Genomic DNA, 58,639 nt, shown 5'->3' with positions numbered 1-58,639 from the left:
ATAGGGTGGTTGAGTACACACACTGCCAACACACATTTCAGTTCAAACAACTTTATAAAAGTGCATGTAGCGCCCGATGATCCCATTAAGATCAGTTAAAGTGAGGATATCCTAACTTTGGGAATGGATAATATTTACAACTTTATTCTTAAATTAGAAAATAAGAAATAATTATTACAATAAGACATTTTTAAGAGTGTTTCATGAATCTGCATATGATCCCTGATAATTAAAGAAGAGGACAATCATGGCATTTGTGTCATTGGAGATGTGTTTGATGATATAATCATTTAATGGCCTTGACTTTCAGAGCTTAAAGGGGTCATATAATTCGATTAAAATTTTTCCTTTCTCTTTGGAGTGTTACAAGCTCTTGGTGCATAAAGAAGATCTGTAAAGTTGCAAAGACTAAAGTCTCAAACCCAAAGAGATATTCTTTATAAAAGTTAAGACTTGTCCACGGCACGCCCTCCTAAAACTGCTTATTCTAACACACCCACATGTCTACGTTCTGATGTGGGAAGATATGCATAACGCCGCCCAAATGTTCACTCAAAGAAAGAAGGCGTAACTTTTATTCTCGCTGTTGCCACAGCTGCCATGTTGTGGAGATACTGTGTATTTCCTTGTGAATATGAAACTACTTTGTTTGGTCTTCTAAAAGAGGACACAACTAGAAATCAGTGGTTAAGTTGTATTAACAACACTATTCCAAAACCAAATATTCAGATGTGTGCAGCACATTTTATGGAGGACTGTTTCCTGATCCTGAGAGAGTAGACTTCAAATGCTGGCTCTTCTGACTCACAGTCTGTAAATAGCCTATGTTTACATATGTAAATAGATTTGCCACTGATGATTCAAATGCGAGTTTTGAACAGTAGCGCTTGCTGTTTGTCGTTTCTCGGATCACAAGTGCAGACATTGTTCTATGTTTATGCGTTACTCGTAAAAAGACTTTTATTTTATTGTCATTAAAATCCGTAATTATGTCCCCACTGGATACAACAAATGCCTTGTATATAATGGGTTTTGATGTTTTTGTCTCGGAACTCCGGGAGACATGACATCACAGTATAGTAAGGGGCATAACATTTCGGTCACATGTTTGAGGTATTCGGCCAATCACAACACAATGGATAGCTGGCCAATCAGCGTACACCTTGCTTAACAGACCGAGGAGCTTTGTAAAAAATCGACATGTTTCAGAAAGGCGAGGCATAGAGCAGAATCAATAATATATATTATATGGAAAATAATGTTTGTTTTTTTTTTGTTTTTTTTTTACATAAACATTTCATTACACCAAATACACCAAATAATGTTATTTTAGAAACATCATATGACCCCCTTAACAGCCTCATTTGCAGATTCCATACAACTGTGTGTTATCGTAAATGAATCCTACCACCTGCAAAAACGTTGTGACATCTTATGTAAAACTTCTTTATTTGATAACAAATCACTCCAAAATAGATGCCATATTGAATATTAGCAGGCTGTCAATTTATGCGACAAGCTGTTTCCACAGTGTCCATGATGAATTTGACATGAACTGCTACCTCAAACACATTGTTTTAACTTTGCAATTTGTCTGTAGCGCAATAAAGCTTTTACCTACGGAACTGTCTGTGGAATGAGCCATGCAATCAATAGGAACACATCACAACACAGTTCATCATCACCCGTCTCTCACTGTGCTTGCACCCGTCGTTCTTCTCAACATTATGAACACTGAACAGCTTCATTCCAGTCTTTACAATTTTCATGTCTTCTCCCAACAGGATAAATGTGTATAATAACACTAGCAAAATGTTTTTTGAACATGCTTATAGCTTTGTTTTTTTACACGTTCATAGAAATAGCCTTACAAGGTAAATGAATATGACAATCTGGTTATAATCACTGTACTGTGGTACATTTTGTGTAAGGAAAACTGCAGATTACATTGATTTACATGTTTATTATTGTTTTTATCCATCAGTGATCACAGCTGACTGAAATCTTATCAAACAGTCATCACTGGCGATAAATAACCATCATTTCATTTTTATTTAGTTTTTCTAAATTAGCATCAAGGATTTGCATGAATGAAACAGAGATTCTGTTCACACCAGAGAGGAAAAGCTGTAGAGGGCCCGGTTTAGGCCACAGTAGCCCGTCCAGCCTGGAGATGGATGGCTGTGTTAGTGGCACTTTGATGAACAGCTCCATCTGGACTTTGGCTGGTGACACACCAGTCTGGAGCTGCTTCAAGGAGACCTCACTTGCCCAGCTGTGCTGAAGCAGGCAAGTCCTCGGCTGATGACTGCAGTGGCAAGAAAGTTTACCTTCCTGTACTGAGCCTCCAGTGTATTTCCCCCTTCCACATACACTGTGTGATTGAGGATTTAGTGCATGTTCTGATGAATACACACACAAGCACACTCATCATTTTCTCTTTCACCTAAATGGCACCTCATCTCAATGTGATGTTATTGGAATCAACGCTGCTGATGTGCAATGCAGAACTTCGCTAATGATCTTCTCTGTGCCGCCATCAACTCATCATTCAGTGCTCCTTTCGATGATTTCACCATTATGAGAGTGATAAAAGAGCCCCGGTGGATTTCAATGCAACGTATTTTGGAGGGGATTCTGCTGATAGATCCCTCCAGGAAGCACCGTGCTAAAATAAACATGCACAAACACATATTTACTGCCAGCTGGCTAAAGTTAAGAGGAGAATTTGAAAAAAGAGAGAAAAAATGAACGCTATTATAGCAGCTTGACAGAGAGGAGAGAATTTCCCGTTCTTTTTTTGGGAGGGGGGGTTTGAGTTGACTCCATGCTGAACTCGATTCATTAATCCTAATTTCACAGTTAGTCAAACAGTTGATTACTGTGAGCGTACATATGTCCTCTGGTGTTCTATATTATCAGGTCTGCATACTAGATAAACTGTGTTTAAGAGGCTGGATGCATCCAAGTTAACCAATAATCCTCTTTCTTCATCCACATTAAAGGTTTTGCATTGGATGTGTTGTTTGTCTTCAGCAGAACTCAGATCAGCAGAATTTGTAGGGGGTCCGTTTTGGGAGTCACTCCTGCTTCAAAGGACTGCTTGCCTTATATATAATATACATATTATATATGACACATATTTTATGTATTTGCCCTTATCAATAGTGGCCAGGAAATTGGCTTTTTATATGAAATACTCCAATCTTTTCATTTATAAACTTTTTTTTTAGGAAGATTTATTGCCCTGGTATATAATGGGAATTACAATCAGTTATGAGTATCCTGACATTTCTGCAGGAAAGGTGTGTGTGAGAGAGGGACCACTTTTTATTTGGGTGGTTCACTTCTGCAATATTTTTGTCATGAATAACATTAGCAATCTGGGACTTGATGTCTCACAAAAAGGTAAATGGTCACTTTCTATCTCCCTTTCTTCAAAACCAGTATGTTGAATGAGTGTTTAGATCCCAGATGTGCAATGAGGTCACAGTCAGATGGCAAAGAGCCAAGCCTTAACCAATAGGCATGGATGACTAATGTGTAAGCGAGGTTGGGATTCATTCATTCATCTCATTTCCCCTCCCTCCCTCCCTGTAGACTGACTCAGGTATTCCAAATATCCAAGACTGCAAGTCATATAATCCTTTAGCTTAGCTTGCAGGAACCACTGTTCGGTGTCACATGGTGAGGAGACAGATCTGTTTCAATACTTTATACAATGCAAGCCCAAATTGTATAAAGTATAAATTCCAAACTCATCTCATTATTTTGATTGGTTTAAGAATTGCCTGTGACACAAATCTGAATGTCAACCTCAAGAAGTTTTGATTCACATTTAAAGTTCGTGATCATCTGTAAATCAGCGTGACCTTTAAGAGGGAGCCTTCACTGCTTTGTTTTAGCGAAATATATATTGATGTTTCTGTCTATTTCCAAGTTGAAAAAAACAACAACAATCAGACAGCTTCAGATAGTCTATGTTATTTTGTATTCATCTGTCTGTCTGGTAATATATTGCACACTAATGGTATTTGGTCTAGTGACTGTTTTAGGCTTGTAAATCACCCAAGACGTTTAAAAAAAAAAAAAAAAAATCCTATTTAAGCTATGTTTCAGTATGTTAATATTTTGCATACTTTTGGCCCTATGCATTTTGAGGTGATATTAATCCAATTTTTAATTTATGGTCTTATCTGTATAAAATTTACTAATACTATTTTGGGTCATCACTTGATGTTAACTGATCACGAAGCAAAACCAACTGAAAACCTCTGCCCTAGAAACAAATATGTGACATGACATTCAGCCAAGTATGGTGACCCATACTCAAAATTCATGCTCTGCATTTAACCCATCCAAAGTGCACACACAGACCGTGAACACACACACAAGCACACACTGTGAACACACACCCAGAGCAGTGGGCAGCCATTTATGCTGCGGCGCCTGGGGAGCAGTTGGGGGTTCAGTGCCTTGCTCAAGGGCACCTCAGTCGTGGTATTGCCTGCCCGAGATTCGAACCCACAACCCTAGGGTTAGGAGTCAAACTCTAACCACTAGGCCACAACTTCCCCATAAACATGAAACTTTATCATCCTCACTTTGTAATTCTGCACAATTCCGTTATGCTTTACCATAGCTATGTGAGGGCATGAATTATAGAAATCTAATCTCAAAAACTTCAGCACTAATGTTTTTTGTCTTTAAAAATTGTTCTTGACTTTCATTGTGTAAACAAAAGGTCAGAAATCTGAATTTTTAAAACTCTCTCTATATGAGGTTCTGAAGTCCAACGAGAGCATGTCAAGAAAAAAAAGGAGAGATTTTATAGAAAGTTAATTTGCAGAATGACAGAGAAGTCTTTCTTTGAAAAAGGAACAAAGGAGACTGAGTGGAGCACAGGGCTCCCAAGAGGGAGGTATAAGTCAGCTTCACATGTTAGATTAGTTCAAAGTGTGAGAAAATGCTGTTTTCCTCTTGAGTATTTTGTGCTTAGGAGTGAAAAAAAAGCAAGTTACTTCAAAAATTATATTAATATATATTAATCTATCCGGGGTGCTAAAATCACACTATACAGAAAACAAGCCTTCAACAAAAACAAAAATGTAAACAAGCAATTTTTTTTTCCTGACACATTGATAACATTCAGTGTTAAAACATGTGAATTATTGTTTTTTCATTGAACCTTCATCCATTACATAAATAAAGAAACATTTAGTGTGTGTGTGCTACTAGATTTTATCTAGTGGTCTTTTGGACCTCCTCTATGTTAAGCCTACACACTTTTTCCATTCTAACTGTCCGGTCACAGGGTTTGAACCCACCCACACAGTAACTATTTCTATTCTTTGTCTGATGTGTGTAAATGTCACATCCAAAAACTATCAGAGGTTATCTATCAGAGGTTTCACTGCAGTCCTGAAGCCACACACACACACACACACACACACACACAATGTATATTTTTGGAGTATGTAGCCAAGGTGTGATATGTTAAGCTTTCTTATGCTGACTGGAATATCACACTGTTTTTGTAGCTTTTGATGACATAACTGTTAAACGGAGGGCAGGAAATGGGTGAGAACTAAAACTGTGAGATCTTAACAAGTGTCTGCTTTGTTTTAAATGACAGTAGAACTCATGTAGCCTTAGGCTAACAGTTTTCTACACCTTACATAAGTGCCGTCATAATCATAGCTCCATAGAACAAAGGGAACATACAAGCTAGGCATTTCTCATCGACACCTGGTAGTATCCATGTTTGTAATATTTATGCTTTTGTTTACAAATGGTTAATACGATGGTTACGTCAAACTGTGTTATGATAGGCCTGCATATCCAGTCTCCTGGCACAGAGAAAGCAGCTACAACTCAAGACAGTCACAACAGCTGCAGTTTCCATGTTTAGATCATTTTGTGATGGCTGAATCATAGAAAGACATTCACAGAAAACAGGGCGGTTGATGGAGACTGATGATCACTGAACTCTTAGCAGGTAGAGTGAGGTGGCAGCACTTCCCAGGAGACTGTGGCCACCATCTGGACTGGAAAGAAAGAGATGCAAACACCACGGTATCCATAGAAATATTAGGGTTTTCAAGTTTCAAGTGATAATAAAAATAAGAATTGTTTCGAGCACCCAGTCAGAATATTAAGAGTGATTTCTGGAGGATCATGTGACACCGAAGACTGGAGTAAAAAAAAATGTGTTTTGCCATCACAAGAATAAATTACATTACAGTTATTTTAAATTGTAATAACATTTATCAATATTACAGTTTTTACTGTTTTTTTTTTTTTTTTTTAATGGAGCCTTGGTGAGCAAAAAAACATTAAAAAAGCTTACAGCCCTCCCACATTTGAACAGTAGTGTAAATGTAATAATTTTGTAATGGTTAAACAGCCATGGAATATTATAAGGAATTGCATGAGACAAATGCTATATTCATGTCAGAGCCAGGTATGAAAAAAAAAACATGGCCAGTGAGGCAAAAAATCACTTGCAATATTTGCAGTGTAACAAACCTTTGTAAAAACATCCTCAAACTTTTATGTATTTACTCTAATTGAGCTTTTGCATTCATGTCAATTAGTTATTTAGCACCAAACACTTCAGCCTGTTGTGGCTCTCAGTAAGAGCATGTAGTGTTCATTAATAAGGAAATTAACAAATAACAAGTAACCTAGATAACTGCCTAAGAAAGCAAAGATTTGCAAACACTTGCATATTAAATGGAGAATTCGCACAAATATGCAGATTCATATAAATAACTCCGACAGGCAAAATTTGGTGCATGAGTAAAATAGCACATTTAAAAAACATCTGATGTCTTTATTCGCAAGGGCAGAACAGAAAGTTAGATAGACAAAAATATATATATATCCATAATTGTTTTTTTTTCTCCATATACACTATAGTTCATACACTTGTGCTTAATACGCAGCAAAATTAAATTACAATAAAATAAGTGGGAGCCTCAATATTTTAAACAAAGAAAATTCTAGTAAAATATAACAACAACAACACTGATACATTTTATCCGGGAGACAACTCTATTGAAAGTCTCAGAAGGTAAACGTGACAATATTCACAGCTGAAAGAAAAGGATCAAACATAATCATAACTGTAAAAGTCTATACTGCATTCCAATTAAACTGTGCTAAGGTGACAATGCTTTTTCATTCTGTGATTGTATTTCAAATGTTAATAACCTGATTGAATTCAAGTATTTAAAGGTGAAGCAAGTGTAAAAATGGTGGCTTCTCACAGATGTTTTTTTTTTTTGTCATGTCATCTTGTGCTTTAACCAATAGCATGGGTCTGGGGTACAGCTTCCTGTTTTATGTAAAAAGGCCTGAAAGATGGGGTGATAGGAGTGTTTGCTAGTGGTACACACTTTAGCTTTAAGATGAAATAATTAAATGCCAAATCCCCCCAAAAATTGCAATCATCAAAAGGAACAATAAAAATACCAGTAAAACAGAGAACAGAGAGAGAAAAAAGAATAATTCCACAAATCCATATTAGTCATAAACCAGTCAAAAACAAACACTCATTTTATGATACACACAGAATTTGATATGTACATTGATCTACTGTAATCCATTAGATTAGGCAATGGGAACACACTCTTTAGTGGTCTGCATTATCACCGTATAAGCATAGCTATATTTATAAACCAATTTTCACAATATTGGAATTAAATTATATTACACAAGGGATGCAGTTGTTAACATATCATTGAGAATTCTTCAAAAAGTCATCAAGCACAAAGTTTGTGCATATTAAACCCGCATATGTGAGTCTACCACAAATCTGCAGAAGCCTCGGTTTGTATAAAAATGAATGTGCATCAGGTTCTTCATCATAGAGATCCGATAACAAACTTACGAAAAGAAATACAAAGTCTATGTACAACAAGAGTCCACCACAGATCAGACCGGGTCATACTGAAGTCCTGGGTTTTCTGATGACTTACTGGACGGGGCCCTCAGAGACAGTTTTAATGATGTTCCAGGCGTTGAAAAGCCCAGCTGTTGATGGCTAGAAGTTCATCTCTGACATCAATGACCCGGGACTGTTCAGCAGCTCCTCCTGAATGGTGACAAAGAACACACAGTCTGAACGTTACACTCTTCCTGAACCTTTCTGTCTTATCATGCTTGGAGATGAGCTAAGTGTTCTCTCGATACATATATTATAACTTTTGTCTCCTCCTAGTGGATGTCTTGAAATGTTTGTGTAGAGCACTCACCACGGAAAATGCGTTTGATGTAGAGAGGTCGATCTCCACAAGCAGATGCTTTGCCTCCATCTAGACTGAACCCCAAACCAGCCGTAGTCTTCTGTAACTCCACACTCAAAGCCCCGTCTGGTCTCAATTCCACACCTACTACACACCAAGAAGCCGATTAGGAACAGAACAAGTTATTTACGCTATAAAAACCCAAGCCAATAAGTTGAAGACCAATCTTTGCCACAGAAGTGACAATGACTCCAGATGCTCACTTGTTTTATGTTCTCTGCTGCTGTCTCTGTGACCTGGAGTGGGACAGATTCCAGTATGAAGGGGAAGTTCTTGTTTAGGTGATGTTGGCTCAGTGTTCCTGCCCTTCTGGATGACCACTAATGCCTGTTTTGGCAGTCTGGTCTGATGAAGGCAGGACAGCGCCTCTCCGTGTGTGATCCCACTCATGCTGGTCCCGTTTATTGACAAAATTCTGTCTCCTCTATGAATGGTCCCTTCCACGCCTGCCACCCCTCGAGTGAACACCCGATGGACCTTCAACAAATGAAATTTCAGTTTACATTTCAGTTCTAAACTTAGTTTAGATAATTAACTTAATCTTTTTTTTTTTACTCCGTTCCTTTAAAAAGCACAAGGGGGAGATCATGTATAATTATATATGTTACAAATAATGGCTACTGATTTTTTAATTTATCGATTTAAAGAAAAAGTTTCAGTTTTGCTTGAACAAAAGAGCTTACAGTCATAAATTTCTGCTCCAGATCTACTCCTCCGGCGATGCTGAAGCCCAGTCCAGATCCTTGCTCTTTGGTTAAGATCACAAAGTAAATGCCATCTTTAACCTAAATAAAAAAGATTCATGCAATACAAGATTAACTTAACTGAGATTGTTGTTTTTTTATCAAATGGAATATAGAAAGCTATAAATAGGGTCCATATTAACAATGGCTGTTCTGTTAGGAAAATAGACTGATAAAAATAACCAAAAGGTGTGAGTTTTATAAATATTAATAAGCCCACACAAAGGCATTTCTGTAATTGCTATCTGAAGCCATATATATTCCCCATTCTTTAAAAAGAAACTTTAGAACGTCAGATCATTTTTAGACTTAAAACATTAGCTTTCTAAATAGACATTAAAACAATCTGATATGTAAACAAATCATTTTATATTACATTTATGGAACATGAAAAATACTGATAAGATAATTGACCTCTGAAAGAGTGTTTATTTCCTGTATGAGACTTGTCACATCCACTTTGGTCGTGAGTGAACGCAGAACATCTTGCACTTTATTTTGGTCCAAAGGAGAAGATTCAAGGTCTTTCAAACTGTTGAAGATACCCAACAGCAATATTAGCTGTAATACTGTTTTTGTCCTAGTCAGGAAATGTTATCAACCAAAGCTTGCTGAATAAACTGAAAGTTGTTTTCATCAGGAACATTTGTGCAGTGTCTCAAAACACCACACTGGAATAAGCAAATACATATTATGTGCTGAGATATGCAACTCTAACAATAACATAAAGCACCACTAAAATATAAAAATATATAAAAATACTAAAACCAAAAAGGCAAACTCAGTCAACTAGTTAGTCGTTGGAGGACTAGTAAGCTATTGTAATCCACTTACTATGAACTTTTTTCATTGCACATTATAAACAGGTCTTCACTCACCTTATAGTCCAGCATGAGAGCCCTGTGATCTGGCCTTCATGTTGGTCCCCACTGCTGGTTGAACCAAGAACCCCAGTGTCAACACTGCTCACCCTGGTCATCACAGTGCACTGCAGGTTGAGTGATGTTGGGTCTATGGATCTGTGAGGGTGGATTTCCAACTCCGTCTTAAACATCACATTTCCAGGGTCACTGGTGAAATCCTCAGTACACAGCTTGTCCAGGTCAGGCATGCTCAGTGCCCGTATCTCTCTCAGTTTGGAGTGCGACAGGCCTCCATGTGTGCGGGCATTGCGGGAGCGCAGTACTGGTGGTGTGTGTACAGTGGGTCGGTTCTGAGACGCCTCGTTTCTCACCTTCTCCTTCATAACAGCTTCTGTGGTTCGGTTTGGAGGAGTTGATTCAGAGATGGTGACAACTGAAGTGGAAGTGGAATTCTGTGGATATGGTGGAGTTGGGGTTGAACTCAAATGGTCTACACATGAGCTGAAACTCCTCCTCAAAGAACGACTGTCACCGGACTGACTGCTAACGGATCCAGCATACCCAGATAACCTCCGGTTCAGAGGTGGCTTTGAGTTATTAGCATAAAACGGTATGTCTATACACTTTACAACAGATCGATCAAAGCTGGCTAGATTCTCAAAGGACTGGATTCTTTGACGAACTGAGAAGGGGTTTGGGTCAAGAGACCAGCTAATGTCTGTAGAGCAGCTCCTGCGGTCTAGTCCCCTTAGGTAAAATTTGGATTTGCTTGTTTTGAGACGAGAAGCACCATCTTTATTATTCGAGTTCCTGAGGAGATTTTCTTCCTGGCCATTACAATACACCTTTTCAGCAGTTTCAATTGTTTTACTAGTACCATCATGCTGAGAACAACTAGATGAAGAATTGGTTAATTCTAATGAGATTGTGTGTCTTCTATAAGAGGAGTCTGAATTGGAGTCCTTACACTCGACTTGATCAACCGACACTGAGGCCAAGTTTAAATGACTTGCATTCACAACTTCCTTGCGTGTAAGCACAGGTGTAGACGAAGAGGATGAAAGTCGTACCTCAATGAAAGTTCTTTGAGTGCTGACGACAGTGACCTCTGATTTTGAGACTTGCTCCAATAAATCAGCGGCTTGCTCCTTCTTGGAAGGCTCGAGCTCTTCTTTGGCGGTGTTGATGGAATTTGACTTCAAGACACTGGACACGGTTGGTTGACTTTGGTCAGTTTTACAAGTAACCCTGATCCTCTCAGACGTTCTTGTGGATTTAGGACTACCGGTTGGTGTGGTTCTCTTGGAGAGAAGTTTAGGAGACTGACTTGGGGAGCTGGGAGCTTTTTTCTCTCCTGGACTTTCCACCCTGGCAGATCTAGACACATACTTTTCTTGGTCTTTGGATTTACTCTTAATACTTAGACCCTTGAGTTTAGAAGATGTATTTGACTTTTTATCATCAACTTTGAGTCTACTTCTCAGCAGGGGTGAGACAGGGGTGTCATTAGGGGATTTAGTTCCCAAAGATTTGATACAATAAGAGTTGGATTTACTCTGGGTTTGGGAGAGTGATGATTTCAAGTCAAGTATAGGAAGAACTTTCTCTCTCTCCTTGTCTTCTGGAGCAACTGTAGAGGAGGCCTGCCCACTAGTTTCACCATTGGTATAATTGAATGCCTTGGGTTCTGGCACAGTCAATCCCAGTGGCACTTGTCCAGTGCTGAGTTTCTCTACTGACAGAGATGCATCTGAGAGCAACTTTGTTGTGCTTTCTTGACTTCTTGGGGTGACATGACAGTTGCTCTGAGTAACATTGGGATAAGTGACATCTGTTAGTGTCTGGCAGATTTCAACAGATTTTGAAATAGTTTCACATTTTTCATCAGTCTCGCAGTTTGATTGTGTTCTATGAGATGCATAAATTGCCTCATGTTGTGTGGGAGCATGCACATTATCCTCATTTAAGAGATCATCACCTGAAACTTGAGGGCAAAGTGGGTCTGGTAACTCAGAGACAGAATGACTATTCTCTTGACAGTCCTTGTCTTGCATTTTGCGTGAAGGTGGGTTGTGGAGATCCAAACTAGCAAGTGTTTTGTCAACAATTTGGCTATTTTCAATTATTTTTCTATCTGTCAGACAGCTGTCCTCTGATTTGCTGACTTCAGGCTGACTGACCGACCTGAAACAGAGCACAACCTGCTTTTCATCTGATTCAGTGTCCTGAGGACCGTCACAGCGACCTTGAGATGACCCTACTTTAACAGCACTGTCTGCAGAGTCACTATCTTCCACCAGACTGTACATGCTTGGGCTCTCACCATCTCCTTTATCTAGAGGGACAATGTCCTCTCCCAGATTACTTAAGTTCCTTGAATAACTATTTCCTATAGGAAAATGGCAGTCGCTGTTCCCCACATCTAGGGCAGAGAAATCCTGAGGGTTAGGTTGTGATTGAGCTGCAGTCCCACTGTTGTCTACTTCACTACACTCTTCTGTTTTTGCACTTGCATCTGCAGAACCCGAGACACTTTTGTCTTTTTCTTTGATTTCTTCCGAGTTCTGTTCAGTTATGACATCATCAATTTTAGTGCTGTTGCTGTGGACTGCTAATGCTTGTTTTACATTTGTCTCTGATGAAAGGCTTTCTTGGGCTGTAACTAGAGTTTTATCCACATGAATCCTTTCCTCTGGAGGAGGTCTAGGTGCCTCCAATTTAGATGAGCCCTCACAGCCAGAGGACATAATCAGGCTAGAAAGTCGATCTACAGCTGCAAATATGGACAAAAATACAATATGGATTAAAAAAAATAATAATTATCTTCAAACTGTACTAAAAATAAACCCAGAGCAGTACTTTTGCAGCTCATTTCATAGTCTGATATTTCACTGTTTCTGTTATTCATTATTGCTGTTCAAAGTCAGCACCCCAGAGCCAAACTCCATAGGAAACTTTGGACTACCATGAAATAACCTCTCTGAGAAAGGTGAGTCTCACTCTCACCCTTACAAATACAAAGACAATCCACAGAAAAAGGATTCTTGTATTTTTTCTGATGATGTAATACTGTCATCCTAGAAACATATAAGACTGTACTCAGTTTTACTCTACCGACAAATATAAAACAGGCATCATCTCCTTAAATGTTTATTGCATTCAAAGGGTATTTTACTTGGCATAACTGAAAAAGGTCTGGTGGTGCATTCAACTTAATTGAGTGCATGTTTTTCTAAACAATATACACAAAGCTGATAAATGCTCATGCTTACATAAATGTATACGAGCATATGCGCAAATGTATATGAGCATATGCGCAAATGTATATGATGAAAAGGATCAGTCACATACAGTATAAACATCAGATGAAGGCAGGTATAGACATATAAAACAGATACATGACAAATATATTAACACACTATACGCTAAATGGTTTATTGAGGCTATTGCTCTGCATGATCAGATTCAAAGGATCTGAGTTATGTTTTGACCAAAATTTTATGAATATCTCAGTCCATCTTTCATTTAAAATTTGAATGTGGCAGTCAGAGCAATAACACCAAATCTAGATTCTAATTGGCTAATGGCCTCTAGGAAGCATTGGCGCTGTTACTCTACACAACTACTGTGGCTACGGTAGTAAAGTAATCAATAGTCACCATTGACAAATAGCCAGGAGCCTGCAGTTCCCTTTGAGCTGGAGAAGGGTACTGCCAGAAAGGGGAAGCCTGTAGTACTCTTATCTCTTTAAGGCAGCATGGGAAGAGACAGACTGATCTCTTTATTGCAGTGGCAATTCTACCTGTGCTAACAGTCTCTAGTAAAGGATATATTGTACAAGACCTGTTTATACGGCTATATTGTGGAGCTTACATATAACAGCTTTAAATCTGCTGGAGCACCAAAGTCTGAGGGAAGGGAGTTGGGAATGTGGATAATACTTTAACAAGTTATCTAGAGCAATATGACACTATACATAACACAGCATTGACTACTATTCTTGAAAATAGCAAATTCATAATGCTGATTATTAGGTTGTCAAAATTGTAAATTGGGATCAGTATCAGTATAGTATAGTCAGTTAGAATAGGGAATACATCTTATAAAATTATATTTTAAGGAACTGTTAATTAAAAAAGGAAATCCTTTGTGTGGTTCCGAACCCCTTGTTTTCTTTCTTCCAAAGAACAAAAAAATGTGTGGAAAAATGTCCTTTCAATTACAATGAACAGAGACAACATGGATGCAAAAGCATCACAGAAACAGTCCGTAAGATGTGTACTATTAGAAGCTACTTCTTCCGTGACAGAAGTCATATTTAACCAGTTTTACGGTGCTGTTACAGTGAATTTATCTTCTGTGTTTAAGAAACATCAGTCACCATTCCTTGTAACTGCATGGAAAAGAGTGAGTCTTCAAAATGTATCCTTGTGTGTTTTATCTCGGCCAAATATTGTCCGATCCTAATAAACCATACATCAATGGAAAGTTTATATTTTTTAGATTTCAGATGAAGTATAAATCTCAATTTGGAAATTTTCTCACTTAAGACTAGTTTTGTGGTCCAGGGTCACATTTAAATGAGCAGACATAAATGGGGAAAAAAAAAACCCAAAGCTATTATGGACTTATCATTGGTTAACTCCGGGAAGCAATAGATAGAGGATGCTGACTGCAACTCACCTGAGACTGGCTTCTGAATCTCTAAGGTCAACGTGATTGGCAGGTTGTGCATGAGGTCACAGATCTCCTGATAGGTGGATGTACACACAGGGGTGTCACCAATTGTTACAATCTCATCACCCACGCTCATCTTCCCTGAGGCTTCCTGAAGGAACAGACATGAAAGATTTATTCTGTAAATATCTCATCCATGCCTCTAAGCACAACCAGCTATCCGACACCAACTATCATCTCAACAGTGAGGATGGAAATCGTAAAGAATTGAACAACTCTGCACCTTAACAAGTCCATTAACATTTTTTTAATAATGGAAATAAATACATAATTAAATGTATGCATTTTACCTTCCAAATGATGAGATCATTTCAAACATACATAATTACAAAAGGTCTGTTATAGAAATATAATGACTCTTCTGTTTAGAGGTGGCATGAATGCAACTCAATAACTGGTCTTAACAATACCGTATATCAAAGACTTGTTTGTTTAGAAACCAGACTACACTGGGTACATTATGTTTTTATTTAACAAAAAAAATAAATGCTCATGACAGTTGATCATTTAGTAATTTTGCTGTATTGGGCTGTGGATTCAGTAGTCAAGTTTTGGCACCAGTGAATCAGAAGGGCAGAGTATTTTAGTATGATATTCTGTTAGCATTGGTGGAAGAATGAACATTTGAGAACTATCAACAGAACCCGATATCTTTTAACTCTGGTCAATTTCTTTCAAAAAGACTTTCTTGTAGCCTAAGTTCAATGTTAAAACTCATTAATCAAAACATTCACAATTTCCAACCTACCCTTTCCGCCACACCTCCTGGCCTCAGCCCTGTGATCAGCACCTTGAGTGGAGTGGACTTAATCTCCAGATCCAAACCAAAAGACTCTGACTCACTACGCTGGAGCACTATCTTCTCAATGGTGCAGACCCCTGTCAATTCACTGGATTCCCCCTTCTTGCAGTGCAGCATCCTGCAGGGCGGCCGCGTGCTGTTCTGTGTAACCTGGGCAGTGGTTGCTGGGAGTAAAGTCGGTTCTTCGCCCTTGGCTCTTTGTGGAGGGTTGGGGCACTCGATGCTCATCATGCTCTTGACACGAGTCACGGCTTTGTGCTCCAGCTTGGGTGAGCGTTTGACCTCCTGCCCTTCGTGATGGGGCTCTTTTTTGTCACCAAGGTTTGGTCCTCCAGCTTCCTCCATACAGCGAATGAGCGTGAAGGGAGATTCGACACCAGCCGGGCCATTAGGTCCTTCCTCAGATTCGAGCGAGCTTCCGTAGAGCGGAGTGGCCTGCTCACTTCCAGTCTGCCTGTGGCTCTCACTGCTATCCTGGCTTTCATCATCAACCTCGAGAGATGACGTGGCTATTACAATACCAGAGTCTTCCTCTTGGTGCTGGTGGTGGTCGCCATCCGAGACCCCGCGGAGAAGGCGACGGAAGGGGCCAATGTCAGTCTCGTCATCACTAGGCTCATCCTCATAGCAGATGACCCGACGCTGACGAAGAAGTAGGCTACGTACAGAACTCGGGCTGCTTCCCACGCTGGCCTGCTGGGGCATGTCAGCAGTGCGACCAGCCCCTCCAGAGGCTTTACAACATTCTGGGCTTGTGGGACTACTGTCTGAACCTCTATAGGAGCAGTCCCGATAGACTGTTACCATAAAAAGACAGAAAAACACACACTCTAGTGAGAAACTGTAACTCATTTTTTATCAACATGACACTTTAGATTCAGTAATGTTACCATGAGGCTGAGGTGCTGCTGATTCCTCCATAGACGTATTACAGCTCCTGCTACTGTGATCACTGGATCCCATCGCTATGGTCTCAGAGAGGGAAGACTGGCTGGGTGCTTCCTGAACTGAGAAATACTGAGAGAGCTCTGCCTCTGAACTCAACGAGCCTTGCTGCAGGGTCAGATCAAGACACAAAATTCAAACCTGAAGATCAACACTAAGTAGTGTGCATACAACGGCCTCAAAAGTATTGGGACTAATCCTAACCCTAAACAAAACCAAGCAGCTTCTGCAAACAAATCATGCTAGATTTTTCAGAACTAACCTACATTTTTCCTTTTTACCTTTCTGGGCCGTTTTAAATTATTTTGACCACTTAAAGGTAATTTTTAGTGTGTATAAGAAGTCGGTTGTCTTAATTTTGGACTATATATCTATCTTTATCAATTGAAATATAGCAAAAAGAAAACATTTTTGTAAACTGTTTGCTTGAAAGTGTGTTTTTGCTATATGTCTTTAAAATAAATACCTCTCAGTTCGGTATTTTGTTATTTAATGCAAAGTCCTTAATTTTCATCACATCTTCAGTGACTTAAGTCTCTGAATACTTGTTTCATTGTACTTAAAATTCAATTCAAATCTAGGAATGTTTTATGGATTTGATCAATTCTAAGTCTATTTTCTCATGTAAGTTGAGTCCTCTGTAGACTAAAGCTTGTAGTTTACCCTGCTGGCTGGCTCTAGGAATCTCTTCATGGTCCAGCTGAGAGCAGGATTACCCTCACCCTGCTTGGCTTTAACAGTGGGAGATGGACTCTTGGACGGCAGGCCTGTGAAAGAGCAAAGAAAATGTATGCTGTATTTCTTGCTGAGGCACAAACCTCTGATTTCAGAGACTACTGCATCAGAATTTCAAAGCAGTATTTGAAAACTAAATAAATCAAAGCCAAACCAGAGCTTTTCAGAATGTAACTAATATTTGTTTTTATTGTTTTTAAACTATACCCTGTGGCTTTTAAAGCCACGAGAAGCATGATAACAAGTGGCCACAGTCAGACCAGAACAAAACAAGCATTTTACCGAGTGTGTGGGAAGAATGACTGTCTCTGTGAGTGGAGCGAGCGATCACTTCATCCATCTCCTGTTCAGACACCTTCAAGTGAGAGATGATGATACAAATCACTCAGCCACTGAATCTCACTGACCATGGGAAAACATTGCTATAACCTAAGTCTTCATTAAATATCAACTATCATATCTTGATCCAGTGTTTACTTTAAAATGAGGCAAATGACAAAAATCATTTCCGACCACCAGGCGGCACTGTCATTTAAGCAGAACAAGCTGCTTCATAATTCTGCTTTATTCAACTTTAAATGTAACCTCATATAACCATTTGTATGCCCATACCAGCCTTACCTTACTATCAGAGATGTATTTATTTATTAAAATGATTTATTCAAATTATCATGATTTCAGACATAAAATTCAAACATTCAAATACAAAAACATTAAGAAATGTGTGATTCTGTTTTTGACATTTTACATTAAAGAACTCTGATGACATTCATATACACACACACATATATATAATTATATGTCAGGTGCTGATTTAAGCAATTAATAACTCTTTAATAAAGGCTTCTGACCTTCTGTCACCTGGTAAGTGTTAAGCTAGTCCTAACACAGCTCTGTTCACGGCACATTAGCACTGGCTCTCATTTCTCAGTCAGCATAATCTAACTTGTGTACTTTTTTGTCGGGCTTCAATGATTCATGCTAGGAGCAAATTACAACTTAACAGGTGGATGGTGCTTCTGATTTCCACTTGCACCCGTCTGGCAGAGGAAGAAGTCCTTGAGACTGAAGGAGTGTGAGCACATCACCACACTGTTTATTTATCAATTAATACCAGGTTCTAAAACTAGGGGGCATTTACATTATTACTAGTTCAATAGACATCAAAATATTCCAAGTATTTTATTTTCATGGAGCAATAATCTGACAAAAGTTGCTCCCTCTGAACTAAACTATTAACTACCATAGATTCTCAGTTGTCAAAGAAATGATAGTTTGTAAATACTTCAATTTCTAAGGCTACATAAGATAGCATGGTGGGGTTTCACATGTTTGGCTCTTACTTTGGGGTTTGGATGTCGGCTGATGATGAGGCTGACTGGGCCGGGTCCACATTCACTCAGGATAGCATATGCTTCACTCAACGCTGCGTGTCTCAGGCTCACAGAGTCCACCTCCAGGAGCTGGTCTCCTCGACTGATACACACACACACACACACACAAGTCATGAAATCAAGAATTTGATAAAAACTTAACGCTAAAAAAACATTCATAATAAAGGTAAGAAATGTTTCTTTAGCAGCAAAACACCAAATTAGAATGATTTCTAAAGGATCAGGTGACACTGAAGACTGGAGTAATGGCTGATGAAAATTAATCTTTGCCATAACAGGAATAGATTACATTTTAAATTACATTTTAAAATAAAACAAAATACAAAAAGTTATTTTAAACTTAACGCTGTCTTGCCATGCTTGGAGTGAACGTACATATTTTTAGCCGACTACGCGATTTATTAGGTTTATATTCAACATGCACACATCCAAAATATATTTAGGTTCTAGACCAATTAACGATAGCGTATAATATATATCATATGATAACGGGGATTACCATTGATGCATGCAGTTTAAGGATATTTTAAATGTCAACCCTGTCGCATCTGTTGTAAAAATCGCATCTGTTGTTAAATAAATAAATAAGTCATGTCTGAATGTGTATTATAGCATATCTTTTTCTTCAGACAGATCCAACATTCAGGACCTCAGTCTCCTGCCGTAGAGACCCTATTCAGAGGTTTCTGGGTGTTACCGCACATTCTTTTTCAGTCTGTGATGCGTTTTATCCAAAAAGGAGCGACGACACACAAACTCCAGCAAATCACAAACACACATGCAAAAAACTAAGAACAAATGAGGTTTACTGGAAATTTTATACACTCAAAAAATTATCTGCTACAAACAGGTGGACAGAGATAGACACATTGTGCGTTCTGCAGGGAAAATGAAGATTTATGTGATTGTTCTCCCTAGTGGGGTCTTATTCCTGAAGCTCCCTTCTTTAATCAACTGAAAGAATTTAAGATGATTGCTCAGAGGGCTCCAATGTCTGCCAAGTTGGACAAACCAGAATCATCCACTCTTAACTACGTTAAAAAAAATTCTTATAAATGTATTGTCAGTTTTTTTTTTTTTTAAGAAATATGCAATAATATGGGGTTTATTTTAGAGGCACACCTAAACTACAGGCAAAATTGCTTTGAGCCATTTCTTTACCCTGATTAACCACTGAAAAACGGACAAACTTAAAACTTGAATAAGATATACTGAATTAAAATTTTCCACTCAGCTAACTGTATATGTGACATGTGAATCTACATGGGATCCACATGACCGCTATATAACCAAAGGTCTACCTGAGCCTGCTATCCATTTTTGCAACAGATCCTGGTGCCAAGCTGTGGATGTAGATCCCAGGTGTACTGTTTTCCAGTGTTAGACAACAGGCACCGACACCCAGCCCCACACCTGGCTCTGAAACACACACAAAAACAGCACTGCTGAGATTTGTGTCCCCTATTCATCTGTTTAAAGGGATTTGAAATATTCTGTCATCACAGATGTGAAACATTTATTAGTTCATTAGACATATTCAACAACTGCTGAGGTGAAATTTTCTACTGAACTTAAGGGGAATCAAGCCCAGAGTCTTTGATTTAAAAGACTTAGGTTTTTGTAATTTAAATATGCATAGACACTGCAATAATAATCTTCATGTCAAAGAATTACCTGGTGTCCCTGAACTGAAGATGTTAACTGAACTCAAATAATGAGAACAGCACTTGGAGGGTATATATACTTTACCAGATTATTAAATTAATACAGGCCTAATGTTTAATTCTCAAGACTGTTTTCTTCCCAGAACAATGACATGTAAAAGTACACATGCAAACAGCAAACACAGTACACATGAATAAGCAAAACTATTACTGTTAGTTTTTGCTAAATTTGTATACACAACTGTACAAATTTTTAGGGTCAGTAAGATTTTTTTATGGTTTTGAAAGACATCTCCAATCAAAAAATGTAATATTGAGAAATATTATTACAATTTAGAATAATATCATATATTTTATAATAGAATAGAATAATATAATATATTTTAAAATGTAATTTAAAACAGTGAAAAGTATTTTTCCTGGATTCCTTGAAGAATACAAAGATCAAAAGAACAGCCTTTGAAAATGAAAATCATATGTAACATCATAAGTGTCTTCACTCTCACTTTTGATCAATTGAATGTGTCCTTGCCGGAAAAAAAGTATTAATTTATTTAAGAGTATTAAGTTATAATAAAAATAAAAATAAACTTATTGAGACCAAACTTTTATATGTTAGTGTACCTCTCCGCAACTCACTGTGTTTGTTTTATCAAAACGCCATGATTGTACCTTTGTTCAGTGTAACCTCCATGATAATTCGATCTTTGGGACCAGGACCCTTACGAGAGTCCCCATCTTCAAAGCTAGCAGGGACTGGAGTCCCACCACTGGCATTTGAGTTTGGAGAGCTGGATCTGCTGAGCAGGGTTGGCGTGGGACAGGGTGTAAGACTTGGGCTTCTCAGACGGGTCCGTACTGTGAGGGTAACTACTCCCTTCTTCAGTTGCTGAAAAGAGGAAAAACTTTGTTTATTAGATGCTGAGTGGGACAAACAGCTAAGAATTCTTAGGAATTTATTTTCTTCCAGAAACTTTAAAAATAATTCAAAGAAATGGGCCTGAGATTTACAGACCAGAGTTCATTCTTTTCTGAGGTTTAATGCACCACCGCAGGTGTTTCAGTGCGTGACTGAGCAGTTTACCTTGAAAGTCTGAATGGCCTTCTGGTGTGTGAGGCCTTGGAGAGACTCTCCATTCACCTCCAATATCTCATCACCTGAAAGGTGCAAAAATGAATCCTTCACCAGAGAAACAGCTCAAGATAAAAGTCAAAGACAATGAAAATCCTCAAGCTATGTGGATGAAGTCCAACAACTCTGATGACAACTCTTCCAAATACATTAGAGCTACTGTATCATGATCAGGAGTGTCTATCTACCTTCTTTCAGCCTCCCGTCTGCTGCAGCGGCTCCATTGGAGAAAATAGTTTTGACGAATATACCCATCCTCCCCCGGGCTGAATCCTGCCCACCAACAATGCTGAAGCCGAGACCCTAGACACATTCAACGACACATCACTGTGAGCCTAAATTTACAATAGCACAGGTTGTGATGTGTCTGGTATACAGATAAAGAGGTTTCATTGCTCACTTCTATATCCCTTTCATTACAATATGATTCAGAGAGTGAATCACCCCAAAATAAACAAAAACCAACAAGATCAAAGCAGTTTTGTTTTTTATTCAAAATGCTATATATGTGAAAGCTCATGGTGACAGCATGTATTGTGATGGGTGCAGGGCCTCCCTCACCTTGCCCTGTCCTTTCATCAGGACAATGTTGGAGATTATGGATGGCTGTGCCAGCCGCCATGGAGATTCCACCTGAACAGTGCTCAGGGAACGAGCCCATTTCTTCACAATTTGATATTCCTGAAGAGGATGATAAAAGAGGTTATGAATAAACGATGAGTTCATAAAATAAGCATTGTGTTTAACTGTGAGTCGTCATACATTTGAAATGCTCTGTAAATGTTTTTCCTCATTTGTAAGTCACTTTAAAAGCAACAGCTGAGAGCAAGTTCATGTAAATGCTATTGTGCTAATGTCATTGTGAAGAAAAAGCCAACAAATTGAGACTATTACATTACACATAATATACTATATTTAGGCGTATCGCAGAATCTGGAATGCTTGATTCTGATTGGTCAATAGAAGCATTCATATTTTATTAAATAATGATGCTAACCTGTTTATTTGACAGTTGCCCCGGAAAACGGATTTCCTATGTTTTTTATCCTTATATAATATGTGAAATTATATATTTACACAGTCTTTTAGGGTATATATCAGCTAAAATGACTGTACTTTATGCCTTGCTTGTGTGAAGGCTTATACTTGAAATATGACAAAAAATGAAGGTCTGGGGTGAGAATTAAACTATTCAAACATCTTAAAATGAACTTTTGAAGAGCACTGTAATTGGCACAGTTAAGGGAAACCTAGGAAAAGCCAAGTCTGGGTCACATGATGATTCTTGTTTTTGGCTATTGTAACAGAAGGAACTGGAACCAGGCATCAAGTTATACCCAATAAGGCAAAAATGAAAAGGAGTGAGCTGAATGCTGCAGCAACCTGTCGGACCCCCACTGTATCCAGCTGCTGTGGGAGGGAGTGTTTGCGTCCTCCTCCTGCTTGTTTTTCTACAGCGTCACTTCCCGTATCCCCATTTTCTACGATAAGCTCATCGTCTTCCCCAACAGACTCCAAGTGGCTTCCTCCACCTGCTCAAAATGACATCATCAAGACATTAACTTCAAACGTTAGGATGAAACTGATCTCCATATGTCTGAACGTCTCAAAAAATAAATGAACTAAATAAACAATTTCAGTACACTCTGATCTTTTGAAAGAATCTATCATAAAGAAATTAGAACTGGTGGATCCACTCTTGGCCATAATAGAGCTTAATCTCATTACGACATGGTCATGCTCAGCAGTGTTGTGACTTGATACAACCGGACATGTTCGACCTTGGGATCTGCTGCGGAACTTCATTGTTGTGGGGCTACGGCAACATCCCTTGTGACCCTCAATCCTGCCAAGTTCCTCCAGTCTGTCAAGATCTGTAAACTGGAAGACAGGAGGCAGAGGGATTTAGGGAACATGCCTTGAACAGAGAGAGACAGAAAATATCAGACTGACTCTAAATGAGAAACACTGGGGAAAGCAAATGGAGTAAACATTCCTGTCTCCTGTGAAACTTCCTCTTAAAAATGTAAGCCATGAACATTTGTTTGCCCTTGACTGGGCAGGAGTATAGGGAATGCTGCACACTCATGCTGGTCAACGCTTTCATATTTCACACATTGAGATCAAATTTCATGTGTAAATGAAAGCCAATGTTTTCCTGGAGACTTCTTGGAGGTGTGGAATGGAAATGTGTCATGTGCTTAATATACACTCACCTAAAGGATTATTAGGAACACCAGACTATTACTGTATTTGACCCCCTTTCGCCTTCAGAACTGCCTTAATTCTACGTGGTATTGATTCAACAAGGTGCTGAAAGCATTCTTTAGAAATGTTGGTCCATATTGATAGGATAGCATCTTGCAGTTGATGGAGATTTGTGGGATGCACATCCAAGGCACGAAGCTCCCGTTCCACCACATCCCAAAGATGCTCTATTGGGTTGAGATCTGTTGACTGTGGGGGCCATTTTATTACAGTGAACTCATTGTCATGTTCAAGAAACCAATTTGAATGGTTGTTTCAGTCAAAGTTGCTCTTCAATCAGCTTGAATCAGTCGGCCCACCGAACTGGATATCATTGAACTGTTGTGTTTTTAACTCTCTCTCACAACAGACACGGAAGATAAGACAATGCTGAATAAAGTCGTAATGTTTGCTATTTCTGGACCAAAATGTGTTTTTCCGATGCTTCAAAAAATTCGAACTGACCCTCTGATGTCACGTGGACTACTTTGATGATGTTTTTAATACCTTTCTGGACATGGACAGTATATCATAAATACGTTTTCAATGGAGGGACAGAAAGCTCTCGGACTAAATCTAAAAAATCTTAAACCGTGTTCCAAAGATTAACGGAGGTCTTGCAGGTTTGGAACGACATGAGGGCGGGTTATTAATTACATAATTTTCATTTTTCGGTGAACTAACCCTTTAATACTCCTCTTCCTTGACTGCTGTGAAAAAAAAATACTGCAGTGTTTTCCCCTTCTAACCGCCTAAGCTTTAGTTTATCGCACAGCTCATGCATCCTGAAACAAGTTCAAACAGCAACATGGAAGGGAAGACCCACTGCTCTCTTTTCAGGCACGCAGACAGGAAGCCCTTCCCTCTGTTGTCTGAAATGAGATCTGTGTCCTTCATGAAAAATCGACACTACGCTGTTCCTCAAACCCCATACCTACGTGCCTCACCGGACTCATCGTAACAGCCACAGCTGCGTCCTTCTTCCAGATCCTATCCTATTTGTTAAAAATGTGCTCCCATTCTTTCCCTCCCTTTGTTTGTCTCATCAGAACCACTGAGTCTGACACTTGAGAACAGATATGGAGACACACCAAACACTGTCAGCACTGGACGGCCACATAACAGCAACTGCTCATCTCCCTCTTCTGCTGAGGCAGGGTGCTGAAATGAAGTGTAAAAATATTCTGGACAGATGATTTGGAAAGGAAGAGTCAAAGGGGTAAACAAATTGGTGGGTTTTGTTAAATGTGAGCCAAAATCACCACAATAAAAAAAAACAAAGACTTAAACTACTTCAGTCTGTGTGCACTGAATTTATTTAATACACAAGTTTCACAAACTTGTGAGTTGAATTACTGAAATAAATGAACTTTTCCACGACATTCAAATTTATTGAGATGCACTTGTATGTCAAACTGAAAAAGTAATTGGCCCAATTACACTCTCAATTTATTTTTCTGCTTAATAATTTAATGATAGGGTTCTCATATTTTTAGACCAACGAATTTCCATGACTTCACCTTTTCCAGCCATTCATGATAACTAAGGAATTTGATAAATCAGTTTTATAGATACTGCACTCAGAAAAAGTCATTTCTAGCTGGTGAAATATTGTAAACAGACCGTACTAAGGGGAAGAAATTATTAGCTGATGGGCCGTGTTTCTTGCATACTGCAACCAAGAGCTACAAAAGCCATACAAAAATGTTGCTGAATCACAGCACAAAACTGCAAAAGATAAGAAGTTTATTCAATTTATGGATATTATATGCAATTTGTTACAGCTTGTTACTGAATGTAAATGATACACCCTATCTATCTACACTATTTATCTATTTATATTTTATTGTCATAACTTTACCTATTTAATAATTTTCATAAGAATTGTGAAATTAAGCCATTTCCATCACAACAAAAACCTAAAACAACAGGAAACATACATGAAGATCGCAGAACTTCATAGCTAAAAACCTCTAATTTGTCTAGCATGTTCCTGCCCTAATTTTTGAGCAATTTTTATATATAAAGAAAAGTTATAGAAAAAAAATTACATTCCAATGCAAAATCTATACATCCATACACCAACCAGATAAAAATTTACAAAATCTGTCAATGGCGTTACCATTTCAAATGTTACAAATATTTACCGTAAGGAACTAATATGCACCAATACGGGGTAAATAAGATATTAAAGGGGGGGTGAAATGCTCGTTTTCACTCAATCTCCTGTTAATCTTGAGTATCTATAGAGTAGTACTGCATCCTTCATAACTCCAAAAAGTCTTTAGTTTTATTATATTCATCAGAGAAAGATAGTCTGTACCGATTTTTCCCGGAAAAACACGACCGACTGGAGGCGTGACGTGTGGGCGGAGCTAAAGAATCACGAGCGCGAATAGGCTTTTGCGTTGAGAGCGTTTGGAAGCTGTGACATTACCCAGAGCCGTTGAAAAACATATTAAAGGCTCTGACATTACCGTGAGGGAAAACCCATCATCCAAAACAAACCATGGCTTACAGTCAGATTCAGCCGTTTATTTATGATCCAGAATCAGATCCAGAGGCTGAAACTGAACGAGAGCAGCAGCAGCAACAACTCGCTCCGAGCGGGGCTCGAACCCCTGTCTCCGATGGGAGGCGGACGCACTAACAAGGAGGCAGAGATATTTGAAGCAGTTTTACTCACCGCCTGCGGTTCCAACACACGATCGTGACCCTTTTTCCTTGGGATTGCATCATCCTTAAGAAATAAACGATACGCAAATCCGTCGTCAAACTGGGCCTTGTTTGTAAAACAAGCATCTTCGAAATGCAGGGGAACAAACACAAACACTTGCACAACTCCGTTGATGCTCTGTAAAAATAAACTCCATCCACTGGTCCCTTAATGCTGTTTTTTTGGTAATCTGTGCAGGGTTGTCTTGCCCTGGCAACCAAAAACACACTTCTTTTGGTGACATTTCACGACGCTCTCACTCTGATCAGTGAAGTCTGTTGTGCTCTCAGTGCTCTGCTATACGGGAGCATGCGCTCTTCCGGCAAAAGTGCCTCAGGACCCATATAAGGAAATTCCGCTCCATCTAACGTCACACAGAGCCATACTCGAAAAAACTTTACGAAACTTGTGACAAACCGGAAGGAGTATTTTGGGAACAAAAATACTCCTTCCAACGTACAACTTAATTTTTGAAACTTTGTCCATGTTTAGCATGGGAATCCAACTCTTTAACAGTGTAAAAAACTCAGTATGCATGAAATAGAATTTCCCCCCACCTTTAAGGTAACAGCTCTTGTATCTTTTTTCTTTCCTATCAATCTTCCCCCATCCAGTCCTCTACATTCAGTGCTATATATAAAAGGAACGATACTGTATATGGTACCGTACCTTTTACGAGCGTGTTTAATATTTTTTAAGCTTGAACAGTGTCACCATGAGTAAATTATTGATAAGGACTAGAGGATCAGACAATAACATCTGTCAAAAGTTTCAAATTCACAGGAGCCATGGATGCTAATATAATTAAACAGCAGGCAGGACGTTGGGTCTTTTTACAATTTTTTTCTCCTGAAAGCGAGAACGTATTCGCATTATAGACACAGTGAGGGGGTGGTGGGGAATGCTGTTCTCTCACTGTATGCAAAAGTTAAATCCTAACACATGGAGTTGTGTGCTCCTGTCAGTGTGGCATCAGATAATGGCCGGCATTAGCCATGTTGTCATTACTAATTACCAAACCAATGCAACGTCTCATTTTGGATGATTAAACATTAACGCTGTGTGGCATTAGTGATCTGATGCATGCCTGCTTGCGCAGAGCAAATGAATAATTTGTTATCTATGATGAAACGAACAAATGCTGAGCCAATGGTTGCTTAGTAAACAGTGGCACTAATATATTTCTGACAAAACAACAAATAAAAACCATAAGAACATAAATGGGGCCCCGGCACATAGATCAAAAGTGGCAAACAGAAAAAGCAGATGTCTGTCTTTAAAAGGAAATGCTGTATCTTAAATCACAACATGCTGCAGGTATTTAGATTTTGCTGAAAAATATCAGGAAAGTCTTGTTCTTATCAGAGAAACCATAGAAGTACATAATCACCCTAACAAATAGATTATGATTATAAAAGCACTGAGAATTTCTCCCTATAAAATGTTTAATCATAAACTACCAAAAACAGAAAACAGTCTGTTCTAGCTCGATCTGAGGGTAGCTGAGGCAGCATCAGATGAAAGCGGCAGATAATCAGCCAAATAGACAGCAAACGTACGTACCAAGTCCTGGGTGAGCAGTGAAAGGCTGCTGGCCCTCACGTCCTCCGTGTCCGGGTCCATCTTCTCCAACTCCTCTCCAGGAGAGGGACAGGCGTCCGGACCAGAGCACGTGCTCACTAGGTCAGGCAAGCTGGTGGACGGGTACTTGTGGAAGTCCACTTCGGATTCATCCTGGGAAAGGAAGGAAGGAGGCCATCGGTGCTTCACTGTTCAATTTTTTAGATGCTACAACATCTGCTTATGACATCTTACTGTGCTTGAATGACTGACACACTTTATACAAGGACCACATCAAGAACTGCTCATCATTCGAGCGTGAAGATGCTTCCCAGTGCAATGAAACACAATTGTTGATATAGTATGAGGTTGATTTTCTTCTGAGTTCAAACTCACCCTGCTGACCACTACCAGCTGCACAAGTCCGGCAGTGGAACGCAGGATGGCTACAGCCTCCTGGTGTGAGAGTCCAACCAGGGAGTGACCATTTATCATCAGTAACTCATCACCTGCCTTCAGACGGCCATCTCTGAAATCAAAAAACCATCCAGACAAAGCATGACCAGGTCATCCCCTTACAAAAAACAAGCAGAAGACACTCCTGAAGTCACGCTGCAGCTATTAAAATTAAATGTTAATGGGATGTTAATGAATGTTAATCAAGAATTGATTGGATCACGACAAGTGGTTTCTATATGACTGGTAGCTTGATGCAAATAATGTCAACCGGGGATAACAACAACCTGTGAGGAATCCTCTATGACGGGTTTGTTCTACTAACACTTAAAAAATATTTTCGTAAATATTGCAACTAGATATTACTACTGTCCCACAACTGATCCCGGGGCACCATAGCAATACAGCTGCCCACTGCTCTGGGTGTGTGTGTTCGCTACTGTGTGTGTGCACTTGGGTTAAATTCTGAGTCACTAAATAAAAATATAGCTGCAAGCTGCAATTACCAGGGTTCAAGTGCTTTAAGGCCTTTAATGTTCTATGCTTTAGGGTCTAAGCCAATGTGAAATGTAATGCTGACACTAAAACACATCCATAATGGAGAATATGCTCACAGACACCCACATACACTGAAATGAAATAGTTAAACTATTATATTAATACTCATTAAGAATGCTTACACACATGCTTACAAACTTCATTTTAGACATAGATATTTGAATTACATGAGAGGTAACAAAAAGCTTACTGAATGTCTCTTTATAACATTAAGTTTTTGTTTAGAATTTATAGAATTTTGGGATATTTGGCCACACCCATATTTTTAAATGACACTGTTATAGCTGTCCAAATGCAAAAGTTCAACTTTATTTTGGATAAATATTAACAGTCCAGAGAATTGTAATGCAGTGTTTTTTTTTTTTTTTTTTTTTTTTGGAGAAAAAATTATTTTTTAATACATATTCTCAAATATTTTAACTATTTGATTTACATCATTGGTTTTTGAGGCAAAGTTGTTCAGAATGAAGAGTTCTGTCATATAATATGAATAATGTGTGTAAAATCGCACAATATACGATCATCTACACACTTGAAAAATAAATGTGACATTTCTGCATTGTTTTGGTTCCAATCAGGCGAACAACCTAGGACTAGTTTGCAAAAGTAGGTTTTGGACAAAATTCAAATGGTGGAAAAATCTGTATACCAGAAATGAAGTCTGAGATTTTGTTTTTCTTGAGCCTAGAATTACAATGACATAAGACACTTGAGTCTACTGAAAGTTATGGAGTTATGAGCGATTTTGCATTTTTCATCACTGTAGCGCCTCAATGCCTTTAAGTATCTAGCCCTGACAGTTTGGTCTGCACTTCAGATTTACGGCATGAAAAATTATAAAAATCCTTACAATTACAAAAGGGTTTTAGTGCTTTGTGATTGAACCCATAATTAAAGACAAATGTATTTGAACTGAGAGAATACAGAACATTCCAAACTATTTCTTTATTTGATATCCTTGATGACCATGTATCATGGGCTAAGAGAAGGAATTATCTACTTCTGAAACTTCAAAACTGTCTAAAATTATCCACATTCATCTGAACTATTTATTAATCTAGAAGGTGCAAATGATGCAATAACCATTGAGTTCAGAGCATAGGGAGACTAGTTTCATCATGCTTTTATGAAGAAAAATAATTTAGGCATACTATCCCACAAAGACATCTCGTCTCTGTTACATTCTTCCATTTCCAAATGTACTGCAGTTTGGATCGTTCCAGCCTGCCCACCCAAGTGAAGCTTCACTACGATTAACAGTGTGCAGTGAAGAGAGAAAGATTCAAAATCTTAAAGCCTCTCACTGGTCAAAATCCTCAGGGCTTCATTCACAGACGAAGGTATCTGAGGTTATGTCAGATTCAGCTGTTATATAAGAGCAGGAAACTTCATAACTACCCACATCATGCTGAATTAATGGCCCTGATCTGACCACCAGGTCACCTCTTGCAACACACTAGAAAGAAAGATTTGGAAAGTGGCCAGCTAGACCAATATGCATGATTTATGTTTACAGGTTTCTCAGAAATAGCCCCCCATTAAAACTTTGTAGGAGAAAATGTTTGACTGCTCAATTAGGACTATAAACCCTAGTGCTGGTCAAACCAAATATAGCCCGCTCTGACTCCAACAGATGTGCAACATCTCATGAATTTGTATATCTGAAATCAGTTAATTTTATTGGGTCCCAAGCACATCTATTTAACTTAGCACATCACCTAGAAGGAGTAACCAAGAGTAATTGGTTCTGTCTAGCTTAGCAAAACGACAGCAATTTGCTTACATTCCACAGTATTGCAGATCAGTAGAAGTGGAAATCACCAGGAAGCCGGGGACATGGTATTTCATATATCTGGGTCATGATATGACAATACTGGAATTTTTTTTGTTTGTTTACTGTATATGTATTTGAAATTATATTGTTCATCTGTACAACATCTGATTCCATCTTTGAAAATGGTGACATCATGCACATGCATTGTACTTGTACTTAGGTATGTAGACGTGCAGTACGTGTCAATTTTAAAGGCAGGCGCGAACAAACATACACAGTGGTGGAGTACATGGTACTGTTGTTGTTGCTGCTCAGGATTTTACTAACGATTCTTCAGCAAAGAGTGGATTTACTTCACCAATATTACAACCAACAGTGGAGACGTATCATATACAACGAACATATAATTATCACTTCCCTACAGGTACTGTTTGCTAACAACGTGCCAACTACTGGCCTGGCATACGTAATACAGTGTTTTTACTCTATTTTTGCGGATATGTGTAAAGGCAAATCATTTTAAAAATATTTTCGTGTAAATGGGAAACTTTTTAAAAATGCAAGGGAACAAATTTTCTACATGACTACATTGTTATCGTGTAAACGTCACCTTAGATTATCTATGCAAACATAAGTATTAAAAAAAGTAAGCTTCTGATATCTCATGGACTGGTCATTATCGTATATATGGCAGCATGACTGGATATTTTCTGTGCACCCATTTGAGGGTGTCAAAATGGCTTTGAAGATTAATGAGTATCGTGGAGGGCACTCAAGACTCCCTGACACTCACATATGCATGAGATGCTGATTGAGCAGGGTCACCACAGCACCTACAGTTGCCACAGCAGCAAATGAAAACCTTTGCAAATGAAATCCATTTACCTCTGTGTGACTCCTCCCTCCTCCACGTGGGCCACGATGATCCCGTGAGGAGAGCGCTTGGACCCTCGCCCGCCTGTGATCTGGACACCCAGTCCATCCCGACCCTTTACCACGTGCATCTTCCAGATCCGGCTGCTGTCACAGGACTGTAGAGAAGAGGGGGATATTTATCCGTATGGTGAAACAATCAGGAATGTTCTTAATTATATAACACTAAATAAACCTCAAGTCCTGCACCAGCTGTTTTGTGGTTAAACTTACATTACAGTTCTCAAAATGCTTCCCATTTTATGCTGTATTTCTTGCAAAAATAACTACTGCTCATCTCTGAACAGAAGTTTTAGCAAATTAAGAAACATTGTTTATAAAAACATTTTTTACAGCTTTTTACCTCCAAATAAGAAAAAGTTTTTGTAAAGTTACCGTATTTTCCGGACTATAAGTCACGCTTTTTTCATAGTTCAGCTGGTCCTGCGACTTATAGTCAGGTGAGACTTATTTATCAAAATTAATTTGACATGAACCAAGAGAAAACATTACCGTCTACAGCCGCGAGAGGGTGATCTATGCTGCTCAGTGCTCAAGGGTAGACTACAGGAGCACTGAGCAGCATAGATCACCCTCTCGCGGCTGTAGACGGTAATGTTTTCTCTTTGTTTTAAATAAATGTGACTTATAGTCCAGTGCGACTTATAATGACGTATTTTTGGTCTGATGCGACTTATACTTAGGTGCGACTTATACTCCAAAAAACACGGTGAGTGGAAGAACTGAATTGATGTATTTTGCAAGGTTTTTTTCTGACAGATTCACTTCTTTCACTGTCTAAGCAGCAAGTCAGTCTTAATATGTTCAAAGCCATTACTATTCATTAAAGGGGTCATATGATGTTGCTAAAAAATAACATCATGTTGTGTATTTGGTGTAATGCAATAGGTTTATGCGGTTTAAGGTTCAAAAACACATTATTTTCCACATACTGTACAAAAGCACATCAATTTATACAAAGCGATGTGTATGCTGATTGGCCAGCTATCCAGTGCATTGGCTGAATACCTCAAGCATGTTCTGTAAATGTTACGCCCTTTACCATACTGTGATGCCATCTTCCGGCACGAGACAAAACCAATAAAACCCATTACAAACGAGGCATTTGTTGCATCCAGTGGGGACACAGTTTCTGATTATAATGACTCATACAGCCTTTTGTAATTGCCTCACTTTATAGAAACACAGACAACATTGTAGGCTACTTCTCAGAGGAAACAGTCCTCTATAAAATGCAGTGGACACACTCTAATATTTGGGTTGAACTGTTCTGGAACAGTGTTGTAAATACATCTTAACCACTGATTTCTAGTTGTGTTCTCTTTTAGAAGATCAAACTAAGTATATTCGCTTTCACAACAAAGCACACAGCGTCTCCACAACATGGAGGCTTCGGCAACAACAATACTACAATCAAACTTACTCCTCCTTTCTTTGCGTGAACATTTGGATGCTGTTATGCAAATCTTACATCGTGACATAGACATGCGTGTTTAAACGAGGCGAGGATTTTTTTTTATATATATATATATATATATATATATATATATATCTTTAGGTTTGAGACTTTAGTTTTTGCAACTTTAGGGATCGTATCTATTCACAAACAGCTTGTAACACTCCAAAGAGAAAGGAAAACCTAAAATCACATCATATGACCACTTTAATGTTCTTGTCCTTCGATAAAATATTAAATTTGGTCTCAAATATGAATTCAGGTTCATCAAATGACAGAACAGACATTCTTTTAAACAAATGTTTTGGATGTGAAGGGTAAGGGACGAAATATGTTTACTTGTGCACTTTGTTCTTTCTTCCTGTCTGCTGTGGCAAAAACGAGGTGAGATTTTTCAATTATTGTCTATTATGATGGCTAAATAGCTTTTAATTATAAATCAAATATGTTATTATTCTCTGCTTCTGAATGAATAAATGACAGCAAATTAACTGACAGCTTGAAGTGGTCCCGTTTCTCAACTCCAGCTGAAGGAAAAACCGAAATCTTCCTTACTGCACTCAAAAAGTCCATAACATAAAATGCCATGACATTCAGCGTGCATCTTTTTTTTTTTCAGTCAGGCTTTACATAACAATCAACTATACAGTATATAATATAAAAAAAGTAATTTTATAAAATCATTAAATAATTAAAATAAGAAGACATGGCACAAATCAGTTTACTATAAAACTATTTGAAAAACAAAACAAAAACAAAGAGCAATTAATTATGCAAACAACTTTCATCACCTGACTTTGGTAGCACAGCAGGACTAGTCTAGCAGCTTTACTCGAAAAGCAGTGCTTGAATCCATGAATTCATTTCAGCCAGCGAGCCGTTTATAGCTATTGTGCCTGACATCAAAGCTTTTCTAACAGTAACACTAACACAGAAGCCTATGAATTTTCAGAAACAACTGTAATGAAAAATGTAATGAAATTAGCCTAAAAATATATTTTAAACAACTTTATGACAATTATTCCTTTGTCATACTAATTTGATCTTACATAACCTTTCATTTGTTTCCATTTTGTCATTCAAAGCTCTGTTTTAGCGTCTGTATGCACAGAGTTAAAGGAAATACTGGGGGGTTTTCCCATGTAAAAAACATTAGAAACCAAAACATTTTGAAACACAAATAAACACTGGCAAGATGTTAACATGGTGGAAGAAAACACACTGAAAAACATTGGGATTGTTTACAGTCTTGACAAACTTCCCACAATTACTTTTTTGGTATTAGTTAAATATTATATCATATAAAGTTTTAAGAAATGAATAATTTTATTCAATAAAGATGAATTAAATTGATTAAATGTGACAGATTATTATTATTATTTGTTTGTTTTTTTAATAGTGTAAAAGTCTTTACTATTGATCTTTTCAACTTTTGATCCATCAAAGTGCCGTGGGAAAAAGTTTTCAAGGTTTCCATGAACATATTAAGCAGCACATTAATTTCAACAGTGATAATATGAAATGTAATCACCAAATTACCATAGAATGTTTTCTGAAGGATCATGTGACACTGAAAAGTGGAGTAATGCATGCTCTGCTTTGCCATCACAGCAATAAATTACATATTTAAAATAAAGGTGCTTCTCAATAAATTAGAATGTCGTGGAAAAGTTCATTTATGTTAGTGAATTGGTGGGTTTTTGTTAAATGTGAGCCAAAATCATCACAATTAAAAGAACCTTAAAAGACTTAAACTACTTCAGTCTGTGTGCACTGAATTTATTTAATACACAAGTTTCACAATTTGAGTTGAATTACTGAAATAAATGAACTTTTCCACGACATTCTAATTTATTGAGAAGCACCTGCGTATTAAAATAGAAAACAGTTATTATAAATTGTAATAATATTTCACAATATTACTGTTTTACTTTATATTTAATAATTAAATAAATTCAGCCTTGGTTCGCAAAAAAAGAATCTTACAGCCCCTTTCTATTCAGCCTAGATAAAGGGTGCTCGAAGCTTCTGCGTAGCCTGCCATCATTTTTGCAATTCTGCGTGGTGCCTCTTGTGGCGCAGAAACACACTTTACCTGTAAGACTCCTTCCCAGCATGACAGTTGGGTTAGCACACACCTCAGAACTATAAACATGCTGCCACTTGTTCACATTTACTTTGAAATCTGTCTCGGAGAGGGGCATGTTCTCAAGAAAAGCCTGTCGGCAGGGTGAATCACCGGCACGGGATATCTGACTGAGATGGTCTGCTGCCACCTCTCTTCTCACATTCTCACGCTTTTCCTGTTCACTGTCAAAATAAGCTTGCACATCCTCCCACTGGCCTGTTCCTACCCAGTGCTTGCACAGACACATTAATGCTACTAACTACTTGCATGGTGTATGTAAGACTGTATAGGTAATGTATTTTATCACATTGGAAAAGTGTATTTTAGAGGGAGCCCATCATTAATGATACAGATTATATTTAATATGTGTTATTAATTTTTTTTTTTTTAAAGATTAACTGAAGTAGTCAAATAACAAGCAATAATAGTAATAATAATAATAATAAACACTTCTATAATCAGCCTAAAATGGTACCCATATAGTGCATCCCTATTAAAAATATAACCCACCTCAAGCACTTCAAAGAGCATGAATATTTGTGTGGGAGAACCTTTTATAATTTTATTTTAAATGTTAGTTGAGGACACAGTTAACAATTAAGCATATGGATTGAGTCTGTTGTCCTCTTGGCTTGTCATGGAATCTCATGGAACCCGCACCTTGTCGGTCTTTGAAGTCCTGTGTGATTGATCAAAATCAGACCCATACAGCTTTTTGGGATGACCCCTCCAAGCAGTTCTTCCAACCACTGACACATGGATACATCTACAAGAACCCTTATGGTTATTTTGAGTGAGCCACTCATAAGTCATAAGGCTTACATGCTCCAAGGAACACTAGCGGTCCCAATAGAGAATCAAATGGAAAACATATGCAGTTAGTTGCACTGTGGGGTCCACACTTCCAATTACATCATGAGCATCCACCAACCACTCATTCAACCTCAAAGCAAAGGAAGACTTTAATGTTCCCTCTTTTCTGTATGTTTTCTTAGATTTTTAATAGAGACATTTCAGGCCATAATCTGTGCAACTTTTCCCCAGACACAACAGACTTCAAACAGTTTGGCTTTATAATATAGAACATATTATAATGTGGACGTTTTGTAATTTAGACTATTGCATAATCTAATATTTCTATAATCTAAGTTTATTAATATATATATAAATAAAACATTTCTATGAAATATACTAATTTGATCATATTTTAATGATTACATAATATTCTTTCACACTCCTAGGCGATTTAAGCATTCATTAAATTCTGCACTTTTCTGAATAACCAGTTCCAACAGCTTACATTAAAACAACAGATTTCTTACCGTTATATTTCTGACCTGACTGGAAGGCTCACTGTTTATTGACTCAGACCGGCGTGAGTGGAATCGGCTAGGCAGGGTGGCTGTGCTCCCCACTTTCATGTGATTGGATATCAGCTCTGAGGAGCCAAAGACTGGACTATAATTGGTCGGGGTGCTGCTCTCTGGAGACGTGACCTCTGCCTCCATGAAGTTGTAACCATTCTCATGCTTAAAGCCCCGGCTATCTTTACTGTCTTTGCGGTCTCGAGTGAAGGAGGAGCGGGAAATGACACCAAATTTGCGGATTCGTTTGCCGTTCTGTCCATTCGGTGTAGGGCTGCCTGCAGGCTCGGAGGAGACACTGCGCCGGTGCTCATTAGAGACGTCCACAGAATTGCCCCCACTGCCATTGCATGGAGGGAGAGGAGCCTTGCGTTTAATTCTTCGCAACATGATCAGGTAGATGCAGCCTCCATTCCAGCACTGCTCTGCCAAGTAACTGTGAAGAAATAAGAACGAAAATTAACAAACTCCTACTACACGATCACAATGAAAGCCTTCTTCAAAAGTTTTCTCCTTCAATACAGAGGATTACAGAGCTGTCCAACAAATCAAACATTTACAATCACATTAAATACACTGCCCTGCAGTCAAATGCCTTTTTACAGATCACACCCAGGTGACCTATTTTCTTCGCTGAACAACAAAAAAGAATAATAGTAGTATCTTGTCCACTCTTTTACATGTAAGTGAATGAAGACATGGGATGTAAAGCTGTTAAAACCTAAAAACATATCCACTGTAGCTCTGCTTTATACATTCAAGAGAGCTCATTCGGAGTACTGTGGTTCTTTTAAACCAGATCTGTTCAATAGAATGGTTAACACAGTCCACAAAACCAGTCCAAATTCTTGTTTATAAATCTGATCTTGTTCTTGAGTTCAAACACACTGACTCAATCAATAATCTGGCCAATATCGACCTACATTTTGGTCTATTTCTCAGATAAAGTTACTGCTTGACTTAAGAGGAGATAGAATATAACAAACAAGTTGCTTGGTCCACTTTTATGATACATTTATGGTACATATTGTCAGTCCTCATACTAAGAAGGTTACGCATGATATTTAATGGTTAAAAAAAATAAGCAGCCCCACTGTTAAAAATAATAATAATACATGTTTCTTGAGCATCAAATCAGCATATCAGAATGATTTCTGAAGGCCCTGTTTATCACAGCAATAAATTACATTTTAAAATCCATAAAATGTTCTTGAATATTTCACAACGTTACTGTTTTTACACTGTTTTTTAACCTTGGTGAGACTTCTTTACAAAACAGGAAAACTCTTAACTGACTCCTTTGAAAATTAGTGTATGTTGCACCTTTTGAGTTCCATGGAAGATCATACAACACAATCACACACGTTATAAAACAACACGAGGAGAAGAAAAATGCCAGAATTTTAATTTAGTGCAAATTATGCCTGTATAATTCAGAGAGCAAACAAAGGAGCTTCTGAATCTGTCATTCACCAAATCACTGATTATGGAATTGTCCGGGAGTTCTTGAAATAAGGAAGGGCACTGATACAAAAAAGTGCAGAGCATGTTTTACACCTTGTCTGGACAAGTGCAAAGACATAGTCATTATAAAAGAAACTGATAGTGATATACAGTGTCCCAGGACACCCTGTGTCAGCCAGTACAACTTAGAAGTTTAACTACTAGCAGCAGAAAACACTTTCACAGGTTTATCTTATAAGAACACACTCTTAGCTCTTTTCTCATGTGCTCTGATTGACATATTTAGCTGTATACTGAACATGTCTGACAATCTCAGCTGGTTTTGAGAGCTAAAATATTATTATACATTAACAAGGTAAAATGATCTAAGTTTATCATTTTTGTTGCTTGCTTTGCAAAGTTTTGTTCTACAGTAAAAAGAAAACAGTAGCTGTGGGTAAATTAAATTTAAAAATTTAATTCTGGTTCCCAGAATTTTACGGTAAAAAACGTGGTAGCAGCGCATTAGGTTTTACTATTTTAACTCAAATTTACGGTTAAATACCGTAGTTTCATTAACTGATATTATGTTAATATACCAACCCACTGATGTCCTGAAATCTGTTTTGTACCTTTGTAAACACTGCACCAAAAGCAGGTGATGAGAAAATCACATGATGAACCAAAGCCTATAACAAGCAGGTTTTAAATATTAACATATAGGACTGGGTATCAATTCAGATGTCCTGATTTGATTTGATTAAGATTTTGATTCACAAGCTCTTGATTTGATTTGATTCTCGATTTTTTTCAATATTTTTTTTTTTATTACATTCAGTGAATATAGTTTTAATACAAATGCTATTAAAATTTCTAAAAAAATAAACACTAAACATCAGTTTACAAATAGTGAATTTATAAAAGGAAATTAAGAGCCACAAGCCTGTATTTTAAATCTTTTTTTATTTTTACATTTTTTTTTTATGGTTCTTTTTTTAAACAATAATAGGGCCGTATAAAATGTTCTTCTTAATTTTTCAAACGGAAAAAATGGAAAAAAACCTTTATTTTTGGCAAACAAAGTGCTTTAATTTTACTGTTAAAATTAAAAAGAAAACAATTGTGATTATTCCTTTAAAAATAAAGATTTATTAATATTTATTATTAGTAGTAGCATTGTTGTTACACTGAGTCTTAAGATAAGCTAAATATGAATATATTTCTGACAGTTTATTCACATTTAAATACACTTTATTACGTTACATTTTTGCTGAAATAAATACCGGAAAAGATCGATTCACGGCTTTTGAGAATCTATATTGGATCAACGTAATAAAAAAATAAAAAAACGATTAATCTGAAAAAATATTTTTGCCCAGCCCTGTTGATATAAAGAAGGTGCACAGTGTCATTCACACACTAAAAACCATCATGGTAACACACATTAAACTGAAATAATGCAATAAACATTAATTGACAACATTAGATGTAACATACAACCCTAATGTAAACAACTGATAAGAAAAAACTAAGAAACATAGTTATTTCAACAAAAACTAAAAAATACAGGGTATTCTGGGAATGTCAATTTACGGTTATTCACTGTAAATTATACAATCTTTTACAAAACGGTATACTACTGCAAAATGACATGTAATGTCCAATACAGTTTTCACTCTATTTAGTAGTGGAACTTACCGTAAACCATTTAACAGGTTTTTACTGTAGTATTTTTGGAATTACATGAGAGCAAATACATTTTTGGGTGAACTATCTCTTTAAAGCAGACCAAATAAAAACAGACACACTGCTGAAAAACAATCTATCTTTAAGAAATGTAATATAGGTCAAAAGAGCACACACACCTTGAGTTTAACTGATGCCAGGGTCTCAGGATGAATGAACAGCGTCCTTCAATATTATGGTAACACTACCTCCAGTGCTGCACACAGACCTAGTTAACTGTGGATGAGTGAATTGTTTCCCTAGTTTTCCATGCTTTCAGCTGTACAATAGCAGAGGGGAGTGGCCTTTCTATGACAATGACTAGCCATACTGAAAGTGTTGATGTAATACAACAAAGCATTTGCTTACATCCCCTAAAAAGCAAGCCAGACAATGGACGAGATACTATGGATGCATGATTATGACAAAAATTATAACTGTTGATTGTTCCCTTGAAATTGTATTTGTGATTATTATTTACAAAAATAAACAAGCTGAAAACACTCAAATTTAGATTGTTGACATCTATACAGTATGTCGAGCATTACTGGTACAATAACGTGGTACACTATATGTTACTATTATTCAGCTCATAAAGAATGTATGTTTCATGACATACCTCACTTAAAGTAGCAGTCATGTATATGGCAACCTCTGAGTTTCAGCTCAAATCATCTGTCAAAAAGATGCATTCTGCACTCTGGCCAGCTGCTAATGACAGACTGAGGTCACCCGAGTCTGTTGTTTAGATGATTACAGAGCCTGGACGTGCAAACATACCATAAGAATTCATCATCAAGATTAGCAAGAGCTGTTTTTAAATAAACGACATGCATGATGGCTTCAGGTCTAAATATCTCTAGATCAAGATCAAGACCAATGGGGTATGTAAATGCAGTCATATTAGAACTCCTGGAACTAAAACATGCAAGGACTGAAAGTGCTGGCAAGTTAAAAATACAACAAAGTGAGGAATGTTCAGGAAATATCGTTGAAGATCACAATTCCCTGAAGAAGAAGAAAGCAGAGTTTTTATGCAGGTTCGGAAGTGTGCTTGCTTCGAAGTTTCAGACGTTTTCAGGTAAGACAGCACATATCTGGAATTTGTTGGTTTGACACACTGTCTAAAGCTCTAAAGCAGCTGTGGTCTCATTTTTGTTTAACAGAAGACAACGGACTTTGGGCCTCTGGTGTTCCTTTATTGTGGTGTTTCTTTCCCTCCTTCCTCTAGCTGATAATGTAACATGTCTGACCCATTTCTGTCGTGATCTGTTATCTGGGAGCTTCCCTTTTTGATAAGAACAAATTCTGTAATGCTGTGGGACTCGAGACAAAAATCGTCCCACATGTCTATGAAAATATCTCAGCATAACTCAACCAAATCTACCTTGGCACAAATGTAAAATCCACATGTAAAATCCAAATGTGCTTTCCTAGATTTTGATGGCAATACCAATCTCAGTGGCAGACTGGAAATGTTGCACTGCATTCCAGAGGATTCAGATAAGCCGTGTTTCCACCGCTGGAACTTTACCCAGGAACTAAGGACTTTGGGCTGGTACTCCATGTGTTTCCACTGCAGGAACCAGGATCTAAATAAATTTCGGTATATAGTCGCGAGGTAATACTTTTTCAAATGTCTGGAACTTTTGGGGGCGGGACTTAGGCGCCAAACATGCTGATTGGTTGAGTTCACGCAGCATTGTGATCTCAACCACCATTTATTCGGATCATTTTTAAAATATTACTGTTGTTGTGTCATGAAATGTAGTTTTAAAAGTATTTCAGGGGAGAATCTAGTTGTTTAAAACTTAAATCTGTGGTTTATTTATAAAGACAGTTTCTGTTTGCAGAATTACTGGACTTGCGTCGTCCCGTCCGCGGGAGTTCACACTCCCGATTCAAACTCGCAAAGTCCAAACTACAGAGGATGCAAGTCCGAAATATGCATACTTTGTATTGAGAAACGCATGCAGACATCACCAGACTATTTGCCTAATCTTCAAGGTATTTTAGACCGTGGTGGAAATGCAGAAAGCAACAGGTCTGGGTCTGGCTAGGCTGTGTAAAAAACTTATTGTAAGCTGCGATGCTATTATCTTCTTTGAAGCCTATAAAACCTTCACAATTCTGCAGCAATGATGTCCTTCCAGATAGCATATATCACATGTGGACAACTGCTGTGCATGTCTCAACACCTCCACCCTGTCTAACTGCATTTACATAGTGCCAACAGAGGAAAAACAAGATGAAAGTGTGAAGAGGAAAAAGTTGCTTGTTTTCTTTAGAATTTTTGAAGTTGCAACTAAACAGAAATAACGACAATAACGGATTCGGAAAAGGAAAAATGTGGGTGTTGCACTCAAAAATGGAGGCATATCTCAACGCAAGTATGCAGTCGACTGTGGACGGGGTTTAATGGTTATAAAAGTTTGACATGCATCATCAGAGTCAAATTTGTAGAGTTACCTGAAGATCCACTTATATATATATTTTTCTTTTCAAAACTAAACAGTAAAAAAAAAAATATATATATATATATAATAAATAAATGCATGGATGAATTGTTTGAAACAAGATTAAGAGAACAATATTTAAAAAAATAAATTGAGGTAATTTTTTCATTTCATGCCTGTATACCCAAAGATGAAAATCCCATAATCATTGACAGAAGACCAAACTGAAAATATTTGATTTGTGAGACACAGCTGAGATATTTTCAGTAAATAACAAATTAAATTTTGGCTGTTGTATGACTTCAGAAGACATATAGTCCACGTGTGTGTCTCTTATGGTGCTTTTTCATCATTTTATTATATAGAGAAAAACATATTAATCAACATTTCACACTTTGTGTTCCACAGAAGAAAGTCAAAGAGGGTTTGGAACAACATAAGGGTTAATAATGACAGTTCGAACTGATGAACTGCCACTTTAATAAAAGAGAAGGAGTGTTTTAAGGCTGCAGTGAATAAGTCTGCAGCTCTAAACGTGATTTATGTACATGATGTCATGATGTAAGTTCAGTCCGTGACATTACTTACTTTCTCTAGACCATTTAAGTCAAGCTTTGCCAACCCACACATGCTGGATCATGAGCACAGGGCAACATAAACATTACATTACCACACAATAAAGGGATATAACAAGATACTGTAATGGTGCTCATCAACCTCATATCAATCAAAAGCCATAAACTCCTTTCATTTGGGCCACTGATCAAACATTCAGCCAACTACCATCTGTCTCTCAGAGCCTGAATGATGGATGAAAACCACAGCGCAAAATGCAGGGGATGAAAAAAGGATAGCAGTGGAGGTATCGAAGGAAAGAAGTAACGTGGATGCAGATGAATGGTTAAAAAAATGCAGTCAGCTCTGCAGCCGCAGTTTTTCTCAGCAGGTGTGTGCCATACACTGATAGAGTGCTTTTAGATGATAGCAAACATCAGACACGTGTTCATTATTATTACACTCGAGAGAACCAACCGAAGTGAAAAATAAGATAAAAACCCTCCGTTCTGAAGACCTGTCATGCAAATTAGAGTCTGATAAAGACCAAACAAGAAGAAAAAGAAGCCATGACCTCAGCTCAGGCACACTGACAAGGAATTGAAGCTGCTGTAAAAGCTAATGGGTCTCGGAAAAACCCAGCAACAGGCCTGCATTGCCTCTTTCAAACTAAACCACAGCTGCAGTAAGGAAATCCATCTATTTCGGACTGGCTGAAATGTCTCGAAGTCCTCGAATCCCGCATCTCTCTGAGCTACACGGAGAGATTTGTTGTCACGGAGTGGAGGATGCTTAAGACTTTTCCCATACAGTGTTGACAAAACCATTCAGAACTACGTCGCCCTTCAAAGCTCAATGTTTGCTTTTCTGCATATCTTGGATTTGGCAGACTTCACAAAGTGGCACCCATGCGTGATTTGTATCGAAGGTGCAGATGTAAGGTTAGGACGACGCTCATTTACATCCACTGCTGAAACGTCCTAAAAAAAGTTTTTTTTTTTCCCATGGCTGTGAGCCAAGCTACTGCAGATGTGCATAAAACTGTGCACCTGGATATCATATGTTGCAATGGATCCTGCATACTCACAAGAATAAACCAATACTGCCAAACAGGGTGAATTCAATCTAACTGGTGGAGAGGAGAAAGGAGAAAATTGTTCTACCACTTCACACCCACAGTCTAGTGTTTGTCATGTTTTGTGTGATGAGACATGGCAATGCAACACATAGATTGGTGACCACATAAAAGAGAAGAAGAGCCAGGAGTAAGTTTATAAAAACAGATTTCTGGTTTATGGACATCTGATATCAATGATTATTATGCAACGATAGAAACTATTATTACATAAGCGCTTCTATCCAGATGCTGAAACACATTTCGACTCCACTTTTTCATATTAATTTTATGTTTGTAGGGTCTGATGAAGATGGCTCAGGCTCCAAACAAAGACTCTGATTTATGTAGTTCTATCTCCAAGCTGAGATCTATATAACGCTTCAAAACCCTTTTCTCAAGAACCACTGTTCAGTGCTAAAGACACATCAAACACGATCCAAAATCAAGAAAGTTCTGACTCAGCACATACTCAAAACCAGAACACTGACATTTCTTCAAATACTGTTTAAAAAGTATGTGTCCAACTGAATCTGCATTCGTGGTTCTTGGCTGGTTTAGCTTAAGGATCCATGATTTGACAAGGTGGAGACCAACAAAAGAAACTGGCAGAGCCTCGGGTGATTGACTTGAAGGGAACAACATGTGAATGAGCAGGCACATTAATAATAAGCTCTAGAAAAATAGGATTAGGCTCGGTGCCTCCAAAAATTACTGCAAGAAACAGACGTCACAATAAGCTAATGACATTAAAAAAACAATTAGATTAACAAACAACAAATCTTTATTCTAAAAGCTTATTCATGAAGACATTGTGCTGTTTCATTTGATTCTTGTAATAAAATCACATTATTAGGTCATACAGTGCCCCTTAAATTATTTAGACACTTAAATCACTCTCAAAATGTCTGAATGCATTATATAACCAAACCTCAAACCATAAAAAAATGATGCTATAGAAATTTTCTGATAACTAACTTTTCTGAGCCAGTTTTAAAGCTGCAATATGTAGGAATTTTGTAATAACATTTCCGAAAATAACTTGCACAGTGTGATATATTTCCTTCAGTTGTGTACTTACAATATCTCAAAAGTCTCCAAAGATTTTTTATTTAAGAGAAATTCCGATTCTAAATAACTGGCCGTCCTGGAAAAGAAATGTCACCTCTCAGTGACGCAATGTTCGCTCTATACTTTTTTTCCGGTGTAGACCATGTGATGTTCCACCACACCAGAATATCACATGGTCAAATGCGGAAGTGGTGGTTATGTTATTGCCGCGCGTATGGTTTGGTTGTCGTTGTTATGGATCACGATTACTCTTTGGCGAGTATTGAAGTGCCAGTAAAACGTAAGCGTCCATATTCGGCCACATTAACCATAAACACGTAACACTGCACAACATTAACCCAACAAATCATTTAACAAATAGCTGTAAGTTGTAACGGGATAATATAGTATAACATTTCACGTTCCTTGCAGTTCGTTAATTATGATGACATAAAATAATATGATCAGATATACAGGTAATACAAAAACGAATAAATTACCTCATCCGTGATCATGATTCGTTTATCCAATTTAGATACATTGCTATGGTGAAAACGTATTAAAAAAGACATCTCCCATCGTCACCTGCTTCATAGCATCATCAAGCTTCGCCTTTGTTCTTGTTGGAAATGCTCCCTCTTGTGGTCAACTACAAAAATCGCATACTGGAGCTTTAAATGACTAACCATTTTTCAGTCTTTGGGAGATTTTAACGGATTGGATGTATGAATTTCTCCTCAGGTTCATACTGGTATCCTAGATGACGTTGTTTTAAATATAAAACCTAACAAGTGTCTTCTTGTGACATTTGTCTGGAAATCGTTCTTAGATATTTTGTTATTTAATGTAGTCATTTATACATTTTTAAGTGGTTTGAGTGTCCAAATACTTAACTTCAGAGTGTTTGTTAGACCACAGTAGAGCATGAAAGTTTGAAATAATGTGAATTTCATGAACCGTTTTGATATAATAGCTGTGTCAACAACAAAAAAAACCCACAAATATCAAATATATTCATTTCATTCATGAAAAAAAGCCTGAATGAACTCTGGCTTAAACATCGAAAACCACTCTCATTATGCATGAACCTAAAGTTTGCTACTTTCACAATGATCATTTAAATACTGTGTGAAATTACTTCCATCCAGCCTCATCCGGGGTAACTCAGAAAAAGTGTTTGCTAAGAATACAAGAACCAATGCTGGCCAGACAAAATTAAGAAAATCATGTTCTCGCTGGGCTGATTAGCTAATGATGTGGTTTAGAAAAGAGTTCAACATGAGATCAACTTGTGAGGGAAATAGACGGGAATAGAATCATTACACGGTCCCCTATTAGTCAGCTGACATCAGGATTGGATCGGTTCTGAAAAAATGGTTATTGGTGCATCCCTAATGATTACCAAGGAATTCTGATTTGCTTCTACTTTAAAAGAAACCCAATTCCTGATATCACTTAAAACAACTTATGGGTATATTATCTGGCCTCCCAAGGCAAGACAGCAGCCATACACAGATACTGTATAAAGGCATTCCACAGTGTAGAGGAGAGCTGAAGTTAAAAACTCAGTCAGCAATCAGCACATAAACAAGCAGGCAGAGGGGAAATAGAGCGCACCACAAGCGGCTCTGCGTCGGGAAGAAGCCATATAACTTTTAAATTTACTAAAACTAAATTAAATTTACTGACCTCAAACGTTTGAACAGTAGTATATACAAGATAACGAAACAGGGATCCATGTATTCTCAATTAGATTATCAGAGACAGATGGTCATCCACCTCTGAAAGCAGTTAGGATTGGGGAAGGCACAACAAAATTGTTGGTTTGGGACAGGGACAAGAGTCAAACAACCCAAACATGACCTGTTGCTTAAAACAGAGATTAGTTACCACAAAACCTGTTCCGATCGGTTGCGCAAATCTATTATTCCCTTTGGGAGCTCAAAGGAATTCAGGGATGCACTCATCGCCAAACCCGACATCGACAGTGTGCTCAAAAACAGCACAGGGATTCTGTCTTTCAAAGAAATGCAAAAGTAATTCATAAAGAACATCAACAGAGAAGATAAGGGTTTGGGTTATTCCACAGAATTTGCCATGTACATCCCAATTACTGAAGCCTCAGGATGCAAGATTGCAGTAATACAGTTTGTGAAGGGGATATTCAGTGCAATAAGTTGACCAAAGCACTTTTTGTTTATTCATAAATTCGAGCCTGTGTCAAGTGGGTTTCAAAAAAGCAGTTTAAAACAGGGAGGATATAGAGTATCTCTCTTTGTGTAGTGCTACTGTGGAGCTTATGTGAGTCAGAGATAAGTAGATTTACAGTGTTTATTTACACGGTGCTTCCTTCACAGATAGAGCACTTCTGCAGTAGCCAATGCTCTCTCCTTTTGATTTCATCCACTAGGAGTTCAGACCACTAGGCTTACATGAAGATAACATCGGCAACTTATAATACTGAAAAAATAACAAATGAGATAAGGAAACACATAACAGCTGTAGTAGAGTGGCATTTTAAGAGTAAACCAACATGGAACTGTTTATTTATTATTATTATTGCCAATAAAGAGCAATGAAGGATTTAATAAGAGAATGAATGATATTGGAAGAGACTAAGCCAGGTTTAATGGGTTAAAGCAGAGGTAATCATACTTATGTTTTAATCTGTCAGAATCAGTATTCACAGATATTTGTGAAAATAAAAAAAAAGCATGTTGCATTTTGTGGAAACTGACCTGTCAGCCCATGCAACAAGAAGTGTATTACTGAAAATAATCTGAAAGATTTGTATTACTTCTCAAAAAGCCATAAATATTAAGTCAAGCTCTTAAAACACTTGACTATATGTCTTTCCTAAAACATAATATACATAGGCTATATCTAACATTAAAGTAACTATATAAAGAAATAATACAGCAATATTGTAACTTGACAATTTGTTTTGTACCTAAAACGTTCACTTGCCCCCCTTCATCATCATCATCATCATCATCAGTCTCGCAGTACGGTCAGTTCCCGACAGCTGGCACGCGATGTTTGGACTCCCGTGAGTTCTATAATCATTGCAATCAATCATCCGAATAAAGTCCCCGAGCGACTTCACTGTATGGAAATGTCTCTTAACAGCTCCAGCGACTCGCCCCTTTCATGTGATGTACTCAGCGCTCGATTAAAGCCCATGGCTGCTGTTCTCCACAGGAGAGCCTGTCGTAGATATGGACACTGTCCGTGGCTCGGAGATTGTCAAACGAATTCGCCGCTCGCAAACTTCGCCTGCGCGCCTGGGATCCACGACACACCGTCCAGAGCGTTGCTTGTTGTACCTCAACGGTTGAGAGATTATTCGGATCGTCCCGCCCCTTCTTCAAACTCCCAACTGAAGACAATCTTCTCACAGTCAGTCTCGGATACATTGATACACGAAGGAATACACAGTGGCGGTGTTTCAAGCCCTAGTCAACTGCCTTTAGACAGCATCACTATGGCGCTATGATTAGGGACGGTTTCGACTCCTTTAAAAATTATTTTAATTATTTTAGTAGAACACATTTGAGGTAGAACTACTTTAAGTGTTTATGCTACAGCTATCGCTAAATTATGAGATTCATAAAGTTCGAAAATAACGCTCGGTTCAGTCATTTGTTAGCTGCACAAAAGTTCATCCCATCTTTTAATGATTCGTAGCTAAGTGTTTGTAATTGACAAAAATAACCAGCTTAAGAGTTTTTCTGTAAGGAATCGGACTGATTGATCTCAGCAGGAAACAGTATATACAGTAGCATACAGTGCTAGATGCACGTGCGGGAACTTAAAAAAACGTAATGAAAAATCAGTAGGCTAAGTTCCGTTTTTTAATGCTCTTCATGACTCCTAAAAAACCTACTAATGGTTACCGAGTATCCTGTACGCTATTATGAGTATTAAAATTGTATCAGGTGGAAACCACTTAAATGTGACTTCATCTACTTCTATATTATAATGTGAAATGATTATTTACATCAAAAATATTAATGCCAAGCAGGGATCCAGAGTTTGTTCAAATTACGTTCTACATCGCCATCTATCTCCACACACATGTACTGCAGAATGAGAAGCCTGTACCTCAAAATTTGAGAAGTCATTCACTGAAAACCTAGTCAATTAAAACATGTTTGCAAGGTTAAGATGTTCTGAACATGTTAAATAGGATAAATGTTTCTGAGATTTAGGGTTGCGTTTTACTTTTACTTGCAAAAATTAGATATAGTAGCTTACAGCATCATCTCACTTGGTCTTTGGAATGCTGTGTAGTTTACTAATATGGAAAGTATTAAACAAAGAATTTGGGTTTTGTGTAACTCATAATAATTCATACATGTGGAAAATTACTGTAAATTACTTTTTCTGGTTTGGTGACAGATTTGGCAAGACCTGAAGCAGTGTCAGTCATTCTGAACGAGGTCTGCATTTACCTTGAGCCTGAAGATACTTAAGGTTAATTCACTTATTTTACGTTTTATTGTTATAGTTTGTTGTCCTCCCTCCTGGCAGCATCTTAACATTCCAACACAAAAAGATGCTAAAATCACTTGATTTACAGCTGAAGGGAAGGTGTCTCCACCATGTTAAGAAAAAATCAAATAAACAATAAATACCATGAATTGTAATGGTCTGCACCTGAGTTTGCACTGTCTGAAGCCTGTTTTCATTATGAAAGACATCCGGTCGCGGGCAGCAGTCTGGCACACATTCTTTACATAACTCTGAGGGGTTTGTGGGGAAACGTCCCAAAGACAGCAGCATCATTCATAGCACTCTATAGCCTTTCACAATACTCAGAGACTTTGTCGAACAATCATTGTATCTTTGCTGTTGCAGTTCAAACCATATTGACTTTGGGAAGTCGTGGCCTAATGGTTAGAGTGTCGGACTCCCAATCGAAGGGTTGTGGGTTCTAGTCTCGGGCCGGCAGGAATTGTGGGTGGAGGTAGTGCATGAACATTTCTCTCTCCACCTTCAATACCACGACTTAGGTGCCCTTGAGCAAGGCATCGAACCCCCAACTGCTCCCCGGGCGCCGCAGCATAAATGGCTGCCCACTGCTCCGGGTGTGTGCTCACAGTGTGTGTGTGTGTGTGTTCACTGCTCTGTGTGTGTGCATTTCGGATGGGTTAAAAAATATGTTTTATCTCTTACATCATATAAAAACCAAATGTCAAAAATTTAGCTGCTGTATAGTTTAATTTAGTTTAATTTAGTTTGCTGTATAGTTTAATGATAGTTAAACTATACAGCAAATAATAGTTCCGTCGCCTGGGAAAAATTTTCAGTAAAATACAAAACTACAGCTGGAATATGGCTGAAATCAACGCTTTTCTAATAAACAGGTTTGCACTACAGAGACCTGCAATAAAAGACAGTACAGCTACGTGTTTATATAAATAACAGCAGACTTAAGGGCACAGTTTAGTGCAAGTAACAGTATTCTCATCTAGAATAACTAGAAAGTTTTGTTCTACTGCCCTCTAATGGACAAATCCACAACCAGACAGTTATAACTTGTACAGTCTTTTCACACCACACAGAAAATCTCTGCAAGGTGTCCCGAGAAATCACACCTAGACTCAGTAAACAGCAATAAAAGAATCAGGCGAGCAGTCTATTATTTAAACCAAATCTGAATACTTAATAATCATAAACATTAAGTAACAAACTTGAAATCAAAACAGAGTTTTAAATCAAATGAAAACAAAAAAGTATTTGAAGAATAGAAACCATGTGTTGTAATATCTTAAATACTATAGGACATGTGTGACTTTCTTATATATGCACTTACCTTAAATTCAATTTTGTAATTCCACAGACTGAGCTAAGATATTAAAAAAAGTAAAGAGACACTGTCGTGTGCATGCACATGGCCCTGTGCATTCACAAATCAACTTTGCTCAACCAACCACCACTTTACACAGAAAAGCCACAATGGGCATGACTGAAAAATCACAGATCATTTGTGGGGTTTCAAACTGGTATGCTCCACAAACCTGACAGTATTACCTGAATATCTGGATTGCACAGAGGGGGCTCACCACGACTGAGGTGAGACCCTTGAGCAAGGCATTGAATCCCCAACAGCTCCCCCGGGTGCCACAGCATTATGGCTGTCCACTGCTCTGCGTGTGTGTTCACAGTGTGTGTGTGTGTGTGTGTGTGTGTGTGCACTTAGATGGGTTAATTGCAGAGCACAAATCTGAGTATGGGTCACCATTCTACTTGGCCACACCTCACGTCACTTCACTTTAATCCTCAGGCCCATCTGTGACCACAGAAATCTGGGGCTCTGTGAGACTCAGTGTTTTTCTCATGGCACAGGGTTTACAGACAGTGGATGAACTGATTTGGACATTCATTTTTCCAGTGAAGCAAAGTGCATTTGGGATTTTGGGACTATATTCTGTTCAGAACATTAGGCTGACTTACTGAAAATGTATAATATCTGAGCATAGGGCTGGGCGGTATGAAGAGTATATATCATTAACTTGGAATAAGGTTTCAGTCATTGGAGATTTTGCTATATCGTGTATTACGCAGTATGCACATATATCTGCATAACATAGTGCTACTTAAAAGTTTTAGAAACCTTAGAGTCATAAGGAAACATGCATAAATGATAAAATAAAGAGTGGGACGCACTTGATAGTAATTAAGTGCAATAAGCAGTGAAAAAGAGCTCAATCAAATGCGGTCAAATTTATGTTTTTGCAAGGTCAAACCGTTAAAAAGAATTACCGTATTAATTTATTGTGAAAAACAGTAACAGGGCATTCCCAGAAGTCCCCCTGCATGACACATCATATTATATATTATTTCAACCATATTGTTTCTTCATATTTTTGTGTTATAACATATGTTTAGTTAATGTTTGTTGCATTATTTCAGTGTCATTTGTGTTCCCATGATGGTGTTTAGTATATGTGTGAATGACATTGTGTGCACCTTCTGTACATAAGTATTTCTTCAGCTTGTGGATAAGCTGTTTGTGATGAGTTTCAACCTCGATTAACTCTGATTCATTATGTGGCTTTCTTTCGTGCCACCAATGTTATTCTGCTGGTTCTCAGTACATAGAATGTGTTAAAAAGCAGATCTTGGTTCAAGTAGATTAGTATATTAAAATTATATCACTTTATAAAACACACAGTTACATGCTGTAAAAATAAAGAGGCATCTCATAATACAACAAACTTTTTTTTTTTAACTGCCCTTATGAAACAAAAATATATTGCAGTATATTGGAAAATATCATGTAATATATTAGGCATATATTCTTATATATATTTATTTTTTCCAATATATTGAAAGCGGCAATCATTTGTATATTTTTCAATATATTATATAATATATGTATCATCAATATATTATTAAATGTATTCAAATAAATAAAATATTAGAAAATAAAAAGGGAAAATAATATATTACAATATATCACAATGTATTTTAAGAAATATATTGGTAAATATATTTTCCTTTCGTAAGGGTGCAACATCAGCTGGCAGCTGCCAGTTTTGATGACATATGATTCATCCGAATGTCTGACTAAATTCTTATCCTTGGCACTTTAAAGCATTCTACTGCATATTTTATTCACAAATTCACAATCTTGAAAGTCCTCCATATATAATCAAGAAACAACCAAGATTAAAACATTTGATCTGATGATTACAAGCCATGTTCAACCAAGGAACAGTCTTTTACTGTGTGATTTAATTGATCCACAGTGCCTGATTTGAGAAGCTCATATCCATTACAGTGGGAACTAACTAAAAAACCCAAGAGCCAAAGCTTTCCTTTGCTTATGAGAAAAGTGCAAACTCAGACATAGTTAACGCCAGGGAAAAGATGGCAGTAGTTCTCTCATTCATCCAAGCGGCAAGTTAACCAACCACAAAGAACTGGCGTGCCAGTTCAGGACTCTGAGAATCAATTCAATGCAAACACAGACTAAAAGGCTTTGATTTTTTTTTTAAACTGACAGGAACTAGGCAGGCAGACATATAAACTGAAATCTGTAATGTTTCATTGTGGTTTTGAAAGGACAGATGGATAAGTCTAATACAGTTAATCACTTTTTAGAAGGAAAATGTACAGTTCATAAAATTCTCTCTATGAGGTCCTATATTTCTTCACACCTCTGCTCTAGACTTCCAGATACTTGAGGATTCTGGATCCCCAAATCCTTCCAATTAATTTATACAGCTAATATTAAAATGGATCAGTTGATTCTAGCTCTCTTACTTGGATTCTGTTGCACACTGAATCCAAGTAAAGTGTATCATTCTTAACCTTGTTTTCTCCAATACTCTCTCATTGACCAAGTGGAGAACACTTTGCATGGGTCGGTTGGAGCTGTGCCACTGAGCTATTTTCCATGCTCCCCACAGACAGATGCTGGGCAAGGCTGTTAAAGGAAAAAAAAATACAGCTGGATCAAAAAAAAATTCAAAGACACATTAAACTGACAAGGCTTTTTGTGGTGAACGACATTTGGGCCCAGATATTTTGCAATGAAATAATTAACATGGAAAGCAACTGATGAAAATTCTAGTTTCCATCATGTCTCTTTTTTGTGTTTGAAAGCTTTGGTCCATTGCTTTTTGAAGTGTGTCCATCCCTTGTCTCTCCACTCACACCAGACCTGCAACCGTTCTCAGTGTTTGCACTCTTAAAGATTCAGGCCTTATACATGAGAGAGAAAACAAGAGTAATGCAGTAATGAGCAAACATAACCCTGAGGAAGACTCATAAAACACACTTTAACTGATGTTTAACCAAAGGTTTGTGTGTGGAGAGGAAGGAAACATCTAATAAGAGGCTAGACCTCTAGAAAATGTGTCTTTGGTGCCTTCAGTAAAAATTGGATAGCAATCTGAACTTCTAAACTTCTGCTTGATGCTGAAGCTTAATGGGTACAAATCAGAATCACAGTACCATTCAAAAAGGTTTTTGTTGTTGTTTTTGAAAGAAATCAATACTTTTATTGGCAAGGATGCATTAATGACATTTATAATGTGACAAAAGATTTCTAATAAATGCTGTCCTTTTGAACTTTCTATTCAACGAATCTTGAAAAAATCTATCACGGTTTCCACAAAAACAATTAAGCAGTACACCTGCTTTTAACATGGATAATAATAAGGAATGTTTCTTGAGCAGAAAATCTGTATATTAGAATGATTTCTGAGGGGTCATGTGACACTGAAGACTGGAGTAATGACTGTTGAAAATTCAAACGGAAAGCAATTAAATTGTAATAATATTTCAGTTTTACCTTAATATTACTATTTTATTTTATGTTTAATCAAATGAATGCAGCCTCGGTGAGTATTAGAGATGTTAAAAACATTAATACACTGTACCGACCCAAGACTTTTGAACACTAGTATATGTTGGTAGCCATGCTATGTGTTTTAGCATGGAATATATTATCTTATTAGATTATATTATAAAATAATTGACTGCACAAGTTAAGTTTTTCTTTTCTTTTTTTTTTACATCTTTACATCAGTTGTAGTTACTGCAAGCATATATATATATATATATATATATATATATATATATATATATATATATATATGTATGTTGTCTGAGTAAGTAGTGCTTCTGTCCCCATACATAAACACACAAGGACAAAAGGCATAAATCTAAAAATTCCTGCTAAATTCAAACTGTTAAAAATATCAATCATTAATCACTGTAGGTTTATTGCTGTTAGGTAGAACAATAGAGAATTATTTTTTATGTACTCTCTCAATAAAGAAATCTTTGTCTATTTTAACTGAAAAAAAAAAAATCTTTGTTAGTGTAGCTATAAATGTACAGTTTATCCGAAGCTACTTTTATCATGTATTCACCCTCATGTAATTCTTTTGTGGAACATTAGCAGATATTCTGAAGAATGTTGGTAACCAAACAGACTTGTGACCATCAAGTTGACCGCTGGACAAAAAGATATTTCTCAAAAAAGTTTATGGGTTCGAAAAAACATGATTAAGTTAATTATGATAATTTTAGTTTTGGGGCAAACTCTGAAAAGTCTAAATTATACTGGAATATTACTTTGATATAAGTTGTCACCTCACCACCCAGTATTGTCACAAATCTCGCAAAGCAGAGAGTTTAAGTTAACTCTTTGCCTGCAAGCAGACAAGCAGTTAGATTTTAAAAACTGTGACTGGAAATGAAGCCACATAAAGGCAGACCATGCTTACATCATTCTTTTCTTGCCAGTTCTTCCTCAGTAATCAGCAGTAAAGTTATCCTTATCTAAAATCATCCCAGACAGATATAATAGCAAAAAAATAATAAAGAACCACAAGCATTCATTTGTTTTGCAGGTCTTCCATGTGGTAAGCAGCTTATGCCAACAGGAAACAGACTGAGCTCTCGTATCAGAATAACAAGAAGAAATTCAGCCGTTTTTCCCCTCCCTGAGATGTCATGACATCAGCTGCTTTTCTTTAGCTTGAGAAAATGATATGTCTGTGAAAACAACTTCAGTTCTTGGTCAAAAACACGTGCCACTCCCAGGAACCTCCTCCCTTTCTGTATCCTGCCATCCATCCACAGGGAATCAGTTATCCCAAAGCAGATTCTGTGTGAACACTGCAAAACTTCCTATCATTTATCAGTCACACAATACAGCTCCTAATTATAGAGCTCAAGTTACAGCAATGGACTCAACTCTTACAGACCACAACATTCACAGGACATTCAAAGGAAGTAGTTTTCATATTGGATATATATAGGAAAATTAATGTGAATTCCTACTGATTTAACTTTTTGAATGTAGATATATATATATTTTTAAGAATTTTTACTCCTGACATCTGCCACAGATTTGGCAATACAATAAGCTGTCACTATCAATGTGTATTCCAGACAAGTTCAGTTACAATCAGGCTGTCATCTGTGGTTAATTTCAGTTACCACCGAAAATAATTTTGGTTTTACATATATACAAATTGAGGGAAAATGCATATACTGTAGTTATAGGGAATGCCATACTGTTAATACATGTTAAGTTTAAAATAACTTGGTGAGCCATTTTATTATGTCCAAGCAAACTTGCATCACATGATGAAAGAGGGATGCTTTCAGTGCACCGTGCATTTATAAAACAGAAAACTGATTAAATCAATAACATGTCTTTTAAATCAGAGAAATTCAGAAAAAGCGCTATGCTTTCTTATTTAATGAGCCAAACCAATTCTTAAAAGACAGAATATATCATATAGCTCAAGCTATTATACGGTAACTGTAAACAAATCCAGACATCTTACCTGGCTCCGGTGACATCGACCCCAACCATCAGCTGTCCGTTCAGTGACAGAAGCTCATCTCGCAGTTTAATATCTCCACAACGCGCTGCTGGGCTGTTCTTTTTCACTTCAGTCACCCAAATGCACCCGACGTCCAAGACAGGGCCTTTATCACCCTTTCTGCGCCTCCTTCTGACCCCTTTACTCTTCCCCTCAGGGTCTCCAAAAATCGGAATGTTTCCAAAGCTGAGCCCGAACTCTGGGCCATCTTCCTCAGACTTGCTCAAATAGACTGCCTTCACCTCAGAATCGATTTCCTCTCTGAATTGGCTGCTACAGTACAAAGGACTCTCAACTTCAGCAAAGTTTAGCTGGATGTATTCCACAAGCTTGCGGACAGCAGCCTGGCAAACACTGCCTGTGCTAGTCCGAGGCTCATTGCCCTCATCTCTGTCCTTTTCTCGTGCCCAGAGCCAGTTATCCAGCAGAGGTAAATGGCTCAGGGCATTTTCTTGGGTGATAGGCATCCTAGCTGCTGCTGCTGGGCTGTCCGGGCCACCCCTGCATGTTGAGTCAAGGCTCTCCAGTGGTGGCTGTAATCAGGCGCATTGAAATGACTTCACATTCTTCTCGACATGACACAATGACCTCACAGACTTCAGATCCAGAGCGCTGCCGTCCATCGATAATACACTCAAACCACACAGATCCATGATGCCATCCGCAGAAACAAAAGGAAAGAGCAGAGATTGAGGAAGTAGGGCACGTTTATGCTTTGAGGGGTAACAAGAGAACGTGTGCCATTAGCGGGTCGTCTTGATGTGTGCTAAATCTGATTTTCAATACTATTATAGTGGAAAATTGCAGATCGCTGGGAGTCGAGATCTATTCTGACTCACAGCCGCCACAGACGTCCACCTAATCAGAAAGAAAATAAATAGAAATGCTATTACAAAGCAGGTCAGCAGGCATGAACTCATGTTAAAGTGCTGCAGTCATGGCTCATTTGCTACTCAACCACAGTACGGACAGGAACAGAAACTGGCATTGGTATGACAACAAAGAAAGCTTCCAATATACCTGCTATTTTATTTGACTGACAGAATTCATTAACTGGAAAAAGTTCTAATAATAGTCTCATGGGCCTTTTACAGATGTGGCTGTTTTTACAGACTATGTGCCCTATCATACTCCCGGCGCAATGCGGCGCAAGTGCATTTGCGCTCATTTGTGCACCCATAAGCATGCTGGTCTAAAACAAAGAGGTGTGTTCAGGCACATTGTTTGCGCATTGATATTTTGAGGAACAGAAAATAGGGTGCACCATAGACCAACTCAAACATGGCACAATATTTTTTCTTTGTTATTTAAAGAGCGCGTTAATAATATGCACATATAGGTGGGTGCACAACGCACGTACACTTTGCGTATTACACACAAAGGGACGAGGAGCACTACACAAACATTTTTAAAAATGTAAAGGCCATGTGAATAGCAAACTAGCCATGGCACAACTGGATTTTAAAGGGGATGGAAGATGGTCGAAACAATCCGTTTCGACCATGCGCCCAGGCGAGCCGACCGTTTTCTTCTCGTTAAACTAGCAAAAGTGGATTCGGAGCCCTGAGTGCACCTTCGCCATGCGCTTTAGACCATGCACTTAAATCGTCAAAATAGGGCCCATTAAGTTGAGGCATAATCAGAGCAGACAATAAGGAAAAGCTAAATTCCTTTCAGTACTTATTCACCTTAACCTTGTGGAGCGTAACCTGCTGACAATCAACGTTAATAAAGCTGCCAGCCAGATGTCATGATGGTGTAACTCAAACTCTTAGACTTCCAGACCACATTTCTGGCATATTTAAGTACATGCTGTAGACAAAGACCACAATCAAATTGCTACTCTGGGGTTTTGCTCAAAATAACATGATTTTGGTCTCTGCGAGCATCACAAAAACTACTAGGGCTCCCATATGAGATCAAAAATCTTTCCGTGAGATAATGGAGCACTCACATCTATCAATATATCAACTTTATATTAATGTCCATTACTAGGGGGAAAAAAAACTGATTAAATTGTGAGAAGATTACTTAGCACAACTATATAAACAAGAGGGGGATGTACAAGCAACTGACAGCTGGAGTCATAAGGATCAGACTAGAAGAGTAAAATAACAGCTAATAGGACAGAAGCCACCACCCCTTTCAAGAGTTTAACCTCAATAACTCACATGCAGTTTATAAATGGCAATTACAAAACATGGCTATCAACAACTAGGCATGCAGTATGCAATCGAGTTTTTGATTATATGAGTAACGAAAGCAAAATTACAATATTGCATATGAAAACATGCTTACAGTGAAGCTGTCTTTCCACAGGAATGTGACACACTCATTTGTCTGTTAAGAGATGTCCTTACATACTCTACAACTGTTTCCTACAATAGACTAGATTACTTTAAAATGAAAAAATATCGCTCCTT

General features: G+C 37.8%; 1 protein-coding gene across 4 annotated transcripts; it reads right to left on the bottom strand.

Moving 5' to 3' along the window:
• Window positions 1–6,814: 6,814 nt before the first annotated feature.
• On the bottom strand, window positions 6,815–57,068 carry LOC128002593 (PDZ domain-containing protein 2). 4 transcript variants are annotated; one of them, XM_052592455.1, is made up of 24 exons: window positions 56,178–57,068; window positions 36,475–36,952; window positions 31,521–31,666; window positions 28,244–28,376; window positions 27,851–28,021; window positions 23,106–23,205; window positions 22,708–22,856; window positions 21,886–22,005; window positions 21,513–21,627; window positions 21,277–21,350; window positions 20,865–21,081; window positions 19,830–19,947; window positions 18,478–18,610; window positions 17,417–17,489; window positions 17,063–17,166; window positions 16,345–16,507; window positions 15,401–16,251; window positions 14,599–14,743; window positions 9,931–12,688; window positions 9,467–9,584; window positions 8,993–9,094; window positions 8,513–8,786; window positions 8,259–8,396; window positions 6,815–8,098 (listed from the first exon to the last, which is right to left on the bottom strand). In XM_052592455.1, exons 1-24 carry the CDS (start codon window positions 56,681–56,683, stop codon window positions 8,007–8,009), a joined length of 7,278 nt encoding a protein of 2,425 aa, XP_052448415.1. In that variant the 5' UTR covers window positions 56,684–57,068; the 3' UTR covers window positions 6,815–8,006. The 4 variants fall into 4 exon arrangements, with proteins under 4 accessions (XP_052448415.1, XP_052448416.1, XP_052448417.1 ...); XM_052592456.1 differs by having other exon boundaries at window positions 8,259–8,393; XM_052592457.1 differs by having other exon boundaries at window positions 36,490–36,952.
• Window positions 57,069–58,639: the final 1,571 nt, after the last annotated feature.

Source organism: Carassius gibelio, chromosome A5, assembly GCF_023724105.1.
Source record: "Carassius gibelio isolate Cgi1373 ecotype wild population from Czech Republic chromosome A5, carGib1.2-hapl.c, whole genome shotgun sequence".
NCBI classification, from domain to species: Eukaryota; Metazoa; Chordata; class Actinopteri; order Cypriniformes; family Cyprinidae; genus Carassius; species Carassius gibelio.
Note: the sequence above shows the minus strand (reverse complement) of the source record. Positions and strands in the feature narration are given on the sequence as shown.

Bases quoted from the DNA above. Each gene is read 5' to 3' on its own strand.
- LOC128002593 (XM_052592455.1), bottom strand. From the start codon at position 56,683: ATGCCTATCACCCAAGAAAATGCCCTGAGCCATTTACCTCTGCTGGAT. The intron at 21,628-21,885 runs GTGAGGGAGGCC...GAATGTGTCTAG, and splicing joins TGATGAAAGGACAGGGCAAG to GGTCTCGGCTTCAGCATTGT. The intron at 8,397-8,512 runs GTGAGCATCTGG...CTTGGTGTGTAG, and splicing joins CAGCAGAGAACATAAAACAA to TAGGTGTGGAATTGAGACCA.